General features: G+C 37.3%; 1 long non-coding RNA gene across 1 annotated transcript; it reads right to left on the minus strand.

The window, feature by feature from the left end:
- Nucleotides 1-30,002: 30,002 nt before the first annotated feature.
- Nucleotides 30,003-52,979, minus strand: LOC115603861. The gene is made up of 3 exons (XR_003990014.1): nt 52,940-52,979; nt 51,787-51,938; nt 30,003-30,349 (listed from the first exon to the last, which is right to left on the minus strand). It is a non-coding gene; the product is annotated as an uncharacterized LOC115603861 (long non-coding RNA).
- Between the last annotated feature and the right edge of the window lie 19,110 nt (nt 52,980-72,089).

Below are 72,089 nucleotides of genomic sequence, written 5' to 3' on the forward strand. Positions count from 1 at the left end.
ATACTGTCTTCTATCTTGTTCCTTTATAATTATTTAAACCAGAGAAACACAGATGTGGAAGACCAGATCAGAACAGTTCTTTGCCCTGACATTAAAAAGGTCAGGTTAGATGAGCTAAAATACCCAACTCATATCCTTGCTTTCTCATTTCAAATAAATCACATTCCTGAAATTTTTCGATTATGTATACAGCACTTTCTCTTTTCCCCCTTCCATTCAGAAAAGCTGATTTAGCACATTCTCTTGGTTTTTTTTCTTAGGTAGAATTGATTTTAAACATATGCTAAAACATTTTGCTACATTAGGGTTAAACACGGTAGTACTTTTAACAAATTATTGAAGGAAAACCAAAAAGGACATTTCCAAGACACAGCTTGAGCAATCCCATAAATGCAGAGTACATTGCTGGAAAGCTAAAGGCTTAAATTTTTGGAGGGTAGGGACTCATAAAGGAAGAGAATCAGTGATAAGGAATTCAGTTCCTTTGTGAATTAAAGTTAATAGTTACAAGTCATACCAGTGTACAACCAGCCTGGTGGAATTTGTCATTTTCTGCAAGAAAGCTGTCCTATTAGAAAATGTAGGCTACTTATACAGATTAACACCACCTATTTATCATAAGTAGCTGAACTATAAATCAGATAGCATAGAAGGGAACTATAATACATTTTTCAAAACTGAGTTACATTTTGGAGAAAATCCACTGTCTAGTCCCAGCAGTAGAAACATGATTTAGCAGGCCAGTAGTTTATACATACATATTTGACTCCTTTCAGAATAACATACTTTTCCTTCCTACCTCTACCACTGCAATTAAAAATCATGCCATTAAAATAACTATTATTTATTTAAGTGATATATTGTTTGACTTGTCTATAATGAAGGAGAAAGTATCATGTGTATTGCTTGGTTGGTGTTTTCATATTTGTTTTCCCAATCTCTGACTTCAGCAAGCATGTCCCAGGCCACAGGCATATACATGGCTAGTGAGGCAGGTGAGTTCAGACCCCATAGTTTCTAGCCTTATAAAAACACAAACAGCTTAAAAAACCAGCCAAAGCCCAAAACATTCTCCAGCTTAGAAAGACATGTTTTTCAAGGGAAGCCTAGAAGGTCAGTAAGTGAAGATTCACTGCTTGTAACCTGGACCGTGGTTTGGAAAGCACCGGCTGTGGACAGGGAAATGCTCCTTTTGCTTAGGGGCCAGGTCAGGTTGCTGGATGGGACTTGGTGTTCCTTTCCCCTTCAGCTGATGCATCTGGAGAGCCTGGGGTGGGGATGACCTTCCAGGGCGGATGGATCATTTCCCATCCCTGCCGTCCTCTCTAAGAGTGGGACGCGTGCTCTGCTCCATGCTTCCAGGCTTTGCACAGAAGGATAGGGCTGAATAGGCTGGCAGAAAAACACTTTACTACTTAATAGTCCTTTCAAAACATTTTGTCTTTGTCTACATATAAAAGCTGTCCATAAAATAGGTTCACAATTAATTAAAAAAATCTGACTTTGCTGATCTTAATCTGGGTTTGGTGATTCTTCCCTCTTTTCAGCTCTTGTGAAACCCCACCTGCAGTATCGCATTCAGCTCTGGGGTCCCCCAGCAAGAGGGATGTGGACCTGTTGGAGCAAATCCAGAGGAGGGCCACAAAGATGGTCAGAGGACTTGAGCACCTTTCCTATGGACAGTTGGGGTTGTTCAGCCTGGAGAAGGGAAGGCTCTGGGGAGACCTTACAACAGCCTTCCAGTACCTAAAGAGGGCCTACAAGAAATCTGGAGAGGGAGCTTTTACAAGGGCATGTAGGAGTAAGACAAAGGGGAATGGCTTTAAATTGAAAGAGGGTAGATTTAGATTATCTATTGGGAAAAAGTTCTTTACTGTGGTGATGGTAAGACACTGGAAGAGGTTTCCCTGAGAAGCTGTGGATGCCCAGTCCCTGGAAGTGCTCAAGTCCAGGCTGGACAGGGCTTTGAACAACCTGGTCTAGTGGAAGGTGTCCCTGCAGGGGGTGTGGAACTAGGTGATCTTTAAAGTCCCTTCCAACCCAAACCATTCCATTACTGTATGATTGTATGATTCTATGAACATACTTTCACACGTTACACATCAAAATGCAGTTATTCAAAAGTCCTCTAATTCATCTGAAACAGTCCAAGACAAGGTATTTGGAGAATACCAAATGCTGGTTGGGTAAGAAATATGCCTTCTTATTCACACAGACTGCAGTTTCATCAGAAAAGATTCTTTCTTTAACACAGAGGCCTATCCATACACAGCAAACCAGGCTTTAAAATATTTAATAGGTATGGTTTACTTAACCTGTTATCTTTAATGACGCTAACATGCAACATTTGTATCTTGAACAGGTGGCTTGGGCACCATCAGTTATGTGTTACTTTGCTTTCCCAGCAGCAGTTGCAGGCAGTCATCATATTAATGAGCTCAACTTCTAAAGCTTTAGGGCAGTGAATGTAAAGATCATAAAACATGAAAATTTGTAGTACAGCTTTGATATTACAACAGCAAAAGCTGCTGAAATGTTCTATTTCCCTCTTTGCACCAAATCCTTACAGAGCTCCTTCCAGCACATGCTGTGCATCTGTCAGCCATTGCAGAGTGTGTTAAGATAAAATTTAAACAAGGAGGTGTCTACAGGTGAGGCCTGGTTTTCCCAGTCAGCAGAGCCCTTTTACTCGAAAATCTACATTCTTTGTATATATAAATTACAGGTTGTAGATGCTGCTGAGCAATTTGGGAGGTCTGGCTCTAGGTGAGTCAGAGGACACTAAATTTGGCCAATCTGCTACTGCTTGACCAATATAACCATCCTCTTTGATTGCTTTCTGTTGGCTATTGGAGAGGCCACAGCTTAGGCACACGGGTTTCATAGCTGTTTGTAAAGGTACTCCAGGGGACAGAAAGACCTGTGCTATTGCAGTGGACGTGTCAGTAAGTGGATCCTGGATGCACGAGCTGCGAAGTATGCAGATCTGGCTTTAGGAGCGGAGATTGGAAGCAACTGCAGCAGGCATTCCGACCTCCGGCTTAAGTTTCACACAGTCACTACAGCTCATATGGGTACTATGGGTAAATTACCTACCGCAACTCAGAGACCCTTCAGTGGTGTCCAAAGACACCCACCAGCTTTTGCTAAGTATTTAAAGACTATCAGATGGGCGTAGAGAAAGGATTTGGACCACTGTAATGCATCTCCTTGATCTGTTAAGCTCTGTGGTATGCCAGCTGTGAAGGACTTGTATAACCATATTCTCATTATTTTATTGACTGCAGGGAGGAGAAAACTATTCCTTAATACCACCGGGAGTTAATTAGCAGGGCCAAAATCACTACCTCAGTCTTTCCACTGGAAGCTTCTGCATGGTTGCCATCTCCCACTGCATACAACTTTGTGCCTCACCCAGCATCACCAGTAATTCATACTTTATTTCTGGAAATATTCCATACTTTGTATGGTGTGCAGTGATTTAAAGGTAAACAACAGTTTAGTGAGAAGATCTATTAGACCATCAAGAAACCAAATGTCTCAGGGTACTGCACTGAAGTGGTAGACAGTGAGGGGTTTAAAAGTTTTTAGTATTGTTTTCTGATTATGTCAGCCTTCGGCATGGAAGAGTTCAATGGCTGCAGCATCACCCACTCTGTGACTGCTCTGCAGTGAAAGGGAATGCTTACCATTTCCATTATAGATTAGCTTTTTGCCATAACAACTGCATTGGATTGACATGTAGAGATCGGATATCTGCTAGTCACACTGTGTGTGTCTCAGTGTCTCAAAGAGAACTGTTTGGGAGAAAGCTGAAACTTTTTGCAACCAGGTTTATTTTAATCTCAGAATAGTTGTACCTTGCTCACAGGATGGTTAAGTTTTCCTTAGTTCCTGTCATTTTCCCATTCTTCTTGTAATGCAATTGGAATAACTGTAGCAGCTTCAGGGCTGCTCTGAGTCTATCTGACTGAATTTCTTTGCAGAAAGTGTTTCTCAGGATTTTCACACAGAACTACATCCTAGGAGGACTAAAGGTTTTGGTCATGGTTATTATCTCATCCACTCCCTCTGAGATGGCTGAGTGCCTGCAGGCAGGGGCTTTGCAGTGGATGGTGAAAAAGCCAATAAAGCTGTATGATGTTGCTTCAGCATCCAGACTATCTGGAAAGGCTGAAGAGCAACTGCTATGTTTTATATTTGCAGGTTTACAATTAAATATTAATAAAATGTCTGGACTGAAAAGTAAAAGAATGGAAATGTGGTTTGCTTGTGAATCCCAGCGAAGCTGAGAATACTGAAATCACAGCATATGTTTTCTCTCTTCTTAAAGACTGTAGATTATTACAGGCAGAGTTTATTGTGGTCTATAATGTTGGTTTTCTACTTCTGACTATGCCAGACAGCATTTTTTGTTTTGTTCAGCAGCAATCAAGAATGGTATGTTATCAAGCCACACTGCTGTGACCTTTGGATTTAAAGTGACTATTCTAGCTACTTGGAGCCAACACATATATTAAATTCTAAGGTTGGAGGAAGGGCAAAAAACAGAGGACATGTTTTCTAAGATGTCTTGCAACCCCAAAGCTCAGTTCTTCATTTCTCCTGAAGATTTACTGATTTTGGTGCATGACTACAAATGTTACAGGGATGTTATAGCAAGGGCATTCCATTTATTTTGGTCAACAGCCAGATAGTTAAATTCCTAAACATCTCTCTGGAACTGGATGAACACATGGACTCAACATGTCTTCAAATAAAGAAATAATAATGACTTTAATGCTGTTTATTCCAGTATAGGTATGGTATAAATAAACAATTAAAATATGTTTTTATTTTTACATTCGTGGGGAGGAAAGAGAGACACTGTGAATTAAGCACATTTCTGAAAGAAAATAGTAGGTTCTAACTTCAGTATAATTAAATGCTTCAGTTTACTAATTAATTTCCTTCCCAGGAGAATGCCAAACAACATTGGAGCACACTCATACAAAACGTCTAGTAATGTTTTTTAAATAAACAAAAAACCTCACTGTGAAACAAGTCTTTGATTCTTAAATATGCTGTAACCTGCCATTCTCTCTTGGGTATTTTTCAGCCTCTTTCCTTATTGCAACAAAAGAAAAAAGCAACATCCCTGTTTCTTCGTCTCCTAAATACAATGTATTGTTTTAACTGCATTAGGTGGGGGCTAGATGTCTCTTTAGGTTAGGTACATGGCATTCTCTTTTCTGTTGTCCTCTTTGGAAGCAATATATATGGGAAGTATACTTGCACCAGAATGTATATCTTAATATCCTGATAGCATTAAATGTGAAACACTGAAGATTTTCAAGCTATCAGAAAACAATGAAAAACTGAAAGGGAACAGAAATCAGTGCACTTTTTTACAGTGAGTAAGTAGCTGAATACCAGGTCCACAAGTACTGTATTAAAGATAGATTGAAATGGGCTTTGATGCAAGCAGGCTGAGGCAGTTATTGAACAAGTATTTTTGGTGACAGAATGGGCAGGCACAATGTCATTTCTCTAACTCTTGCCATCTATGTTGTGCCAGCATAATCATTTACTTTTTCTGAGCAGGAATAGAAGAGGGGATAGATTGAGCTATATTTTAGTCAGATTAGATTCCTGTTACATCCCTTTGTGTATTGGTACAAGCGTTTGCTGAAGAATAAGCTAAGGGATAATGCAGGAAACAATACATGGCTAAAAAAACGGGAGATTGCTTAAACAGGAGTTCAAGAACTACAAAAAAATCAGGTCAGTAAACGCTTTACAGATTCCAGTACTAACACTCCTAATTTGGAGTAGAGAAGAAGCAGTGTTACAATTAAAAAAACCTACCCCAAACCTAAAATCTATTCCAATAAGTATGGCTGGCTGCATGTTTCTGTGAAGCTTGACAGCCATCAGCTATTACACACACATGTCTGAAGAATAAAGCCAAAGTTTCCCCCTTTGTAACAACATAATCAAAATGCTTCTGGTTCTCACTGTATTGAATATAGAGAGAGGAAACTCCCAAAAGCTGATTTTTGAGGACCTTAGGTTCAAATAATCTCCTGGACTTGCTTATTAAAAGGTACATATTTAAAAGGTTTGCATTTTGTAGCTATTCACAGAATTCACTAGACTTTGACACTATTCCTAAATTAGGTACAACGTACGAACCGAACCAGGTAATTGCAGACTACAAGTTTTTTCCTGTCCATGATGATAGTAAAATGCCTCAAAAGAACATTTATGGTCCTCTTTTCCCCAAGCGCAGTTCACCGATTTGAGTACTGTACAATACTGAGGGGCATAGACCTACAATAAAAGATAGGCAAGAAGGTAGTTTAGTCAAGGTCATGCAAATTCTTGTAAGTATAGTAGCAGGTTTAGGCAACTAACTAATCCTCTGGCTTAAACGTGGTTTTGAAGTATTCATGCATGAATTGTAAAATCTTTTGTTGTATATCCCTGTGCTGGCTGTTGAGACTAGTCAGCAAAGAAAGGTCTCAGTTAGTGCCAATTGTGATAGGGGTTTTGGGAAATGTTATTATTAATGAGTATTTATATGGGTCTGTGCGTACATTCACTCCTAATGAGAAGATCAGATTTTTCAAATGTGAAATGAGCGTTAGCCTGTATTCTTACCTGATTTTAGTTTAAGACTGAAATCTATGGATGTGAAACTTAAATGCTTGGAAATTAAAATACAGCTGTCTGTAGTATAATCACTGAACTGCATAGAAGAAATGTTCTCATTAATTCCTGATCTGCCTGTTTTGACAGCAGCTTAGTTGTCTGATAACACAACGAGACAAATTAAATCCTGCTTCAGGCAGTACACAGACCACATTACTCAAAAAGAGAAATTAAAAACTGTTGAATATCTGTTATTACTGTGAATTCAAGCTGTAGAACAACTTCATTATTTTACTTCACATATTTAACTTTATTATGGAGGAAAAAGAGAACGTCTTGTGGTTAGAACATTGGTTTTGGAGAAAAAAAAATCTGTTATTTATTCTCCTATTTGCTATCGAATTCTGAGTGACTTTATACAAATAAATTAGTCTCCTTGTACCTTAGCTATTCCATCAGCAAAATGACATTATTATTATTTCTTGCTTTATGAGGTGCTGGGAGTATTAATTAGTTTCAAATTTACCTCATCTGGAAATGACACAAACTACTTCCCTCTCTGAAAAGGACTTTGAGATTAGTGATTTAAGAGCACTGTGTATGGAGCCAAGCATTATTAAGTTTTCGATGGTTGAGAGAATAGTTATAGCAGAACCTTCAAACGTGACAAAAATCATACCACGTATTTCACTGGCCTGAATAGTGTCTCTTTTAACTATAAGATGGTTAGGCACAAACTTACTTTAAATAATGCAAATAATACAAAATGGCTTAGCTTTACTGAATATTTTCAACATGGATTATGATAATTTTCTTTGATGAGATACTGGAACATAATTTCTGCAGTACTGCATGTAGTTCACTTTTGTGTATAAATGGTATTGATAATGAAAACTGATAGTGGCACAACACAAAGAAATTTAACATACCTCTCAAGACTTCTGTTTTGTAGTTTACCCCACGTACACGGAGTTGATTGCCTGCAGTCTTGATCACACAAAGCTCTGAGGGTGAGACTCACTGAAGGACAAGGCTTATTAGCATGGGTATAGAACTGCAGTGGTGCTTTATGTTGCTGTCAAAGCTTGCTCTGCTGCATTTATGCGGTGCTCTGCCAAGCTGAGTTGATATATCATTTAAAGTTGGCACTAGTTGCAGCATTTCTGCACCATGTACCATTGCATGTTATGGGCAAGTACCCCAAGAACCCCATGGGAAGGAGGAGCAAAGCAATAATGCCGTTGCAATAGCATGAAAAGGAAGAATAATTTTTGAACTGAAACCACACAGAATATCTTAATAGCTAATTTAAGTCATTAAACACCACTCCCATCATGCATATAATGAATACAAACATACTGCTTTATTGACACGTTTCATCTGAGTGCAAACTTGAGCTTGAGCCGAGCAGCACACTTTAGAGGATTCTCACAGAGGTAGTTAAACAGAGTTAAAGTATGATTCCATGCAGTCTACAAAATATTTAGTCTCATTTTGTAGCTAAGAATTATTGTGGATTGAATCCACCTATAAGTACCAATTAAACTATTTGCAAGAAAAAGACATTCCAGAAATGTAAAGGAAGAAAAAAGTAAACTGAAATTTAGGAAGTAGCATAAAAATAATAGTGTGCAATTGTAATATGAAGAGAGGGTAAGTCTTCAGTCTTGATGGATCTACAGATCTAACTGAATTCTTGACTGCATTTGTTCGAGTTGACTTGGTATGATTAAAGCCAGCTAAATTTCAGCTGTGTGTTACACATGGTATAGACATGCTATAAACAAGACAGTCTAAATGCCAATAAATGGAAATCTGGTTTGGAAGATGGGAGACACTGATGCCTTGCAGAAAAAAAAGACCATAATTTATTCAGAATCAGAGCAAGCAGGTTTAAATAATCTAACCATTAAAATGTAAAATAATGATACATGTCATTTTATATGTCATATAAAGAAGTGAAAAGCTATAAATGCTATTGCAAAATAGCAGATACAGATCTTCATAGGCAAGACTACTTTCTACTCCATGTATTTGCTATTCAATCACTAACACATAGTAGTGCAAATGAAAGGCTTCTGTAGATACCTACACAATGAGATTTGGCCTTGCAAAAGAGAATAGATGACATCCGGGAGACATAGTCTCTCATAAATCTTGAGGATAGGTTCTCAGATATTTATCTGAGCAAAGTAAAAAAAGTAAAATTTACATCAATCTGATTTCCTATGTAGTTTACCTTAATAGACAAATACTGTCTTTCTCAAAATACTGCTACAACGCTGCAGAATATTACATAGGATTTCATAATGAATGGTGTCATCATCTGGAGAACACAGGGCCACAGGGGATAACATTTTTGGAATAAATCATCATCCGTAACGGATGGCTAAAGTGTTATGATGAGTCTCTAGTGTTTGTAAATTTTAGTGCTGCTTTCAAAAGGAACAGGATATCTACAACTAACTCCTTGTTTCAAATTAATTAACCACCCTTCCATAGCTTTTTCTTGTTTTCAAAATGTAGACATGAAGCAAACTCTTGAGGTGTAATAAAGAACTGGTAACTCTTTCTTTCCTCCTCCTCCTCCACCCCCAATCTCCCCTTTCTTTTTTGAGATTCTCAGAACTTCAGACTCCTTCAAGAAATGTCTGCATTAACAGATCATTTGACAAATCATTCCTGCCTTCCAAAGGAATGAAATTAAATGCTTCCTGGATAGTGAAAAAAAAAATTAGTAGATTCAAACATTTTTAGGCTATATCTATCAACACATTTACCATCTGAACTACATAATAAGTAATTTTTACCATATCTCCTTAAATGTCTGTGCTCTCTGTAAAATGCTTTTTACCACAGAAAGTCAAAGTGATCATCCCTTTACCGTGACTAAACTTGCCATTATTCTGTTTATGAACTTTTAAGGAGCCAGACAATTATCTGGCCATTCATAAGAGCAATAGCTGATCCGAAATACAATAGGAGGGAAAAGACCAGGTATTTCAGGAAGATTTAAAAGCTTTTCAGCTTCATTACTGATGCATTAGCTGATAAATTTCCAAAACTTGCTACAAGAAGGCAGAGGTGCAGAAAAGCATCTTTTATGTGACATGCTGTGAGACTGTTGCTGGAACCTACTTTGTCTATGGTTTCTTGACCATTCAAAACTCCTGGTATCTTTCCTATCCACAGCTGTTCTGAAGTCAGTTTTCTTTCTACTCTTGTGGTCTTTATATCATAGAAGTCCATTTGAGCATAATCCTTTATTTTAAATCCTGACATCCTCACCGCTGTGTTATAACATTGACTTCTCCATCAGCAGCTAATGGAGCTGCTCCACCAGACATGCTAACTCTGATGCTAGGTGGGCCTTGGGCTTCTCTTGCTAAAGTGGTGACCAGTAATAGCTTAACATCATAAAATCTTTACAGGCTTGGCAGAAAGCATTATCTTTATATCTTAAAATCATCTTAAAGAGACAGTAGTGCTGGTGCCTTTCCTGTGTACATAGTTACATTTATTGACAGCTTGTAAAAGGAGTTACTGGTTTCTTTTCTGAAAAGATCTTTTCTCAGTAGCGTACAGGCAATCAACACAGATGGACACATAAGCCACAATCTCTGTTTTTGCAGGCATTCTGAAGTAAAACAGGAAGACTGCAGTCATTGCTTCTTTATCTTCCTCCTCTCATGTGATTCAGAATGATGTGTATACTTTGCACACACGAGGTACAGTGACTGGCTAGCCATGATGGCCTGTGCCTGTAACATCTGCTCCTTTGAGAGCAGTCCATAGTGATAGAGCAGACCAGTTATTAACCTATTGACATTAGGAACAGTTTCTCCCTCTCTTGATACTCTGTCAGGAGCCATTCAGAGCCAATGAGAATGTTAGGAGAATTCAGAGGGTTCCTGAAGAGCATGAGGGGCCGTAGCTATGACTGACTGAATCTACCCAGGCATGCACATGCCCTGGAGTTTTAGTGAAAGCATGCTCTTCCTAAGAGGTGTACCTGTGTGTTGTTTGCCTGTCTATGAATTAGCAGAGACCTACCTTGTACTGATATTTTATGTACTTAGTGAAATAATGTAAAAAGCATTTGTTGAAAGGATAACATTTTCTAATATGTGCAATAGCATCTGACCCAGTTTTATTCTGACACAATATAAAATAGCCCTGCTAGCAAATGACCAGCTGTGGTAACCGGCAGGGGACCAAGGATGGCCACTTTTTCTATACACTGGAAAAGTGACTGTACACCTTAGAAAAACAGTATTTATATGTGGTTAAATATTTTTTTTTTCTCTCTAACAGAAGCATTAATCTTTCTTACTTTGGTTCTTTTGGAATTATGAAGTACAGCTCTCTAGTAACTGGCTCCTACTCTTGAGCTTGTGTTGTACTATTTTGATACTGAAGTTTTGAGGCTTCTTTGCTGGTGTTTATGCCCAGGAATGTTTTAGGCTGACCTCCAGCTACAACTGAAGCTCTAGAAATAATTCACTTTTTCCTTTAGTCCCTAACTGTAGTATTTCACTAAAATACATGAGCAAAATATGTTCAAGTTCTTGACGTATTCTATTGTTTATTCATAAGCAGTTAAGATCATGGCTTTTAGAGTAAATATTGTGGAAACTTTTCTGGCCATTTATGAAAGGGGTGAAGATGAGTAAAGAAATATCAGCTAACTGATACTTTGGGCTAAGTTTCAAATACAGAGTCAGTTATTCTTTTTTAGAGAAACTTATGGTACAAACATATAAAAAGGAAATTAAAGAAATTGGTGATGACAATAAATTTCACCACATAAAAAAAAAACCACCAAAAAAACCCCAAACCCTATAAAATTTCAATATAAATTCTTTCTGATGTAAACTCCAGGCAGATAATGCTGTTCAGTGATTGCCACATCAAAGCCATAGAATCAGGTTTGCTTCCATGAATTTTTTTTGTAGATCCATGAAACCACATCTTTCCTCCCTAAAATGGAGGAGCATTTTGCTCTCATTTAAAATCCTTTTTGGAGCACAGACATTTTCTGTGTGTTTTCCAACTCTTTTGTAGTTCCGACTAAATACTGGCACCCATTTTTGGTCACAGTATATAATAAGGTATTCCTCCCTCTGATTTCACTTTCCGCACACCCTTCTCTGAATCTAATCTGTTTTAACATAATTAACTCCAACAGAGATTTAGGACAGCAGCAAGTTATATAAAGGAGCAGCTGATTGTTAAAGAAGATGACAGTGAAGTTCTAATGCACATCCTTCCAAGCAGTGACTCTACACAAAATCTTATACAATTACAATGAGAAAGGGGTGCATCATCTATAACTATCAATCACTCAAAAAGTTTTTTAGCTGTGGCTTCAACTTAAAATTACAATAAGCCCTTTTTTTTCAACCCTGTGTAATATATTCAGTATTCCACATGAAACAGAAAAGGAGTACTTGGCACTTCCAAAAGATAAATATGTTACCACAATTGGATGTTCAGACAATAGCACTGAACAGCCTCACAAAAAAAAAAAAAAAAAAAAAAAAATTGCTCACAATCTAGCACGACTTCAAGTTCCTCAGAATGTTTCAACTTGAACCCAGTTAACTGCAGTTCACCTCTTGGAAAACAGTTATTCTTTTGCCTCAAATGTCTTTGGCATGAATCACAGGTGGATATTCACAACTGTTATTTGTTTTGAAAGCAGAAAATGTTTCTCTACTGAGCTCTATGTGAAGTAGTTCAAATAGTGTCTAACATGAGCTACATGTAAGTTAATTTGCTACTGCAGGCAAGACCCTTAAATTACCACGGCTTTGCAGCTGTAGGAAAACTTGTGTTCTTCAAGGTTGGCCAAAGAAATCAGTTTAAACACATCAGCATTACTTACTTGACTTTCTCCCTTCTTTTCCTGATTCTGTGTTTTAAACATGAGGTTAAATACTTATTAATAAAAATTTGTAGGATGCAGGCCTGAATGTTTGTACATATCTTTTGTAATTATAAGCTAGGTAGAATTCCTACTGAATGCCTTCAAATGAAAAAAATGAGGAGAGAAAAATCTCTGTAGGGAAGACAGGTGTAAGAAACAACCTTACTGAAGTGGTAGGCAGAAAAAACCACACCCACCCAACCCCAAGGAAGTGATCTGTGTTTTAATCGTGAGGGCAATTAATCCATTAGAACAACTTTACTAAGGACATAGTTCATTTTGTCTTACATGAAGTGTTAAAATCAAGATAAATTTCTGCAAGGCATGCTGCAGCTCATTCAACATTCATGGGCGAAACATACTGTGGTGGTCACATGAAGTGAGTTTATCACCTTTTTTGGATCAAAGATCACATTCTTTGGCCTTCCTGGTCTTAATATTTCTATGGGTTTAAATACAATTTTCTTTAGAAAGACTCAAGTGCCTAAACAAAATTTTAGTTGGTTGTTTTCATAGCTTTCTGCAGAATACCCTTTCTAACAAAAACCTTAAAGCCAAAAGGAAATTTGGATATACTCTGCAGTCCACTTTACAATTTTGAAAGCTGGTTTCATTATTAAGGAACCTAATGTTTTTATTAATATTAAGAAATATTAATTAATATTTTTATTAACATTAAAAAACCTAATAAAAACCTCGGTCTCCGGAACTGAACTACTAGGGGGCATGTGGTTCACTGCTTATTAATCAGTAAAAAGGCTGGAGAATCTGTGATTTTTTTCTTTGTTGTTGTTTGGTTTTTTGGGTTTTCTTGGTTTTTTGTTGGGTTGGTTTTTTTTGTTGTTGTTTTTTGTTGTTGTTTCTTTAAGACCTATGAAGGGAAAGAAAGTCTAAACCCATGCAACTGTCCTAATCTTTCATAAAATTTGCTTGCATTTAAATCCTTTGGGTTTGCACTCCAATGTATAAGCAGGCAAACTCATTTACCTTTTTCTCTCCATGGTTTTCATGAAACTATCCTGAAGAAATTAGAGAGGAGTAGAAATTCTGGGCCACCTAGATTCTGTTCCCCAAAAATAGGTAGTAATGTGTGTTGCCTACTTCCAAATAACTTTTTCCTTACTAAAAGGTTGTCTTGCTTTCTTGGTACACTTCATTTTTAATCTGTCTTGCCCAAAATAAAAACAAATACACCTGGTATGGAAAAAACTTGTGTATACGTACAGGAAAAAGGGATACCCCTTAGCCATTCATGAGGAAGGTCAGACTAAGGCTAAGCAAACAGGATACTTTTCTCTTGCACTCAAAACATGAATTCCTATGTGTGTTATCCCTTAATCAAATTAAGGAATGAATTCTCTACTAGTCCCTGAACAACCTAATTCTAGAAAACCTAATTTCTCCTGGGGTTCTCGTCAGTTCATCCAGATGATGCACTACAAATAAAACCACCTTTCTGGGATGTTCTTTTCAGTGTTTTTACTCATGTTATTTAGTCTTCAAAATTTGACTGTTTCCTTAACTACCAAACCAATGTGAATCATAGCTTTCTTTAAAGAAATGTTCCTTTCCTCTTGGTTGAGCAGGGAGGAAACAACCTTTTAAAATGTGAGCTGTAAGCACCTGAACATTATGAGAAAACAGAGTATATTTTGCGAATTCTTAGTTTAGAAATCTCTACTATTAGGGGCTGAGATATGGATCATGATGTCTGCATGGTCAGTGCTACTGGATAACACACAAAGCAGGCTAAATCTTGTACTAGATTTGGCTGGGATAGAGTTCACTTTCTTCATAGCAGTCTGGCTGATCCTTTAGTTTGGATTTGTGACTAAAACAGTGTTGATAACAAACCAGTGTTTTGGCTATGACTGAGCAGTGCTTACACAGCATCAACGTGCTTGCACAGCATCAGCGATGCTTGCACAGCATCATTCTCTCTTTCCCACTCTGCTCCTGCAGTTAGTGGGCTGTAGTTTGGGAATGGAAAAAGAAGTTGGTAGCAGACATAAGCCCACCTGAACTGACCAAAAAGATGTTCCATACCATATGATATCATGCTCAGAAATAAAAGCTCAAGCAAAGGAGAAGGAAGCAGGGATGTTTGTGGTATTGGTGTTTGTCTTCCCAAATAACCATTATGTGTGCTGAGGCCCTGCTTTCTGAGAAGCCGCCAAACATTCACCTGCCAACGGGAAGTAGTGAATTAATTTCTCTTTACTTACATGCTCAGCTTTGCTTCACTTATTAAACTGTCTTTATCTTGAGCCATGGATTTCTCACTTTTGGTATGTCTATTTTGTCCACTTTTCCACTAGGTCACAGAAGAGGAGTGAGAGGCTGTATGGGAGCTTGGCTGCTGTCCAGGGTCAATCCACCACAGCCCCTGCTTTGATTAAACTCAAGCAAGGATCTCTTTCATCATAGCTGTCTCCTCAAATAGGCTGACTCTAAGCAAGTTCTCATTTTTCTATCATTTATTTTCACTTCTTAAATTAGGCTGATTCATGACCAGTTGTTGCACTGAGTCAAACCTATCTCATCTAGGCTCTGGAAACTAGCTGCAAAGTCACAGCTGTGCTACTATTTCAGGTGCGTCCTGCAGTGCAGTTGGCCTCTTAGGAGCCAGACTGCATTGCATGTTCCTTATTCACTTAAAGGAAGTGCACAGGGAAGCAATGGTTTTTCAGATCTGACAAGGTACTAATTTCATTGCAAATTTAGTCATATTCTCAAAACAGCTCTGCACAAATTTTGTCCCATCTTTAGCCAAATTTTGCTTTTTGGAAAACACTTTTAAAATAATGTTAAATTACAGTTGTTTGGTTTTCAGAAATAGAAGAGCATGGCAGACTTGATAAAATTTAATTTCTGTTAAGAACAGTTTATGTAATTATGAGCAATAAAGTTCTACAGAAAAATAAAGAGCTATTCCTGAAATTACTTTGGCCTGGTTTTGTTTTTGTTTTTCCTCTATATTTGCAATATCGTTTTAATGCCTAAATACAGAGAATTCTGCATTAAATGTTTATACATACTTTCAATTGGATATTCAAAATCTGTGTTTATATGAAAAAGAGACTAATATAAACATTAGTAATACAAGGAAACACATAAATAAGAAGGGAAAAAACAGGTTTTAATAAAATGGTTTAATATCTTTTGTTCAAAATTTTTTCTTAAGTTTTCTCCTTTGATCATATTATATATATAGACATACTGCACTCAACTCTTTTGTTTGATGCATTGCAAACTTTGAGGACCTGAAGTCTGGAAAATGGAAAACCAAGTGATTTACTGACATGATTTTAGTGTTCTTAGGTCAGTTCATCATGTTCCTGGCTTTTCTCTTGCTTTTCTGTGTAGATATGCCGAGTTCAAATTTGTGACAAGTAACATTTAATAACATGCATCTGTCTGCTTTTGCTAATACAGAAAGTTGTTGCTCCAGTTTGGCTAACTGCCTCAGTGGTTTAAACCACTCAAAACATTCTTAGTATTTTGTTTATCACAATAAGGAGAAGCAATACACAAAGCATGGCATGTTTTTTTGATTTCTGAAGACACACTTCTGTCATGATCCATGTGGCACTTGGCAAATTCCAAAAAGTTGCTTAGAAAGCTGCAAGTCGCACACTGGACTCTAGGCTAAATTAACCTTCTTGGTCAAACTCATACCAACCTTTCATTAGTCATTGGGTCTATAAGCACACCCAAGTTTTAAAATGAGAAGCATGGTGAAAAGAAAGTAATTTTGAACAGAAGATATGGAAAGAAGATCACAGGCTGTGCAATTGCAGGAAACTAAGAAATGCAAGGGTATCTATCTTTCACAGTGATTAGAAGAAATGGGACTCATTCATCATTGCATTTCCCCTGTAAGAACTTACATGTGCATAACTGAAATTACTTGGTGGCATCTCAGGTCCATTACCCTACTTAAGTTATAAAAATGTTTTCCTGACTTGGTAATAGTTGTGACTTTGCTGTCTATCTTGCTGATCTGATAGAAAAAGTCATGTGAACAAGGCAAAGGTTTCAGAGGAACCACATACCAAAATGTGCAGTTGTTCCTTCTCCAGTTACCCTGATTGCACTCTTAGGGTTTTGGAGCATGTTTGTTTTATTTCTCTGCTTTGCCTCCTAAATCAACAGAATGGAAACAGACACTGTTTTCATTTTGTGACATCTTGTGTTTTTCATGTTTCAGAAACCAGCAAACAACTTATGGCTGAAGAGTGCTGACACACAGTAATTGCTCAATAGAGACATTTTTGATGTGGAGAAAATTTGCTTTTTAAGGCAGTGGGAGAAAAACAGTGCAAATACCACTTATGCTTGATGGGATTTCTGGTGGTTGACTACCTACTGGACATTGCTGACAGCGTCAAAGCCACTGAGACCCACTAGTCACTCCCCAAAGAAATACCAGCAATTCATATCTACTTTTTGCAATAATCTTCTGAGGTGGGGTTTAACTGAAGAAAAGTTGCTTAAGGACGGTCAGCTTGGGGTAAATGTCGGCTTCTTAGGCACACCAAATAACCTTAGTGAAACTGGAGCAACTTTTTTCTTTTTTTTTTTTTTATGGGAACATGCTTTCCTCTATGCTGAGCTTATTAGAGAATTAAAGCCAAAGGACATAAACCTTTATGTGCCACAAGGCGCAACCCCAGGGACAGTTCTACTTAAGCCAGCAGGGCTGGATTTCATATAAGAGTTCTTAAGAATAAATATTTGTCAAACATTCCTGTTTTTAATGAGCTTTGTCAATCAGAACTCCTTTGGCTTCACTGCTCTATTACCATTGGTAAAACTTGTAGCTACACATAAGACACAAAAATAATGTTTGGAAGGTACAAATTCAAAATTCTAAAGATCTTCAGACTATTTAGGAGAATAACCCCAAACCCTCACACGCAGTAATTAAATAGAAATTAGCGTTTAACAATACAGGACACTTTGGCAGATGGTGCTAGATACAGTCCTTCAAAACTACATTAATTTGACTTTTCCCATCTGACAGAGTGCTCTTGCCATCTTCCCTTTATCAGTTGAGTAAACATAAAAAGGAGGGAAAATTAAAATCTGCTATAACCAGAAAAAAAATCAGCAACTGATGTGATATTGAAACAGGCAGAAATACAATCTCACATCTTTTGTAAATATAGTTTTCAAAGACATCTTGTTCTGCTAGGTCTGCTTATGAAAGGAACTGTGGTTTAATGCATTATCCTTAAAGCATACATTAGGAGATATGAAAAAAATAGATTGCTTATCAATAATACTATTGCACTAAACAAAAATCAGAATGAAAATGAGTGACATATTTCTCCATATTGGAAAAACAATTTGGTGGTAAATAAGCACAGATAAAGTCTGATTTTCAACGGCAGTGCCCTTTTCTGATATAACAGAAACATCCTTCATTGAGATTTTTTGCTTGTTTAAAAGAGAAGGCCATAAGGACCTCAGCACTGAATCCTATATTTTACTTCATATAAATTTGGGTGGTTTTCTGCCATACTTACTCTCCCTAATTGTTTCATTCTAAATATGCTTGCTAATTATTAAATAACAACATGACCGCATACAGAATAATCAAGTGTTATTCATTTTAGATAATGCTCATATCAATTTCTTAATGGGATTAAGGCTATACTTGCTTTGTTTTGTAGATTTGGACTTTAAACTAGATATTAGCTCCATGAAGAAGGTTTATGGGAAAGTAACCTTCTGTTACCAAATTCTGTGCTAAGTTTGTGGGGACTTACTTACCTGTGCATTGTTTATATACTGACATATTACTAGTTACTAGTAATACTAGTATTACTAGGGTTACTAGTAATACCCTGGAAACCCAAGATGTATAAGTCAGATGAAAATCAGATATACCTGTAGGTCAAATAGACTTCCATTGGAAGTCATATTAGTGACATATACCTACCTTCAAACATCTGTTCTTTTAGTAACTGTCCCTTCTTTTTAAATTATTGTGAAACCCGTAGGACTCCTTGATCTTTAACTTGGCCTCCCGAATGTTCACATCAGGCTGTTGAAGCTAACTCTAAAATATTTGGAGTGAATTGTAAAAACAGGAACTAAATTCTTTCTTGGTAGGCTCAGCTTCCTACTCCATAGAATTCCTTTACTCATCTGGATTAGGCAGATCTGGAAGCTGTTAGCAGCAGTGAGGACAGCATGCAGTCCTCTTGAGCAGTATTTAGAAAGGGATCCTTTATTTGCATGCTTGCTGAAGCCAGACTGCAAAATGAAGTGCTCACTAAATGGAAAAGGAAACTTTAACCTGCCAGACAAAAGCAAAAAGATAGCGCTGAGGAACTACACACTGATAGCTTTCATTTTAAGTTAGTTTTTAGTTACATACTCCACAAATTCAAATTTTCCTTCTATGATATGTATTATATGGCTATCAAATGTACTTATTGTGTTTTAACACCTGCAAGAATGGTTAGGTACTGGATGATCTTCCCACAGGAGGTCTTACAGCTGTGAGACAGGAAACCTTGGTGACTTGAGATGCATCATTTCACTTCTGCAGAATGCTGCTTCCTTGGAAACCGGCATGGCTGTGCCTTGAATCTGCAGACATTGCTATGTAAAAACCAAGAGGTGGTACTTCAGCTAAAGTAAGACAACATGACACCGGGCTGGTGACCCTGTCTTTCATTCTTCCATGTGGCATGAGTAGCATTAGGTCTTCTGCCTTCAAAGACATCAAAATATCCCTAATATATCTTAAAAAGGGTTCAGGATCAAAGGCAAGTCAAATCCAATGTGGTTTAATGCTTGTGAAACTTGGGAACTTCCTTAGGGTTTACAAAACTTGTTGTAACTTGTGAAATATTTTTCCGTTAATTAAAACCCATATTTCCCAGTCAAGGTGATTCAATTTTATATTCAGCTAACGTGAGACAGTGCTATGTGTTAGCATAATCTAGAACACACACAACTGAATGGTAATAGAAAACTGGACATTAAAAAGGTCTTCATACATAAAAAGCAAATTACTCATTAGCAAGCAAAGCAAAATAGCAACTAAAAAGGTCTGACAAGAATAGACTACTCTTGCAACAAAATCATAAAGCAGAGGTGTGAACTCACTAACTTTCTTTAATAAGCAGTGTTGTCATATTTGGGTGTTGATATTCAGCAGAGGAAATCATCGTAGACTTTTATAGACCCATATAAGTTCACATCTGCTGAAAGCCTCTCCTGAAAACACTGGGTTCATTTCTGGAATTCTTATTTTTGGGATAAGGCAAGTAAACAGATTTCAGAGGAAAAAAAAAAAGAAAAAAAGAGAGAACTAAGGGATTAACTCACATAGTTAAAGAAGTAACGGCATACTTAAGATAAACAGAACTAAACGGGAGCAAAGTGATAAATTAAGAAAAAGGGAGAGCCCAGTCAGAATATTCTTACTCATAGAGGTAACCAGTTGTGGCATCCTGTTCTCTGGTTCACTCCAAGGGCTGAAACAGCAGTTACTTGCTCATATCCTAGTTGCGCTTGAAACTTCCCACTTAGATGTGTCATTCTACGGACCTCGCACTTGACTCAGCTGACTTCACTGGTCTCCTTTCATAGGAAGAACAGAAGTACAATATAATTCCTGGCTAACTTTGCAAAAAATATTCTCATATGTATGTCAAGTTTATTATTTAATTTACCTGGATAACTGATAGCTAAGTGAAGTGTGATAGGAAAAAAAATTTTTCAGAAATGTGAAGAATTTTGTCAGGCAGCACATATTAAGCAGAGAAGATTTGCAATTGATTTGATTTATGACTTTAAAAAAATTAAATTGAGTCAGCTAGAAGCTTTTCTCCTTAATTCTCTTGCCATAGGGAACAGAGACTACCAACAAACATGAGAGAAAATGACCTAATATCTAATACCATTATTAAGAACCTAATACCATTCAAGGCTACCTTTGAAGATAGATAGAAAAAAATATTCTGAAAATGACAACTAAACTGCTTTTGGCAGGTCAGAAAAACCTGGCTGGAGTGATAGATTTCTCAATGTAAAAAGTCACCTTAAGAGATAGTGAGAGGTGAAAACTCAAAGTGATGTCCAGTCATGAAAATGTGAGTGTGGGAAACAACTGGGAAAGCTTTTGGTAGCATCTGTGGCTACCAAATATCGTGACAAAATACTGCAAATCTGTCTAGATACATCTGTATTTGGCTATGGGGAAAGCAATAAACTACAGATAGGAGAAAGACAAAACCACTGACTATTCTAGATATGTTGCTACACCTTAAGATTAAGCTGACCTGAAACCAGATAAACAAAGATAAACAGACAGAAATCTGCCTTTCTTAGTGAAGATTTACCTTGGACACTACCCTGGGAAATATTGTCAAGAGTGTCCTGTAGGTTACTTCACTTTGGTGTTTTTAAAACTTTTTGTTGGCCCATAAGACCACGGCTAGCTCTTAGTATTTCTTGCAGACTACACTGTACTCCTACCATTACTCTTTTAACTATTATTCTTTACTTATTCATGAGTTTCAGAGTAGGAATTATCCACAAAAGTATGCAAACTACAGCTGAGACAATGTTTGGAAACCTTTGCTTTGTTTCACCAGTTCTACTCACAGTTGCTCCTTTCTAAACTAAAGGAGTTACCATATAGCAAAAAGATGTCTCTACTCCTGGAGCAAAGAAGTCTTTCTTCATCATCTTTCTGTCTATTGCCAAACCACCAAGCTCTCCTGGATTATTTTAAAAACTTATTTAGAAATCCAAATCTGGATGGGGATAGGAAAGTAAAGTCAACATGAGGTAAGGAAACAACATTTGAGTTACTTAGCTTGCACTAGGTTCACCCTTGTTTGTTATTTCTAAATTATATCTGGGCTGGAAGGAAGAGGAAAGATATATTCAGTTGTTTTTAAATTGGACTTAAAAATTCTAGCCAAAGTTTTTTTAATATTCTGGATTCTTTCACCTAATTGCATTCCCACAGTGACAACTACATTTAAAGAAATCCAAAGAAGCTGCTTTTGTGGCAAAACTTTCTTTCCATGGCAGTGATCAAGCAAAAAAGTTTAAGCACTTGCTATTACATTTTAAGATAGGTGGGGATTTTCTGTTGTTGTTTGGTTGGTTTGTTGGGTTTTTTTTTTCTGTAATATATTCATCTTAAGGACTGAAAATGTTGCAGCTCATATAGTGTCTTAGAATGACTCAGGCCACCTTTCAGTATTAAGTCGTGATTACTCCTGCAGCACAAATGGTTGATTTGTAAAATTTTTCTAAGCACTATCAGACAACATTCTCAAGGCTCGTTAAAAAACTTTCTATAAATTTTGGTTGTCAGGTATCTGGTTTTTAGGGGCATGGGAGCTGTAAGAAGGCTAGGTTACTCTTTCAGTGAATCATAGAATCATGGAATAGTTAGGGTTAGAAAGGACCTTAAGATCACCTAGTTCTAACTCCCCTGCCATGGGCAGGGACACCTTGCACTAAACCATGTCGCCCAAGGCTCTGTCCAACCTGGCCTTGAACACCGCCAGGGATGGAGCATTCACAACTTCCTTGGGCAACCCATTCCAATGCCTCACCACCCTCACTGTAAAGAGCTTCTTCCTTATTTCTAATCTAAACTTCCCCTGTTTAAGTTTGAACCCATTACCCCTTGTCCTACCACTACAGTCCCTAAGGAAGAGTCCCTCCCCAGCATCCTTGTAGACCCCCTTCAGATACTGGAAGGCTGCTATGAGGTCTCCATGCAGCTTCTCTTCTCCAGGCTGAACAGCCCCAATTCTCTCAGCCTGTCTTCATATGGGAGGTGCTCCAGCCCTCTTATCATCCCCGTGACCTTCCTCTGGACTTGCTCCAACAACTCCATGTCCTTTTTATGTTGAGGACACCAGAACTGTACACAGTACTCCAAGTGAGGTCTCACGAGAGCAGAGTAGAGGGGCAGGATCACCTCCTTTGACCTGCTGGTCACGCTTCTTTTGATGCAGCTCAGGATACGGTTGGCTTTCTGGGCTGCAAGCGCACACTGCTGGCTCATGTTAAGCTTCTCATCAACCAACACCCCCAAGTCCTTTTCTGCAGGGCTGCTCTGAATCTCTTCTCTGCCCAGCCTGTAGCAGTGCCTGGGATTGCCCCGACCCAGGTGTAAGACCTTGCACTTAGCTTGGTTGAACTTCTTTAGGTTGGCATCGGCCCACCCCATGAGCTTGTCCAGGTCCCTCTGGATGGCATCCCTTTCCTCCAGCGTATCAACCGAACCACACAGCTTGGTGTCATCGGCAAACTTGCTGAGGGCGCACTCAATCCCACTTTAGAGACCAAGGTGTTGTGAGGGACAGGGTCGAACACTTTGCACAAGTCCAGGTAGATGACATCAACTGCTCTGCCCCTGTCCATCAGTTCTGTAGCCCTATCATAGAAGGCCACCAAATTGGTCTGGTAGGATTTCCCCTTAGTGAAGCCATGTTGGCTGTCACCAACCACCTTGTTGTTTTTCAGGTGCCTTAGCATGCTTTCCAGGAGAATCTGCTCCAAGATTTTGCCAGGCACAGAGGTGAGATTGACTGGTCTGTAGTTCCCTGGGTCTTCCATTTTCCCCTTCTTGAAAATGGGGATTATATTTCCCTTCTTCCAGTCATCATTAACTTCACCTGACTGCCATGGTTTTTCAGATATGACAGACAGTGGCTTAGCTCCTTCAGGACCCGCGGATGGATTTCATCAGGTCCCATGGACTTGTGCACGTTCAGGTTCTTAAGATGGTCTCGAACCTGATCCTCTTCTACAGTGGGCCTAAGGTCTTCATTCTCACAGTCCCTGCATCTGCTTTCCAAGACTTGAGTGGTGTGGTCAGAGCATTTGCCAGTGAAGACTGAGGCAAAGAAGTTATTAAGAACCTCAGCCTTCTCCAAATCCAGGGTAGCCAGTTCTCCCGATAGCTTCCGGAGAGGGCCCACATTGTCCATAGTCTGTCTTTTATTTCCTGCATACCTATAGAAGCCTTTCCTGTTATCTTTCACATCCCTTGCCAGATTTAATTCTCTCTGGGCCTTAGCTTTGCTAACCTGGTCCCTAGCTTCCCGGACAATACCCCTGTATTCTTCCCAGGCCACCTGTCCTCGCTTCCATCTTTTATAAACTTCTTTTTTCCCCTCTAAGTTTTCTAAGTAGCTCCTTATCCATCCATGGAGGTCTCTTGGCCCTCCTGCCACACTTCCTTCTAGTCGGGATGCAACACTCCTGAGCTTGTAAAAGCTTTTGTCCCTATCCTCTCTTCCAAGGTCACCAGGAACAACATTTCCAATGTTACGTGTCATCAGTTTCGTGGGGGAAATTGAATCTATTTCCTTGTTATCGGAATTATTGTTGTACTGAAGTCCTTGCACAGAGATAGAATCATAGAATCATAGAATAGTAAGGGTTGGAAAGGACCTTAAGATCATCTAGTTCCAACCAGACTTTATCCAATGGAGCATCTTGTTCATGGCTTTCCTTATCATCGTTTCTCAGCTCTGAAGACTCAACTTCATGATGCAGAGCTGTTATTTATGGCCAGCACATAGCATTTTATCTCTTCAGAAAAGCTGATTTATATTTGTCAAAGTGCTCAGCTGTTCCATAAATGTTTACATTTGTCGTAGCATCAATGGCAACAGGCACAGGATATGCAACATGCATCTACAATGTTTTGCTTTGACGCACCATTCCAGTGGAGCTATTATGTGATAGAACTTGCTTGACACAATAATTAGTAATTTTGCTCATATATTTTGCTTCACTTTATTGCTAAGAAAGCTAACAGTGAAAAACTGATCATTTTTTTCTGGAAGAAATAACAGCGCTGAATCACAGGTTTCTCATCATCTGCACTGCACAAGGATAATGTGGTAGCTCCACAGTTGTTTTTCTACTGGGATCTTACGTTGGCTGGATGCCCATTTGCTTCTCTCTAGTTGTTTGAATATGTGTAGATTTGATTTTTTTAAAAAGGGGAAAAAAGAAAAAAAAAAGTAACTATTCACTTTGAAAGCTTTAGGCCAGATGTTGTCAGGTCCCCTTTGGGTACTTCTGCAGGGCAAAGATGAAGGCAGTACAAAGTGTTTTTCTGAATCACATTGCTTTGTGAAAGTGCTAACTAGGATCATATTCTTTGCTCCCCCTAGAAATGATCATCTGCTCCAGTTTAGCACCAGCCCTGATCTTCCAATGTGGGGAGCAGCTGGGTGGAGATTCAGTTATGCCTGTGCCTCTGTGCTGGCTAGTGCTATTAAGAGAGACTGACCATGTGTTTTAGCATTTTAAAAGTTAATAGAAGCAGAATCTCATTGTGAAGTTCCTTGTAATTTTGAAAATAATTCTTTCAGGCACTTTATTGCCACAAGAATCCTCTTTGTCACCTCCCTTTCCTTAAGACAGCCTAAGAATGAAGCCTAAAGTGTTACTGGAAGTCCAAACTTCACTGAAAATTAGGAAAACAGATTGCCGTGAAACACTTTTTACTGACTTTCTTGATACTGTTGCTTACAGGGGAGCAAAAGAGACCTCTAGGTCACGGGGTGAAGAAAACATCTTCTAAAAAAAAAAAAAAAAAAAGGCATGTAGCAAACATTTTAGGAGCTGTGTTTGCATACACAGTTAATGATGGATGCAGCCCTGATCTCAACAGACAGCTCTTGACTCCCTATCTTTTCCTCTGGTAAATATACACCCCTAAGTGGAAAATTTCTTGAATGAGAGAGTAATTGCTTGTGAATTCAGTTGAAAATATAGTTTTAAACACATAGATACAAAAAAAAAAAAAGACTTTGTTCATGTCTAGAATCTGCTGAATTCTGCATTATCCATCTGCCCATGTGTAATTTAATCTGGCATCATTTCCAGTGATGTCATGCCTGGAATGTCCAGCCCTGTGGAGAGATACTCACCGGCATGGAGCTGCTGCATAAGGCAGAGAGATTAGCAGATGTGGTAATTCACTCTTGGAATGGAGTTCGTATCGAGTTGCATATTTGAGTAAAGATGGTTTCTGTTCCTTAAACCATGCAGTTTTGGAGCAGGCATATGTTCAAAAGACAGGTAGGTGACAAATTGTATAGCCATTTCTTCTGGCTGAATATTGTCATTTAAAGGAAAAGAGTGTTCCATTATGTCATTTAATTTCATGTAATTTCTAGGCAGCTGGCTTTGCATTTGTACGATAAGGGGTGTCTGGCAAAACCTGTTCCATGTAGATAAGTTCTGCTGCATTATGAGTCTTTCCCCACTCCAGTTAAGAAAAACTATGGTCAGTTTTAGTACCATAAGCAGTTAGCTGGAGTGATGGTGATGACTGCCTGCCTGTTAGTCAGAATCTCCCTACTAAGTGATGGCCCTGTTGCAATGGATTTTGACAATCTTCAATGCAATAATGTTTGTAAAGAAGATCATGAGTTAAATTGCTAGGGGTACTGTTTCACAACAGACCCAGTTCTGGTATCTTTACCAGCGCTGCCTAGTGTTTTGTGAGCTTACCTATTAAGGGCAAAAACATCCAAGCAGACTCAGGCAGTAGACAGTATAGATGACAATGTTATAATCTTGTGGTTTGTAACATGAACACAGTCAGATGCTGTGGTCACTCAGTCTTTACAGGAAAATCCAGTTTGTACAGGGACTATATATGGGTAGAAAGTATAGGTTTTGGCCTGAGAGCTGTAGAATAACTCAGATTTGAGGCTAGGAAGATACAAAAGCAAACTGCAGTCCATCTGCTACTACCTGGTAGCTTCTTTGGTGATCTTTTCTTAGCCTGTGCTTTTCCCACCATGATTCTGAAATTACTCCTCATGAGTATGTGTTTCCATGAGCCCACAAACGCATTCCCACCAAGAGGATAAATACAACTGCAGATACTGGCCAGCTATCTGCTTTTATCTCCTGGGGCTTAGTTACAATTTATAACTTCACTTTTTGACAGAAGGTGTGTGAAAAGAGTGATAGACTCTCTGCGACTAGGCAGCAGAGAACTATTAGGGTATCAGCACTCAGCAGCTAGGATTTGGTTCCTTAGTGAGCTCAGTCATCTAGCATCAGCTAGACAAAACAAATACTGCACAAGAAAAAAAGGTAGTCTTTTCCTTCTCCTCTTCTCTTCAGGTTTAATGAGGCGTTCACGCTTTTTCATTCTTTGGGTTTTATAAATAATAGCCACTAGTTCTTATGTATGGGCAACATCAGCAAAGTATTTGTCCTTTAACCTAGGAAAATAATAAACCAGTTCACTCAATCTATCCAAAACACTAGGTTATTTTAATTCAGTATTATCAATTCAATGTTATTTTAATTCAATGTTACCATCATCAATAAAGAAATCCAACTGCTTCTGAGTGACTCTATCCAAGTCCCTGAATGGAACTTATTGTTTACCAAGGCAGCTTCTGCTCTGCCCCAAACTGAAAACTGTAAAGGAGGTCAAATAGGAAACTCTATAGGGATTTATTTTTTTCTGTCAAAACCCTTCACAGATGAAGACTTCTATGTAATAGCACTGTGCTCAGAAGTGTTTTCCACATAAGGGATTCTCAAAGGCTGGCTTTGAACCAAGGAATAAGGACTTACCAAATTCTGCTCTCTACTTGTCAAGTTCAGGTTCTGAGTGGAGCATACCCCAGCTCTTGCCTGGTCTATCTTCCCAGGTTCATTTTATAGACTTTGACATGTGGAGTGCAAAGAAACAAGTTAAGGCGCAGTTCTTGACTCAAGTGTTTAAAGAAATCCCTGGCTGCATACAGATAAAGACAAAATTTTGTTCACAGATGACTCTTCCAAAAGCAAGACCTCACACTGAAGCTGTCTAAATATATTGACTTGTCATGCAGCAACAGGAGAGCCTCAATGAAAAGCTCCTTTTCCAGATTTCATCTGAGGGCTTCATAGATGCCAATATTCTGCGGGCTGCAATTCTGTATTTCCTGCATTATTTAACAATTATGTAGCAAACTAGTAATTATTGAATCACATAGACTTCCAAACCTCTTAAAATCTATAATTTACACTGAATGAAGAAACATAACCATCATGAGAGTAAAACAGGTCAATAGTTCCCCTCATCAGTTAACCTGCCTTCAGTAATAGATGATGGCAAATAATTTAGAGATCAGCATTAAGTAGTATATTATACAATAGTTATATGTTTCTTCTTTACTTCACCTGATCATTGCTTAACCTCCACGTTCCGTGCTGAGTCATCCCTAATTACATGGAATCAATAAGCATGTCTACTGTGCATACAAATATTTGTCATGCAAGTAGAGTTGTAAGCGCAAGTTAGCATTAATTTCACCTCTAAGTTATGGGTGAAGCATAATCGAGGTGGAAAACTCTTAGTACTTAGCCAACATTGCAGCTAAGCATAGACTGTGAATCCTACATTGAAAGCATTGAAAAATTAGTTCACAGACACGCCTGATGTGTCCTTTACCTTAGAAGGAGCATAAATGGGAACTGAACATGTAATTATGTTTAAAAGTCCATTGAGAACTGCAAAAGTCTCATTGTCTATCTTTTCATCTTGTTCACCAATAAATTATACTGGAATTACAAATATATATTATATGTATTATACAAGAGAGCAATGATTTTCAATGACTGTCTGCTAAATTTAAAAGAGGTTTAAAATCTTAGCCTCATGTTGAGAAGGATTGTTTATTACAATGAGAACATTCATTGAATGGAAGTGGACAATCTCAATATATATCTACAACAGTTCTACCCGATAGTGTCACTTAAAAAAAAAAAAAGAAATTGGACTTCCCCTAGAAAATGCCAATTAGTTCATATTTTCAGATGGAATTAAAAGCTACAATTTGGGATTATGTCTCTAGTATTTGGAATAATAAGAGAAACTTACCCAGGAATAGCTGAAGGATCAGCTGAAGTGTGACCATCCAGCCAATTCCCAGTCTCCCAGGTTCTTGCGTCTGCTTGAAAAATGAAATGTTCCATATCACTGAGCACCACCGGCACAAGTTGGTACCTCATTTCTGACTCAAACACCAGACTCCAGTTTCTAGCTAACATGGTTGTACCACGACTACCAGCTACTTGAAGTCATTGTGGGTAATCAAAAATCTGATGCAGCATGCACTTCAAATGTTCATAGTTACATGGTTGTCGATGACCAGCGAATACAAACCACACATTTTAAATCTGCATATCTTTATAAATCAATGTTTGCTTTCCATACTTTTTTAAGAGAAAAAACTTACTGATTAACATTTATTTCAGGTGTAGTTGTTACAGACAAAATAATGATCTAGAAAAAAATAAAAAATGAGTTCAACATTTGCTTTCTGCAAAGACTCTCATATTAAGTATAATTGGATTAGAAAAAGATGTCAAACAAGATATTGAATGCAATGTGGGGATTTAATTACATACATTCTCAGTTCATGCTGCTGACAGAGTGCTTTATTACACAATAATATGAAGGCAAAAAGACATTCCACCAAATCCATTGTTCGAGATTTGAATTCTTGAATGGAAAGAAAGTCCATTGTTTGACAATGTATCAACAAATAAATCACCTCTGAGAAAACATGCTGAATTCTAACCAATATTTAAAGATGATCCAAATTAATCTGGTTTTGAGAAGCTGTAATGTGTTTTCAGTGAAACTGTAAGCAAATTACAGCTCACAACATATTCTTAATTTACAGCAAAAGTGACTATTTAGTGGAGATTTTTTTCTCCTCTACGGGTTTTGCTAAGAAGGCTGTAGAGTCATTGCTAGCACGGTGTATGATTTAGAAAATGAAAAGACACTAAGGAAGAACATACACTTTTCCATTCTTATTCTGTAAGTCTGCTGTTCACTTGCTGACATGTGCTCTACTTTACCAAAGCGTTGACCAGTTCAGAAAATTAATGTGTCCCTGAGAATACATCTCAGGGCCTTCCTGAGGCCTTGTTTTCAATCAAAATGCCTGTGTTCGTTGAGCCTGTCTGTTTCTGCAATGAAGTGGTAGAATGAATAGAAAGAGATCAGTGAAGACCTTTCAAATGTGTGGGGAAACTCTCACTTCTTCTGATACAATTCTCTCGTTTCCGTAGCATTTGTCCAGCAAAATTTTAAACATGTCAGAATTATACTGAGAAATTGTAATGTAAGAACACAAAATGTTCCAGCAATGCTAACAAAGTTGTATCCAGAATTGAAAGAACCATTTATAATTCTTAAAAAACACTCCAAAATACGATACTCATATTTCTTAGAAAATTTAATGTGAATCTTTATAATATCATACTCAAAGTATCATGTGCAGTTATATAAATCCTGCTGTCATAATCAGAACCATGTAGAGGTATGGGAGAATTAAACACTTGAATATTAAAACCAAATTCAATGGGAGGAGTAAGTTACAAGTTACGCTATACAACATTAAAGTAATTCCCAACAAGAGTCTTTTAATTTAAGCTATTAACATTAAACATCATACAAAATGTAATACACTGTTACACAGAGGTTTAAAAATGTGTCGGTTTTGAAGGCTTTTTGTAAAACCTCTCCCTCCAGGTAGACATCTGAAGAGGAAGTGCCTTCAGGACAACAGTGAGGGACTATGGAAATTCAAGTTGTTTTCAAAAGGGATAATTCTACTGCAAGACATGAATTGTTGACTTTTTAAAGGACTGGTTTCTCTTCTGTTGAAGATTGGTCACACTTCGTCTTTAGTGGAATTATATTTTTCAGGCGTCTGGCAGAGTCACCAAGGTTCAAGATCCTTTGCATTGCTGTTGATAAACAAGCAATATTACAATACATGACAAGACAGAGGAGGAAAAGGCAGAGAAATTGGTTTGGTTTTCCCCATAGGTCTGAGCAAAAGTTTTGACATCCCAAATTATGGTCACTTTGTTGACTAATCTTTATGATCTAGCTGAAGGTGATTTTGAGGTGGTCATACCATTATGTTGCCTGTCTTCTGAAGACAGATACTGCTGATTGTGTAAACTGAACTTGGACAAGCACTTTAATAAAGAAACCTGAAAGATCATGTGCTCAACAATGAGGTAAGTTGCTCTGAGTTTTGACTAGCATTGCAACATGTCTGCGTATGGGGATCTACATATAATGTGGACATGTCTGTACATGCTAAATCAACAATTTCTCCATGTCGTGGTTTAAGCCCAGCCAGTAATTCAGAACCACGCAGCTGCTCACTCACTTCCCCCTTTTTCCCCCCTGCTCCCAGAGGGATGGGGAGGAGAATCGAAAGAATGTAACTCCCATGGGTTGAGATAAGAACAGTCCAGTAACTAAGGTATAATACAAACCTACTACTGCTACCACCAATAATAATAATGATCAGGGAAATAACAAGGGGAGAGAATATAAAACTAAATGGGGAAAAGAAAACAATAAACACAAGTGATGCACAATACAATTGCTCACCACCTGCCAACCGATACCCACCCTGACCTGAGCAGTGATCTGGTCCTTCTGGGTAACTCCCCCCAGTTTATATACTAGGCATGACGTGCTGTGGTATGGAATACCCCTTTGGCCAGTTTGGGTCAGGTGACCTGCCTCTGCTTCCTGCCAGCTTCCCGTGCCCCTCCTCACTGGCAGAGCATGAGACTGAAAAAGTCCTTGATCAGAGTAAGCATTACTTAGCAACAACTAAAAACATCGGTGTGTTATCAGCTTTGTTCTCAGACTAAAGTCGAAAACACAACACTGCACCAGCTACTAAGAAGGAGAAAAATGACTGCTACAGCTGAACCCAGGACACCTAGACTCTACACTAATCCTCCTGAATTAGTAGGAGCCACAGAGATAGCCAACAACTAAACACTTGATTATTAGAGCCAAGTTCAAGTACAATGAGATAGTTAACCGTAAGGATTTAGCCATAAGAAAATAAGTGGAGTTCACGGCTGCTATAAGCTTTCATTCAGACCATTAACATTTTTTTTTAATTTAAAAGACCAAGAACTAAAGAGAAAATAGTATCCATATGGGAAAAGCGGGGTGGAAAAAAAAAACCTAAAAAAAATCCTATTTTGCTTTCCCAGATTAAGTCAGTGCAAAACTCCAGCCATCAACCCAGTGGGACATTTCAGAGTAGAGGGTTTTCTAAATGTTGTATAATTGAAGATACAGAGTGCTGTTTTTAGAAAGAAAAAGGAGAAATGAAAAACCTCTTGCTAGCAGATGCTTAAGTTTGAGAAGTCTTCTGGAATGCTAATGTAGATAAGAGAAGTGACAGACTTGCACTTGATATTTATAATTTCCCTCTTTTATGTGGGAACTTATGACTTTGTGACATTTGAATCCGTTACTGTGAAATGGATTCAGATGTTGCAAAAATTCATGAAATTTTCCGGAGCATAAAACTAATTGTCTCTAGTGTAGAAAACTGCTATTTTTGTTACACAAAATAAATAAAAATAAATTTTAGACTAGCAATAAATAAAAATATAATAATAAATAGGCTGTTCCCCTTGTTAGGTTTTATGTTGTGTTTTGTATGAGAAGTTCAAACCACAAAAAAACCCCACAGAGTTCTGAAAATCCTTCTCATGTAAATGACTTTACTCAACAGTGAAAAAATACATTAGAATGATATTGCACTGAAACTTTATTTCACTCAATGTTAGGGAGCAAACTTCATGTCACTTGCATAGTTTCTTCTGTTTCTTCTGGGTATGATTTTTCAGTGGGTTGGAGAATATCTGTAGTATCCTATCTTGCAGGCAATAACTGTTCAAGTGATTAGTTCATTCAGCAGAAAGGTTGGCTCACCATGAAAGTCCAGAAAGAAAATAAACTTGTCAGCTTCCATGACCTAAGTGAAATGCAGAGATTTTTTTCCCAGGGTAATGTTAGATTTTGCTTCTTCAAAAATATCCAATCTATGGCCGAAATATTGTGTTCTGCAGTCAGAAGATATTTTCTCTAGGATGTGAGTCACTAGGGACAGATATGAATCAGTAGCAGTGTCTTTACATTCTTAGCCCTTCACATTAGACATGAAAAGTTAGCAGGGAATAGTTTACAAAGAGGAGTATCTGTGCCTTTAGCCTAATCTTTAAGGTTGGTTATCTGGGTTAGCCTTTACTATAAATGACATAATTCAGTTCCTTGTTTTAAGGTCAGCCAGAAGCCTTTCTTCGTTTACACTTTTGTTGTATATAACCCTTCTGCCTGAACTCTCAAATCAACCTCAAAAAGAGCAAAGTACTAAAATAAGACCCCCAAAAACCTTTGAGCCTTATAAAAATCTTGTACAGAAAAAAGAAAAAAATCTTTTACAACCTTACGGGACTGACACTCTGACCCATAAGCATAGAAATTGTCTTACAACAGGGATGATTTAGAAAAGTCAGAGTGCTCCACAAAGAGTATTTGTGAATGAGGCTGTGCAGTTGTTAAGCCATGCCAAGTGAGTGAAAAAGTTTTCATGCAGAGAAATCCCTGAAGAGCAAATAAGCTAATGGTGGAAGAAATGAGACTGTAAGAATTGAGAATTTATGTTTATTCAGAGCTGCTTGATGAAGTATGGACCACTGTAGGAGAGGATGGAAACTATTTGATTATTGCCAAAGATAAGTAACTGCTTGGCTGGAGAAGAAAGAGTTAAAGAAGCAGCAAAGTACACTGTGTGGTTAAGCAGAGCAACCCAGGTGGGCAGGAGTAGGAGAACAGAAAGAGAAGGAACTGGTTATTTTGGGACTGTTAGTGAAACAATGAAGAATGTTGGAAAAAACAAAACTGTAAACCAGGAACTAAACATGATGTGCTAAAACTAGCTTGGTATAAAAGGTAGAGCAATAGGCTAAAAATATTTTTTGCTAGAATGGTATAAAAGCTAGAGCAATAGGCAATAAAGCGATTCGCTGCATGAAGATGCTCTGAGTCCGTGCCTTTCATACGCCACCACTGTTTTCTTGTACACCAGCAAATCTATGTTTAAAGGGAGACACCTTGATTTACGAAGTGTTAGAAGTTAAAAACTAGAACTCAGTCACCAGAAAACATCAGATGCATCACATCTCCAGACTGTTGCTGGAGCATGCTGCCAGCCTCGTATCACCTACTGGTGTCAAGTCCCTTTCTTTGGTAAGACCTTCTACCAAGAGGCGTGTTTGACATCAGATGAGAAATGGCACTTCTCTGATATGCATGCACAACTCCCTCACTCTCCCCATCTTGTAGTGATGCAGACACATAAGCTTTAGTTGTTCTTTTTCCCAGAGAGAAGGAACCTCCTATCAGTTCCTCCACCAAGCATCGTAGACTGACAGGTCACATCAATTTCATGAATAGTCCTCCTCAAATTTTTTATATCCTCACTATATATTAAACTCTATTTTGAAGGGCATGCCTACAGGATTTTTACAGGCCATTGCACGTTTGTTCTGCCCATATTCTGAGCCAGCCAAAAGCCATGTAGCTGTAATTAACTCCACACCAAGTCTATGCTAAGAATTTGTCTTCAGAGTGTGGAGTACATTACCTTAGAGATGGCATCACCTAACACAATCATGTGATTTCAATTTGCCTACAAAAGCCTGTGTAGGTGGAACTTAAATAGATATTTCTCTTAAGATCCTACCCAAACTGGATTCTTTTAAGTTTTATATCATGGATAAATTGAAGTGATTTTCCAATTCTGACCTTCAAGTTTCCATAGATAGCACTCAGAAACACTTAGCTTAATCCTTGTGTTTGCAGGCCAATTTAACATCGTGACGCATGTACTTCTGTCTACTGAGTGTCCTTTTAAATCCTATTGCCTTTTAAATCTTGAAAAAGAGTAGAAGCATATCAGCTTCAGCATGAAAAGAGATGCAAATTCATATATATTCTGACTGCTGTGGGATTTCTTTTCTTAAGTCTGATTTTCCCAAACCTAAGCTCCACTGCTGGAGATACTCATTCGCATTCTTTATGCTCAAGGTGGAGTTTAAGCAAGCCACTTCTTTGCACTGGCTACAGCTAACGTGCACCTATATGTATAGTTTTCCACCCCTGGTTGCAGCAGGTGAAGAGTAAACCTACTAGCCTGCTATTGCAGGTCAAATAAAGTTTTAACAGATGGGAGGATTCAGTAGATGAAAATAATTACAGTGCTTAAGAATCTTAATAGACTATACCAGCCTAAATCCAATCTTCCTGTTTCCATGCTTTTCTCTTACTGGTTTTGTACAAAACCATTAGAAGACAATTAATTTAATACAGACTAAGTGGTGTCTGAAGGTGCAGTGGAGGTGACTGTTTATAAAGGAAAAAAAAAGCAAACCCAAATGTAAAAATTAAAGCTGAAAGGGAAGACTGATTACATTTCAAGTAGAGCACCTTCATTTCCAGCAAGATCTCTGCTGTTTCTCACAGGTTTGGAAAGGTTTTCTGATGACAGAATGGATTGTTTTTCCTGTTGCACTCTTTCCTTCAGCCTGCCTATGAACAATTGTTGAAATAGATTTAAATGTGCAAATGGTGTTTTGAATAGAATCTGGAAACTGTAATACATCAGAAATGATAAAGAAAAAAGCTCTTTACAATGGGAAAGAATGCAAGACAGAGCAAGTAACTGTGAAAGCTGAGAGAAGGAAAAGCTCCTTCTGGTGTTCAGTGTAGCAAAGATTTAGTTCTTTCTAGAACTTCAGTAGACATTTGTGCTCACTGGTATTTGTATATCCTTCATTAATGGTTTTTCAATGACAAAGATACACATAAGGCTAGTACACGCTTCTTCATGTACGCAAAGAATTTTCCCAGAAAGCAAACACAAGTCTTGAGAGTCAAAACACTCTCTGATTTAATTCAACCGATACACAGTTTTGGATGGAGAATTTTTGTCCATATGTTGATTATTCAGCTTAGCAAGCTGTAAAGTTTTGTTTTGCTTTGTTTTTAAAAAAAGCAACCAAAAACCTTCAAAAAATGCCTACCCAATATGAATATGAGGTAATTCACCAATATCTATAGCAAAGTAATACAGGACAAATCCACCCTCCATGTCCCTCCACAAACCCCTTGAACCAATTCCTAAAAGATTATGCAGATACCCCAAAAAATTAAGGGTTTTTGCTCTTCCATCAGCACCTGATCTTGCTTATAATGTGTCTGAACAAATTCCTTGTCTGATTGGACCTGTTCCTTTCCTAGTTTATGCATAAGCTACCTTGAAGACAATATTATATAAACTCCATGTCTAAGGTCCAAGCTAGTTACCGGAGGTCAACATTATTTCTCTTTTCTCTTCTGGATGAATGGTAAGACTGCTATCTTCTAGGGTAGTTGGATATAGAGAAATGTCAGGCTTCCTTTCACAGACACAATAGCTTTGTGGATGACATAAAATTAAAATTTTTTATGCCTTTCGATAGAGCAAGCAAACAACTAACTCTCATCCAAGTTCATGAAGACCTCTGTAAAGGTGGCACTATCATACAGACTTTGTGCTAGATTTTATTAAGCTATCTTACAAGCCTTAGACAATTAGACTGGGAAATAATTTCTCTATACAGCAGGGAACACTGAGACTGGCACCTCTGGCTTCTTTAATAAGAAGTAAAAGGTGAGTGTATCATCAAAGAAGCCTTCATAGTGCTCTGACTACTCTGTAACTGAGGTTCAACTGACTACTCACATTGCCTGATTTCCTCATGGAGGTACTTAACATATTGTACTGAAAATCTGAGCCTGTGAACAACAAAGGTTTGGACAGACAACACTCAGTATAGAAGGTCGGCCTGGAGAAATAAAATTCTAGCCAGAACCTCATTTGTTGGATCCTCACAACAAGAATACAGAGGGGAGAAAGTGAGTAGCTATGTGATGAAAATTAAAAAATCAGTATATTCAAAAGGAAACAAAGGCTTAACCAGATCCCTCAGCAGCCCTGTCCTCACAACAGATATGATGTTAGTAAATTCGGTTAAACTAAAGAAAGCAATTATATTTGCCACAAGGGGACACTGAAATGTTTCAATGTGATCGTTCTTACTTTGCTGCTGTACATTGCTGATTGATAAAGTAACACTTGCATAATAATTAACAAATGTTAATAACATTTACCACAAACAACTGTAGCAAGGACTCAGCTTTGACAGAGAGTCATGTCTGGCTGTTCAAGAAGTCTGCCCTAAAAATGCGGGCAGACTCTGACACACTGTCTCTGATAACTGTTAGAGTTGGGATGTTCTTCACATCCTTTCAAGCATTTGTCTACCCAGCACACACACCCTCAGCCCTCAAACCTAGGGCAAATATCTGGACATAATTTTTCATCAGTCATGTATTTCTCCAGAAGCCAGAAAATTCTTCTGCTCTCTCCTTGGACACATGCATTTGAATATTTGTTCTTTTAAGGGTTTCAGCTATACTCAGGTTTGTTACTTTGACAGCAATGTAATGCAAGTGATGTCCTTATAAAAGATGATCCACATTAAAATGACCTATTCACTGGTAAATGTCTTCCATTATCAAAATGTTTGGCCCGTGTGCTTACGAAACAACTGAATAGGAACAACAAAAAAAGTTTCCCGAAGGCTGTCTTGAGACAATTATATCACAGGCTACAGATCTGTTTCCAGAGTTCCCTCTCCCATTTGCAACTCATCAAGAATTTTGGAACCTTGACAAACTGCTTGAGATGGAATTGCAGGTACCAACTATATCCCTCAACAAATCTCCCTGTCATTAAAAGAGGAGAATATATAAAACCCACTTTGCTCCCACAGGTCCTTAGAAAAGGAAAAAAACCCATTCACCCTCTCCCCCCCAAAAATCCCAACCCAACCAAACACAAGCCTGACCACAATATTAATTAGATCAATCTCCCTGCTACTCTAATTCAATTAGAAGTACGTGGAAGAACACCCAAGACACATTATGAACTTGGGATTCTTGCATCTAGTGTTAGGCACTCAGAAGACTTGGTAAAGGGTAGAAGAAATAACATATTTCTTTTCTTATAAGACTCATGTAGGTGCAAAATGTGCAAAGTCTGAGGCTCCATATATCATATTTTTAACATATCCAAGTTGAAAAGAAATAGTTTTCAAACTTCCTGAACTTTAATAGTATTTTATAAGTTTTGGCTTCTCAAGAAATTATCATTTTCAAAAGGACGGGCTGCGTACTTTGGCCTTTCTAAATTGAACCACCAACACAGGCAGTTAACCTCTGCCAATGTTTCTGTCTTTCAAGGCAGCACTCGCATGTTGCAAGTTGTCTATCTGTCTAAAGAATGGCCTTTTACTACTCTGCAACATAACAAAAAATGAGGCACAGCTGGAGAATAAGGTTCTTTTGGGTTATATATTGGCCTTTGTGTACCTAGGGAACTTGTTTGAAACTACTCATACCTTTCCAATCATAATTTTGTTATTTAAAATAGTTTGCATTCTGTTTTTAGTTCAGCTTTACAGTGCCTTATTTGGAATAGACTAGACATTTTAATTTAGGGAATAAAAAGGTCTCCATGACAAAATTCCAAGTACAAGATTAATTTAAAATCAATACAGAACAATTGAATTTCAATGATTAAATAATGGAAAATGGAAGAACTTGTCTTAGATTATATGCTACTTAAAACAAGTTCCAAATTATGCAATCTCAAAAAAAACCCAAAAACCAAATTCTATTTTAAGAGACATTTTATTTTCCAAATTGTTATTAAGAAAAGTCATTTTATTCCAATATACATCAAATGAAATACCCTAGAGTTCTTTTCTTTAACATTCCAAACATTAATTTCCTTCTGCTATTTAGCATTTAAAATTGTTTCCATAGGCTTTTATTTTAATCAAAAATACGCACCAAGTATAAACTAGGTTTACAAAAAAAAAACAAAACCAAAAACCCAACCCCAAACCACAAAAATTCCAAATCTGATGAGAGGTTGGACATTATACGAAAGTTGAACACTAAGTAACTAACATGTAAGCAGATTAGGTGCTGTTTCTTTAAGCCAGTAATGAACCCTGTATCTGTTAGCAATGTTTAAAAAGTACACAGTTGTGAAAGTTGCAAGGATGGGCCTTTCAAAGACACATTTCATAAAAGAATGTAAGCATTGGGGATTGCTTTTGATAGGAAAGTTGTACTGCTTACAATTGTGTAACAAATCAAAAATTCCTAAGAAAATCCCATGATGAAGGCTTTGTTTTCAAAGGCCTATGAAAGCTTCATGTATCTTGAAACAATAAAGGAAACTGTATGATGTGTACTAGGCCTTAATTTATTGCTTTGTTAAATGAATTGCTTCCATACAACTTTCCTGCCATTAAGATGTAAAAGTGGGAAATAAAAAGTGGAAGCTGAAAATATTATAGAAAAATTCATCCTTAAAGGAGGAATCTGAGATGTGTTTTTACCACCTGTGAGATATTAGCAGCAAGTTGTGAATAGATCTGATAAAATTAGTATGCATTGGTAGGCTAATGCAGCTGTTGCAATGTAACTTTTGGCTTATATGAGGCTTATTCATAATCTATTTTTATGATTTTCAAAATCCAGCAAAAATAAAAACAGGACCACTGTCTAATTGTTACCATACTGTTGATTCATAAGCTATTTACAGTGCTCTCAAGGAGCAATTCCCTCTTCTTCCCACCACCCCCCGCCTCCTCCACAGCCCTCCTTCCTCCGACCCTCGGGTGCTTCTAGTTATAGCATTTGATTTCTAAAATATTGGGTCTATATCTTAAAAGTCATAGTTAAGAGAACTTGGATGAATGAAATGCCATTTAAAACATCCTGATGGCATCCTTTTCCTGTGCTGTTCCTTTTCTATACTCCAGCAGAGTATAGCTTCTTCATTTTCTAAATGTTTAGTGTAATGCAGAATTTAATTTTATGCTTTTCTTTTTTTTAATTACTTTTTTTTAAAAAACTTTGTATATTTACTTTTTTGTCTTATCATTCTGCATATACAAGAAAGCACAAGTGAATTCTACATATGACTGACTACAGATATTCAATGCATGCTGACATGACTTGAAATGAAACAAATACGTTTCCAGCTAAAGGTGACAAATGGACCTAGAACTCTTATAATTACTCATTGTAAGCTCATTAAAATAGACCAATGGAATTTCTGCTGACACTAGAATAACTGAAAAGATTATACAGGAGGTTCCAAGTAGATTAAATTTCTAAGCTTTGTTGCATATTCTCAAAATAGTCATAAAGTTCCATTTTATGACTTGAAGTGCACATATGCCTAAGTAATTCCACAAAAAATTTGCCTGCTTTCTCATACCTGCTTGATTTACGTGCTAATTCATATCTGGATAATTTTATTGGAATACAAAGATCTTCTTAGCTGACTTTTTATTCATTTTGTTGGGCCCACAGCAGACATCTAAGTTCAACAGGCACCATAAAAAAATATGTAATCCGTGTATATGGCTCTCACCTGAACTGTAGCCACCTAGTTGTCAAAGTCTCCTTCTCCTTATTATTACTGTTCTATGAAAATCAGTCCACATAGTGGGTACTTTATATTAAATAAAACTGTATGGTCTATAATCTGATCCACAGATACCAAGTGCAGTTTTATCATTGGCTATTTCTACCTTTACATCACCATTTGCAGGTACATATACACATACATTTTAGAACATGCTGAAATCTAAATCAAAGGAAAGGACTAGCTTCTGGGTTCTTACAGTCTTACAGGTTGCATGAATATAATACCCAAGAGCCATGTATATTCTATGCCATGTGGGAAAACACCTGAACTTGGTCTCACTTGACCTGCACATTTACAAGCCTGAAGAAGCAGTTATATGCAGTGGTTCAGAAGAGATAGAAAGACAAATGCTGATCCACTTCATAGACGCACTGCAGGGAAATTGCAAGCAAATACTGTAGTAGTTTCACTATTTCCAAATGCTTATTCTGTTCTATTTTCATCTTACTAAAATACTTAATTTCCTCTCCAGAATCATCTGCAAAAATTCATTTTTGATCTCCTTGGTTCCCTTTTTGGGTAGTTTGTGTATTCCAATGTCTGTGTCCTATTTAGTTACTCGTATAGTGCATTGTTTTGCAGTTACATTAACACTCACAATCTAAAAATACAAAGTCTGTTCACGAGCTTTCTTGAGCCTTTGCCCAAAGCTATTTCTTGTACAACACTACCACAAGAAAAGAAGAAAGAAAGGTTTCTCTGTCCCACTTTTTTGAGGGATGATCTTTCCTAGAAATAGTCAATTAAGCCTTAACAAACATTAAGTAACTTAATATTGTTGTGAAAATTAACTAGAATTAAACATACAATATGTGAATGTTTTCATAGCTTTGACCTTTTGGAAAGTATAGAAAAATCTTTATGAGATGTTGAGTGGGATAGTTCTTGAAGAGATCTCTCTTTTCCTTGATTTTTGATCTCCAGGTGTTTCAGGTGTTAAATTGATCTTTTGCATGTGTTTCTTTCCAACAGTCTAGGGTTACTGACTCTTCTTTTTGAATGAAACATAGTACTTCACTGAAACTAAGGCTTTGAACTCACTTCCACTGAAAAATGAATAAAACTGCTGACTAATTCAAAAGTTAAAAACGTATTCTACAGATATACTAGTTGGAATTAAATGTTTTCAATTACGTAGTTCATTTAATTATTGCAAAGTTTGTAATGATCTTGTTTTACTGTCATGAATGGGTGCGGAAAATAATTCTATATTGATGGCTTATTTACTAATAACACCTTTTACATTTACACACAAAAGTATTCATATAAAAAATGCTGCTTAATTTCTCCAATGAATATGAAGAATGTTTGTATACTTGTCTACCAACATACTTCCTACTAATTGTTGAGAAAGGGACTCAAGTTCAGTCCATGACATTTCAAAAATCTGAACAAAATAATATGGAATTAATTTGAGGAAATCACAACCTGTCCACAGCTACTGCGTGAAGAAAAGCAGACTCTATGTATGTAGAATAAATTATTCATCACACAGAGCTCACTCTTATAAAGGAATGTCACTACATACATAAAGGCCTAATCCAACATTTTTTAATACTGAAAGGAAGTGCACAGTTATCAGTCATTGACTTTATGCCCTTAATATTTCCTTGTCCAACAAATCACATACATAACTATATTTGTACTTGAGACACAGATAGCTGTTGAGTTCCATTGAACTTGGTAAGACACTCCTAAGGTGAAGCTAAGCAGATGCTCTGGTTTTGATAGGCTCATACCCATTTGCAGTACTAAAAGAAAACTAAATGAATTAAATAGCTCTTACTCAACAACCAACAAAGCTCTTGCCTAGAAATACTGTGAGAATAATTCCCTTATAAGAAACATTTGTATTGACAATACTTTAGAAAGAGCTTGCTAGAACAGTGATGTGGAAATGTCTGAATCACAGGATTTTAGACAACAGTTTGTAACTAAAATGCATGATGCTGAAGAGCTTTACATGCACACCAAGACCAAAACTACTTTGTAACATGGCATGCTGGTTTTTATTATACAGTGAGTTTTGATAAGCAGTTTTTTTATGCATCAGAAAAATTAACATCAAGAGTATTCAACCTAGTTCAGTGCTTCAAAATTGTTCCAGTACTCCTAGATCTGCCTTCATGGTATAGTAAGGGGAGAAATGGTTATGGAGTGGCTCGAATTCTCTTCAGCACAGCAATGAAGGGGGAGTTTCTGCCTTGTTAGGAAACAAGGTCTGGGTGGAGGTAAAGTTGTGAGCAAACCATGAACTGCTTCCCTGAATCCATTGTTGCTGAAGACTGTGGGATGGGCATTTTGCAGTCTGTGCGGAAAGATCTCCAGTGGATCTACTTTCTGATACAAAGTATCAGAATTGGAAAGAGGACTTAAAGACATGTAAGCCTCCCTGTCTTTTAAGTTATGATTCTGTGCTTTGCCTGAGAAGTGTAAAAGAGATTTCCCAAACAAGCAAATTTTATTTTTACATTCCTTTCTGAAAATTTAATAGCATTTACTAATTGAGATTCATGGAGCTAAACAAGCGTAAACTCATAGATTACCTCTTGGGCCATAAATTATAGTTACCTGTTATCTTAATTCTTCGCAAGTGCTATCAAACAGACCTTACAAACAGTACGTATTTAATCAATTCTGAATATACTGCCAAATGTAGAAACAGTGACAGAAAACTAAGAACAAAACGTTATGGTTAACTTCATGATTATTTGGGATATTTTTTAGTGCCTTCAGCATCTAGCAAGAGAGCTGGTAGCACTGGCATCAAAAGTGGGTGCTTTCTTTCAAGCAGAATTCAAAATCTAAAGTCTCCCAGATCACTCACTTCAGAAAACTTTGGCCCAAAACATTTTACTTGGCTTCAGAACACAGAAACACTTGATTACCGCATTCAACTCCTGGGACTATATTAAGGTCAAAATGCAGTGATAATTGCGATCAAGGATTGAGGTCACCAGCCCTGCTTGCATGGAAAGAATAATTCCTAAGAGAGCTCATTTCTCTCTCTGACTTGGACTTTGGCTTTTTCTGCTGAACCTTGAAATGAAAACTCCCAGTTGGCAATGACTGTGAATATACTTAGAGCAACTACAAAAAAACGCAAAAATATATATTCAAATAAAAGTTTTGGCATATATAAACCAATATGGTCTGCATTTGGACCTCTATGGCATGATGAATTCATCATCACAGTAACGTGTTATGACTATCTTCCCACAAAACATACTTTCTTTTGACATATATTATTAGAGTATAGCACTTATTTGTTCTTTTTTTTCTTTAAAAAGACTTTGAGTTGTTTGAGGATAAAAAAATGAGTTTGAATTTATGTAAAAGAGACAAAATACTTCTAAATTTTACAGCAGCAATTGAACCTCAAAATCTGGTAAATCAAGAGAATGAAAATATTAATCTTCTTTTGTGAACTTATTGTGAACAAATAATTAATTTGTTTTAGGATAGTATTAGGTATGTCAGACAGCAAATTTTACTCTTTGACCTCTGGCATATCTGCCCACCTTTCGTGTTTCATCTTTTCCATCCAGTGAGCTGAGATAAAAAACATTTTTGTGAGTTTGATAATAGTAGCAGTAAAATGTTTTAAAATAAGCTGTTTTAAACAATATATATTTTACAGGTTTTATTAGTTTTACTACAGATTGCTATATCTTCCTTTGCCATGATTCTTGAGTTCCTGGGTTTATGGTCAATTTGAGCTCTGACCTACCAGTGCTATGATCTTGAATTACTTTGAATACTAAAAAAACATTCTTTGATTTCATTGCTAGGGCTACTTTGCTTAAGCAAATTCAGAAATCTTTCTCTTAGACACCTAAAGAGACAAAAAGAGACATAAAGATACATAAAGATAGCAAACAATTTTTGTAAAGTACAAGGAATTTAAGGTTCTCAGCAACTGATAGAGGATTATTATAGACAATCTTCCATATGTGTATGTATGAGATATATGAAGCAAACATATAGTCTTATTTATACACATATATAAATAAAATGAAGTGGAATGTAATGTGCTTCTATTTGTTACATGCACATTATATGCAAAGACTTCAGAAGAAGCAAACTCATACACCTGTTTTTAACCAAGTATTTATGCACGTGCAAATTCTGAAGACAGAATCATAGAATCATAGAATGTTTGGGTTCAAAGGGACCTTAATGATCATCTAGTTCCACCTCCCCTGCCATGAGCAGGGAAACATTCCACTACACCATGTTGCTCCAAGCCCCGTCCAACCTGGCCTTGAACACTGCCAGGGATGGGGCAGCCACAACTTCTCTGGGCAACCTGTTCCACTGCCTTACCACCATCACAGTAAAGAATTTCTCCCTACATCTCATCTAAATCTACCCTTTTCTAGTTTAAAGCCATTCCCCCTTGTCTTAGCATTATATGCCCTTGTAAAGGTCTTTTATAAACCAAAACATTTGATTAAGCACTAGTGTTTATATTGCACATGTAAACATGCATTAGGTAGGTCAGACCAAATGTACATTGCATTTAGGGGTTTCTGTTATGAATGATTTAAAAGCACAGCTTTTTGTAAAATTGTTTGATGTACGTATTCTAAAAAAAACTGAAAATCATCCAGGTTAAGCAACTCCTGGCACTGTGCAGTGATAATATGCATGTGTTTTCTGATAGTTTACTTGCAGATTATTTCCTTTAACCAGAAGTGTTTATTTGGAATGAAGTACCTTTTATAAAAAGAAACAGAAGATGCATGGCACTTTTCTGTCTTACTTTTACTTGCAACATATGTTCATAATAAAAACTGAGTAAGGCATGCCATTTTTTCCATCCATTAAAAACACTTCTCTTTTTTTTTTTTCATCCCACCTTTGCAGAAGGAAGCAGTAATTTCAAAAAACCACTTCCTTGGTATTTTAGTAACACGATGAATGGCTTTGCCTTTTGAACTATGCATAATCTTACCTTTAATGACACTGTCAGTTAAAATAAATATAAACATCAAAGATTGTCCCACCTGCTGGACCATGGATATTTTTTGTCTTCTGATTCAGAAAGATGCAAACTTATCAATGTGGTTAAAAAAAAATAAAAACGAGAGGATATCTGATGAGTCAGTGATAAACCTACTGAATGTTTACGACAGAGCAATAGGAGCAATTTCTGTTCTGACAAATTTAACAGCTGGGAATCTCCAACTGACAATAGAATGCTCCTTAACGTTCCAAGCAAACCACAGTAAGAATCTCACAACTTTACTGGAATTTGAATCGTGCCTTTAAACAAGATGATATACAAAGCTTCAACAAGCGCTGTTATCTCAGATTCATAATTGTTAATTTCTTCACTGTATTCACACAAATGAAACTCTCAGAATAAGAAATTGATAGTTCATCCTCTAGTCTTTTCCAATGTGCCATTTACTAATGGATAGCTCCTTCTGAGTGCATGCAGATTTAAATTGAGTCCTGAAGTTGCAGGCTTTCTCATGCCCCTTCTTCTAAGAAATCACACATACCACCCCTCCATCTTCCCCACCTGTCCCATTTTACAAACTAGATATGGTATAGCTTCAGAATACTGAACAACCATGTCTCCAGAAAAGTAGACAGTAATCTTCCAGTACATTCCTGTATTCTCTGCAGAAGTCACCTGTATGAATCAATGCTTCAGGCTTCACTTCTGAGACTCCAAAGGCTAAAATCATAAATGTATGTACTTTGTTAAAAACCACCTTTCTGAAGTGATTTGTGGCTCCTGGAGCTCCAGGGGTCCTGGGACCCTCAATCAAAAGTCATTGAGACTAAACAGTAAACTCCTTTCAATTTTGATGGACTTTACATCAGACCATATGGCTCTTGTCCTAATGTTAACACAAACCTGGTCGTAGGTATTCTAAAGTACGTAAAGAACACATTCTTCAGATATCTTTAGAAAGATATCTGAATCTACCACAGGTAGCCACAAACATTCTATTTGTGAGCATAACTGCCAAGTTTTGTGATCAGAGCTGAGCACACCAAAAACGTAAAAAAAAAAATGTTGAAAGGCAAGTGGGTGTGTGTTGAAGAACTCTCAATTGTTATTCTCTTACCTCACTATATTTCTTCCACAATGGCATTTTCAGCTTCCCTGTCATACTCTGTAGTGACCCAGGCATTACCTACTTAGGGGATAGTCTTATGCCACATGACCTAGATAAATCCGCAGTCACTTAGAACATCTGAAACAAACCATTTGCAAGCAATCCACAAATTGGATCAGACTGTCTTGAAACAATTGAATGTGTAAATTTACAGGAAACATACAAAAAAGATGGTGAAAATATATGTCTGCATAAGGGGAAACATTCTGAAAGAATAAAAATGAGAGAATAAGAGCATAAATACAAATATCTTTCCCTGTTCTAAAAACAATTGATACTTAGTGACATCCTGGTTATAGACACTTCATTTAAGGAAAACCTTTAACTACGTGGTAGGTATTAGAACATGAATCTATCCTCTCTCTAGCTCTTCTTTCATCTTCTTAAGTTCAGGCTCAAAAAAGCACATCATTAAATCATTTTAATGTGAGTTTTCTGCAGGGAAGGGAAACCTTCTCTAGCTCTCCCTACTGTGAGGTTACCAAGTGTGAGTACTGAGGATAGCCGGAATGCACTTAGTAGTGTGGAGCATGACATAATGTTTTAATTTGACACCTTTATCAGAATGATGGTGCCTGAGGGAAAAAACCACTTCGTATGTGAAATATGGTCTTGTGTATAAGTTCAGTCTGCTGGAAAACATACCTACACGCATACATACAAACATACAGCCATACATCTCAAGCATATTTCATGAGTATTATAATCTAAGTGTGTCTTGTTTAAGGTTCCTATCTACACAGCATGGGGATAGGAGGTAAAAGCAGTCTTTCCATTTAACCAGGCAATCCTGGGAACTATTGAAAAATGCCATCCCCTGAGTAACCTCCAGGGAACAGTTTTTAAGGACATATGAAACTTACATAACACATAAATGCTGAAGAACTGTTCTTAAAATAAAAAATTATTGATTCAAGTTTTTCAGAAAAAAATGTGGCCTGAATTTAATGTAACTTCCCTCTGCATAATGAAAAAATGCCAGCATTTTTGCTCCTAGGAATTTGCAAGGAGGAGTGCTGGCTTTAAAAGCAAAATAGAGTTTTTCATTATATCTAGGAAACATATTCTATTTAATCAATAACCAAAAATTACCAAGCAGACCAAGTTACCAACAGGTTTCTTCCATTTTAGCCAATAAATGTAACTCTCAAACATAGGAAGGTTCAGAACAAAATGCCTCATTGAGAGTGTAATATTTCATTTAGATTATTCCTCCTATTTCTAAAAAGTATCAGCTATCATTTCCATTACATTAAATTTTCCGTACTGATGATATGAGAGGAAGCTTATAAAAGGTGGGAGAAAATATATTTAGTTATACCAGAGATCAAGACAAAGTCACAATGTACTTCCTTGAAGTGAATTTGATGCCACAGCCTATTTGTGTCTCAAGAATGGCTAGAAGTCTTGACTGTTTCAAGATTGAATCAAAGAACCAGGGGCCCTGAAGGGAATTTGGAGCATGTTACAGACTTCTATTTCCTTTAGGAGCTTCCTCCAAGAGCTACATACAAGTGTGCAATAACCCAGCTCTCATGAAATCTGATTACTTTGTTTTCTGCAAAAGACAGCACTTAGGCTAGGAGCACTGTCAGAATAAATTTCAAGGATCAAAAATCGACAAGGCGAGAACTTGGATGAGGTCTGGTGCTGCAAATGTGTTACCGACTTAGTTAAAGAAAATCCAGCTACAGTAGACGATGTTATTTCTGTTAGCAATTAAGAACATTTGTGTAAAGATGTCTGTACAGCACGGAACAAATCTGTATGCATTTGTCCACTGCAGGTCTGTGTGCATACTGAATCATCGTGTTACATTTCAGTGGCATGGCAGCACTGCTCATGTGCAAACATTTCTCATAAATTCTTCTGGGATTTATAATAACTATTTATTAAACATTTTGCTGTGGCCTGAAACACATACACTTTCCTTATGTTAGCTATTTTTTCACCAACATTGAAAAATGTAATTTATTATTATTACTACCACTTGAATTATCAAGGTGCCCATGAACTCCAGTTATGGACTTGGGCCCCTTTGTGCTACGTGCTGTTAAAAGTAAAATTGAAAAGGAGATCCAAAGTTCCTTAAAATTTAGAAACAAGAAGATAGACAGCAGCTGAATACATACACAGATTGTACAGACAAGGGACAATAGTTAGCATACCTGACAACAACTTAATTTCACCAATAGCTTGTATAATAGATTTAGTTGTTAACATCAGAAGCAAGCGAAAATTTTTTGTTAATTTTACAGAACATTATTTTTGAACTACATTGGTCCTCAGAGTTAGAAATACTACTCCTTCCAGAACATAGTCCTACATGGAATATACAGTTTCTATCTTACCATCTACTCATTCCAAATAAGTCAGGACTTAAAAAGTCTCACAGCAAACTAGGCAAGAAAGTAGGTAGGTATGTGCTCTGATCTATATGTTTATTGTTGAATATTTCATGGCAATAAAATTTGGGATTTATCATTTGAGTCACATCAGTATTTTCTAAAGTTGTAGGCCTGAAAGTAGACATTTTGTTACCATAGGAAAACCATCAAAACAAAATTAGTCTCTGTTGCTATTTGAAAGAAGACTTCAAAATAGGAAGGAGAGGCTGGAGAAGAGATATATGCAAAAGAGCATTTTTTGAGTTATTCCTGATTAGAATCAGGAGCACAGCAAAATAAAACCTCTATTTCTCCAGCTATCAGTCATGTTTCATTTTTACATTGGAATACCCAGCTTTGTAACTAGGCAGTCTTGACTCAATCTTCTTTCTCTAATCCTCTGTTTCCTACAAAAGCTAAGACTTACAAACTTTATGGTTAAGCAAAGACATCCATGACCACAGTAAAGATTCTCGAGAATAATATATGCATGTTTGTTTGTGTCATGCATGTGCGCACATGCATGTGAATGTGTGTATCCATTTGTTATTTTCCTGTTCCTGACAACTAGACCTGTAAATGCCTGTCTCCCTTGGAGTGAGAGCAAGCTGGGGCAACCAAAAATCTGTAGACTGTATAAGTAGATAAACATTTTAGAATATGAGCCAGAGTTTTGTTATCATTTTAGAGGACAGGAAACTGACTTGCTATTTTACATAGCTTTTGTTTAGTTAAGGCATATATGTATATAATTTACTTAATGCATCACCATATAGGATGACTACCAAGCAGAGCTACAGTTAAACCATTAGCATAGTCCTTTGAAGAATATTTCTGAGGAAGTTAGAATGCCTTGATGAGGTATTTCCTCATCTCTAGTAACCTCACTTGTACCTAGGATACTTTGAGATGGTTGAGCAGGGAAGCATGATTCTTCCATTGGCTAGACTCACCTTATGTTGTTCTCCTGGAAGTGCTCCATGTCTTAACAAGTTTGAGTGCTTGGTGCTAGATACCACACACATAGGTACCTCTCAGATGCAAAATGTCACAGTTCACAAGAACTTTAATGATCTTGCTGACTGGCTATCAGATTTAAATAAGATAAGAGATGCTCTTGTTCTTTTAACACCCTGTCAGTAATAAATGGCCATATTTCCATGTTTGGTCCCCAAACCCCCAATTTGCATGCTTCTAACCCTCTTTCAGAAGTTGGAATAACAGGCTAGTAATGTTTCTCTTCCTCCACCTCTGATAACATTCCCTACTCATTATTGCCTACTCACCTCACTTAAGCAGCACTTTATGAGGCTGTTAAAGATTACTTTGACATCTGTTTCTTAAATTAGTTCAACTAAAAGTCTGAATTTGACACAAATCCCCAGTCAACAAGGTGGAGCCACACAAGAATATTGATATAAATAAAAAAATCAACTTCAGAAATAAAAAGGCTCGGTGATAAAAAGCCTTAATCTCCTTTAGATATCGTTATAGATTTGACAAACACAAAGTCAGAAAACGCTCTTTTTAGTTTTACTTAATTAAATCTCTGCAAAGTGTTTCTTATGTCAGCTATTGTCCATAACAGGAAGGGTATTTGTTTTTGTTGCATTTGTGGCAGTGCATGACACAGCTAGCTGAGTAATAGCGTCGGCAAGGCTGCAAAGTCAGGATCCCTGTGGGTTCAAAACTGTCAAAGAACTGTTCTTTGTATGTCGTAAAAACAGATGCAATAATCTGCAGAGTCTGGGAGAACCAGCCTGCCTTACTGAGAAGCAGAGCAGCAGGGCAATGAATAGTTGTGTGAGTATGCCATGTATGTTAAGACTTAGAAAAACAGTTGGCTATTAAAATGAAATGCAATACTGCTGCCTCAGCTTTAGTATGAACACATGCTGTACAAGGATAACAGAAATTCCTAAATAAACTATAAAGCAGTTTCACTACTTAAAATTAATAGAATCTAGCAGAATGAGTGTTTAGTACAGCTCCCAAACAAAATCTCTCACTTGCCAGAAGGTATCCCTGATCTGTTTTGGTTAGCTGTATCCAAGTGCCATGACTGCATTTGTCTACTCAAGTTTAGAGCTTCTTTTCAAACTGTATGTCTGGGTTGAGTGCGTTAAAAGTCCTACACTTTACTCAAGGTGGCAAATTGTGCCAGGCAATGATTTGTATCTCTCTCTTTTAGGTTATCATTGCACAGGTGCAATCAGAAATGGAGTTATCAAGACCCAAATGAGTGACATTGGTCTTTATGAAAAGATCAGATCTTTAAGAGAATCAATCAAGCTTCTAGACTGTACCCCAGTTACTGTTTGCAAACAGAGTAGCAAACTTCCATGATTACACCATTTCCTTGTTTGCCCTGGCAAGTGTAAAGTGGTGGGAGGTAAATAAAGGAATATGGAAGATTGCAGAAAAGGCACTGAATCAAAAAACTTCTGTGTACCTGGAATAATTTTATTTAAATACAGCAATACTGCTGAAGTAGCTGAAGCAAAAAAAAAAAAAAAAAAAAAAAAAAAATTAATGTTAAATTGTGTTTCAAGATCAACTGTATTTCTATGAAAGTATTTCTAATGCTTGCCTCATGATGTCATTGGTCAAACCGCAAACTGGATAATCTGATAGGTATCATATGCTGTAAGGGGTTTGAGTCACTTGCAATTCTGCAGCAAAGGCCTTTGCATTAAAATTACCATGTCAGTAATTTACAAGATCCAGGTTACTCTCAGGAGTGCTTCTAAAAAAAATTCTTTTTTTTTTTTTACCCATTTTTTTCTTTCCAGTCAGTATAATAGATCACATTGTGTGTGTGTGTGTATATATATATGTGATCTATTAGCACACTCACATGCTACAAATTGAAAATGTGGAGAATTTGAAAGAATTAAATTACCAACACTTCCACTGCCTTCTTCCCTTTCATTCTGTCTTGAAATTGTAAGTATACTATCAAAATAACAAAAAATAAGATTTATGTTCTTTTATATGAAAAATACAGAACCTAGCGTGCTGACCTACCAAGACGCTTCAGCATAGACCAGACTGAGAAGTCTTTTGATTGTGAGTTGAGATCACTTAAAGTACAGAACTTTCTAACAGTATTCTTTCTCAGTCTTTCATAAAATCATCAGTATATCATTTATAAGAAGCTATTCATCCTTTTGCTTTTTTTTGTTTCTGTTCTTAGTGCTTTTCCTTAACCTTACCTCCAAGAGAGTTTGCAGGTAAATTGCGTTCACAAGTGGAGGCAAGCCTGGGGATTGGCTTACAGGCCTGCCCCACAGTGCAGCTGGCTGTCCTTCTGATCATCTCTGTGATGTGGTTAGTCTTTCCTCTCCTAAGAACCAGATTCCTGTTTCTGCAATGTGCCAAAATAAACAGCTGGGGTTTAAAAGGAATACTTCTGTGAAAGCGCTTCATCAGATCCGAGCTGCTGAGGAGGTGAGAGTCATGAAGAGGACACAGGATAGAGAAGTCAGGAAACTATGGCAAAAATTAATTTTTTCCCCCTGTGTATATTTTTGTAAAGAATTAATGTTTATTATATGTTCATGCCATATGTAACGTGAGATACTGTGGCAAGTAAGCCAATCAGAAATGGACAAATCCTGAGAGAGTACAAGTGGTCCAAAATGCATCTGTAGAAGAATTGCAAATTGGGAGTAAAACCACAGAAATGTTAAAGGACAGAAATATAAATCCATTACAGCCGATCTAAAGCGCCAAAATAGGACAAATGAGGCCAAAAATACCATAAGAACCAATACTTTAATGTATTTTGGCAATTCTTCTTCTGACCTGGCTCTTACTGGAAAATGTAAATGAATATGAATTTAATAATAAAAAAGAGAACCAAATATTGTAATATAATTCCTCCACAAAAGGTTAATTTCATGTTGGATAGGTAGAACAAAGTTCAGGTGCATCAGAACTTATTCAACCCTCACTAGATTTTGACAGTGGTGGTGTTAGATTAATCTATATTCAAATTTGACTTTATATGCGGGTTTTCTTTTTCCATCTTCAATCATTTCACAAAAATTAATAACAATAAACATTGAAAATCACAAATGAAGCCTCAAAATAACCAAAATCATGGCTTAAAAGTCTCAAGTTGTCGTGGTTTGAGCCCAGCCGGTAACTCAGAACCACACAGCCGCTCGCTCACTCCCCCCCCCTCCCCTCCTCCTTCCTCCCCCCGCTCCCGGAGGGATGGGGAGGAGAATGGGAAGAATGTAACTCCCACGGGTTGAGATAAGAGCAGTCCCGCAACTAAGGTATAACACAAAACCACTACTGCTACCACCAATGATAATAACGATTAGTGAAATAACAAGGGGAGAGGATACAATTGCTCACCACCCGCCGACCGATACCCAGCCCGACCCGAGCAGTGATCTGGGCCTTCCGGGTAACTCCCCCCGGTTTATATACTGGGCATGACGTGCTGTGGTATGGAATACCCCTTTGGCTAGTTTGGGTCAGGTGTCCTGTCTCTGCTTCCTCCCGGCTTCCCCTCCTCCCTGGCAAAGCATGAGACTGAGAAAGTCCTTGGTTGGAATAAACATTACTTAGCAACAACTAAAAACATCGGTGTTATCAGCGTTGTTCTCAGGCTGAAAGTTAAAAAACACAGCACTGCACCAGCTACTAAGCAGGAGAAAAATGACTGCTATAGCTGAACCCAGGACACAAGTGTTAAAAGATAAAGAAATAGAATTTTCAAAAGGTATGTTGCAGTCTCTTTTGTTCATTGCATGGTTATTTCTGAGATTATAAAGCACTGTCTAGTCATTATTTTAGACTTTTTTTTTTTTTTTTTTTTGTGTGCCACTACACAGATTGGAAGCATAAGTGTTTTTTTTTCCCATTTTTAATATTAAACTAAAAACTAGGATCTTCAGAAAATATCTCAGCTTCTGGAGCTAAGCATTGATATTGTGCAAGACTATTGTGTGAGACTGGAGTAAAGTCTCAACAGTAGAGAGTACTGTTTTTTCTTTTCACATGATGACCCTTTAATCTTGGTAATCCAATAAATACATGTGTTACGGGTGAAACCACAAAACACAGGTAAATCTAAGCGTACCTGGCCACTGGCCGTTTAGGCACATCTGGCTTCTAATTGAACAAAACTGGATGTGCTGATGTCACATCTGGATTTCCTACATTTTGTAGTTTTGTTTATGTATCTTTGTAAGATTTCCTTCTAGGTAAGCAAGACTCATTAAAAGCACATTATTCTTTCATCCCCCAAACTGTTGCCCAAATGCTAAATCTTCAATCCTACTACAATTGTTCCTGTAAAATTGTAGATAAAGGAGTAATGGAATATTACGTTGTACCAGGGAAGTGTAACAAGGAATAAAATATTTCCTCTCTTGAGACTGGATATTTGAAGTCATGCACTATTTTCATTTTACTCATAATATTAGATTCATTATATTGCATGTCATTTGCATAATTTATCAGCACTGTGCAGCTGGTATCCCCTCCAAAAACAGTTAATCCACAAATAATTTCCAGGTTTATATTTTTTTTGTCTTTTTGTTTGGTTTTGTTGGTGTTTGTTTGTGTTTTGTTTTGTTTTTCACAAATATAAACCTAATAACATCTTCCAGAGATGAAAGATTTATTGTTCTCAAAGTGTAAGGGATTAAAGACTAGTCCTCCACCTGGAGGCTCGTTAAATCTGGAGTTCCTCAAGGGTCAGATCTGGGACACGTTCTGCTTAATACCTTTGCTAGTGATATAGAGGAGCAGAAGGTGTGTGCCACCATAAAGTTGGTTGACAACTCCAAGCTGGGGGTAATAGACGATATGCTCCAAGGACAGGGCCAGGAGGACTTTGGTAAGCTGGAAGAATGGGCCAACAGGAACTTTATGAAATTCAGCCAGGACAAATGCAAAGTCCTGCACCTGGGACAGTATAAACCCCTACAATGGTACAGGCTAGGAACTGGGTAGAGTCTGAAAAGGCACAAGGAGGTCCTTGTGGACATGAAGCTAGACATGAATTAGCTGTGCAGCATTAGCAATGACAGCCAACAGCAGCCTGGGCTGTATTAAGAGGACCACAGCCAGCAGATCAAGGAATATGATTACTCCTCTTTAACGTGGAATACCACATTTAGTTTTGTGCTCACTCCCCTACATATAAAGACCTCAATAAACAGGAGCAAGTTCAACAGAGGGCCACCAAGATAGTCAGGGCTGCAGCACTTATTCAGTGCAGAAAGGCTTGTTAGCCTGAAGAAAAGACTGCTGCAGGGGAACCCAATGGCTATCCTCTCAGCACTTACAGGGAGTTCACCAAGGAGATGGAGTTCTTCACAGTGGTGCATGGTGGGACAATGTCAGACACTGGTCATAAATTGAAATGGGAAATTCTGTAAGATTATAAAGAAAAAAAAAATCCATCAGGAACATATTTTCCCTGCTGAAAGTTTGTGCAGTTTTTGGAAATTTTCAAGTCTTGACTGACAACACCCTGAGCTTCAATTCAGTTTGACCCTGCTTTGGACAGGAGTTTGGACGAGACACTAAATAGTCCAACCTGACTGCTTGTGTAATTCTACATATAAATATTTAAATTTCTCAACCCAGAACCACCTAATACCGGAATGTCCATAGCTAACTCAGTTTTATTCATTGTAGTTTTCTTAGGAGTTGAAATTTTGCTCCAGAGGAAGTATTATCTAAGCATTTAGCTATGTATAGTTTGACAAGCTTCTAGTGTAGGATATTATATACATAGTTGACTTCCCAAACCTGGGGTTTTTTTGAGTAGTTTTGTTGAAGGGGTTATTACTGTAGGTGGGAGAGAAATGAAATTATTGTAATTAATACCAATAGAATGACATTAAAGTTGCTAAGAAAAATTTAGACTTCTCAGGAGAGCAGGTCAGGTGTGAGTAGGCAAGACAGGCCACTTAAAGGAAAAGAGTATCTTCAAGAGTCTCTTTGTCTTGAAGTGTAAAGGCAGCAAAGAATGTAGGGAGGTCCCTCATTTTTGCGTTGTTAAATTACAGGTTGAAAGACTAGGGCAATTAGCTGTTATTTAACTTAATATTACATTGGTTTATTTTATAGAAGCCAAATATTCTCCATGTTAGTCTTGCATGTGCACAGACTATTAATTCCAAATACATTAATAGTGTGCCATAAATACACTGGGAAAGGCACAGCTGACTGAAGTACAGTTAAAGTGGAATAAGCCTGCAAATAATGTGCAATTAATGCTAATTAGCAATCAACCCTGTATTTTTGAAAATAAATAACCTGTCATGATGAACAGAGGATACCACGTATTTTTTGAGATACTGTACTGGGCTTTTTTTTTTTTTTGCTTTTGTGAATTATTAAGTATTTTTAATGAAACTGAAGTAAATAAATGCCAACAGCTATATGGGGAAATATGCTGTAACTGAAAAAGCATGCTCTTTTTTTTTGCATGTTTTCAGGGTAGATCTATTTTTATTTTAGCATGCAGTGCATGTAATTGGAAAAGACAAGTCAGCTGAGTTATGCCAAAAATTAGAAAACCTTAATTGGCTGGCAGTATAGGAAAACAAATATACAAATCAGCTTTATCACTTGGAATTTTCATTATCATCACATGAAGTATGATAGTCATATTACTGCTGCTTAAAAGTGATAAATCTTAGGGGTTTTTATCATGTTTCAGGCATGCTGCACTGACACTAAGCCAAGAAATTCTTAATCTCCTCTTCATGCACCTTTAACTCTTTCAGTCATTCTTTTTCCTTTGATTTGATATCATACATTATTTACCCAGACATATTATTACTACCCTGGCTCAAGCCTATGTTACTTTTTGCCCTTGCAATGTCCATAAATCTTTTCCTTATCTTCTTTTATATTTATCTTTCTTTCCTTCATATATCTATTTGTGCCCTCTCTCCCTTTGCGTTCTTTCTTCTGTTCTCTCTGTTTTGCTATCCCTCTATTTACCCTTTCTGTCCTTTGAGCAGAGACCTCAAACATTTGTATAGTTATCCATTTTGGGAGGGAGACAGGGAATTCCCTTTACTACTTAACACACATAAGCTTATTTCCAGGAAAAATTCCCAACAGAAGTTGTGTGTTTCATTTGTATATCTTCAAGTTCACTTTTCTAGTGAAACTCCTCTTTATTTGAATGAGCTACAAGCAATATCCTGAACAAAATAACGCTCCTGGTGACTGTTTCGGACTCAGCAGCTATACAAACAATCACTAGCTATTTGCAATTCAAGGACAATGTCTGTGCAGTAAGGTATTTAAGTGGGTAGAGTGCCTTTCAGAAGTCCCTGAAAATTTGAGACATGGAGATACATCTGTAGTCCTGAGACAATGGCTACCTCAAAGTGGAGGAAAAGTTTAAAATAACTCATTTGTGGGTTAGGAGGAGTTTCCTCCCACAGCTGACATGAACAAACCCACTCTGCCATCCCTCTCACTGGATGTGCTGCTGCATGCCTTCTGAGGCTTCTTGTCACCACTTCTGATTCAGCCACAGCTAGCAACTTCAGACACTGAAAAGACTCGTGCGACTGCCACTAGACATACTGGCTGCTGGTATGCCTCCCATGATTCCTTTCTAGCCTCTCTACAGATGGATTCCTTTAAGTGCATTTCTTCAATTCATTTGTGTGGCATATTTTTTTACTCTTTTCCAAGTATGAAGACCATAAAAAAGAAATCAATTACAGGAAGTGGTCTCCTCTAGCCTTTCAAAACAAGAGGATAAGATTCTTGGTGACTCCAAGTCATTAATATCTTTCTTAACAAAGTAAATCATAATAATGAAAACAGTTTTCCACCTTAATTGCATTCCTCACATAGTTTGTGTTTTTTCCTGTCTTTGGCAACATTTAAAAAGATAACAACCATTTTACACAGACATGTCCTATGTGCAATTTCACCAACAAATGAAGGAGCTCATTAATGTAACACAGACACATGGCTGTGTGCTTTGAGTTTTGGGGTTTTTTTCCCCCTAGATACTTCTCAAATCTCTCAAACTTACCCTTTCCCCTAAATTATTTTGTCAGAGATACTTAGTCCAGGTGCCAGTTCATCCTTGTAAATGCCATTTGTTACACAAATCAAACCTACTGACCAGATTGTAGTCTTTGCTGCTGTGAATGTCTCACTCCCTGCACCTGCATCAGGTTCTTGGAATGTAGTCATATTCAGCTGACATGATACCCATAATTATGCATTATATCTGTCAGTAAAAGTTAATGAAACTTGAAATATTTCATTGCAGTTAAGATGATTTCCAACAACACTAGCTAAGTCAATTTTTAATCCTAACCTCATTGCTCCTTGGCAAATATTTTGCATGGAAATAACAAGACCCTTGCCCTTTCTTTTCAGTAGCCATATTAAAAACAGTCTATTGCCTTCTTTCATAGTTACTCTTGGCATCCTATAAAAATCTTTCTCTCGATCTGAGACATATTTCAGAAGATTCAAAGGAAGAAGGGAATATAAAACTGGAAGTTGGCCAATAAGGAAAACCTATTTGTTTCACTCGCCTGATGAGCATTAATTTGAGTGATTTAAGACCAAACTGAAATATGTTCCTGAAGAATGATCTAATAAACCTTTAAAAATGTCACCTTGCAGCCAAGTTAATTTATTGTCACTAAGTAAATGACGTAATGCAGACCAGATTCTTAACAGGTAGCACAATGATTTGAACATCCATTAAACAGAGATTTAACTGATGCTTACCACCACTTATACATGGATGATATGCTATTATTTCTTGCATTTTTATGAGGTTACATAACATGGAGTTCATGTGGTGTAGTTAATGATAGAACAAAGCACAACTTAAGAGAATGCAGCATAAAATCTGTTTCACAGATGTTTGATCTTGCATTTCCTAGCTAGCTTGGGTTTTTATGCATGTGTAGCAGGAGATGATAGTTTCAAAGAAAGACAATCATGTATCAGCAGTTTACCGCAAATTCTGGGGTAATAATTCCACCATAGCATTCTGTTAAGGATGAATTATGACAAGTGACTTTATAATTAAAACCTTCCACTGACTAATTGTAGGTGAAGCTAGTGGCATCTCTTCTTCTAAAGGTCGGCGGATACTACCCAACAAAAGACCCCACTTTCATGTCTTAGGAATTTTACCAAACCATTTGAAAAGATATTTCCATAGCAGGTTTCTGAACGTCTTGGGAAATGCAAACCATAAGATTCAAATTTTTGTGAGAAATACACTGTGTTTCTCCCTTGTTAATCCACTCCCTTTCCTGAAAGCTCAAACTCCTCAGGGCTTTGGACCAGAATTGTGAACTGACAAAGGAAGATAAGCTATTTGTCAAAGACACATATATTCTAGTAGCCCCTGAAAATGGTGATATCACGGCAAAGACATGTATTTTTAAAAGTTTGTTCATGCTCAGGAAAAACTTCGTAGAGTTTTGCACTGCTGGTGTGTGTGGTGTTTGGGCACTCAACCACAACTGAAGTACAGGTTCTTCCATTTTTTAAGTTTATCACTTTTTTTAACAGGGTGGAATAAAATCAATTTTAGAAAGACAAGAATTTTTTTAGAAGACCTGGAACTGCAGATAAGACAAAGGATATGGTGTGGAAAGAGCAGAAGTAAGAGTTGGCATTAGGGAGGAAAAAAATCAGGCTAACTAGTAAGAGGGAAAATAGAAAACAGAGCTTGTAATAGAGACAGAAACTGGAATGTGGGCAAGTAACAACTAGCGTATTGGGAGAAACTGAGATTCAAGAAGACTTAAACTGAGAACAAATTTGGGAACAGGGAGCAAATGAGCTATATATCAAAGAGTTAAAGGGAGAGGGAGAAAGGTAACTAGAAGCTGGGGTTAGTAAATTAGGACTGTAATCAGTTAGACTAGGATTTTTCAGGCTACGAGACTGTGAGAAAAAATGTCTACATCATAGATTCTGGAATAACTTTTGTCTGAATTAGAATTTGCTTCAAAATATCTAATTATATGGTATTGTATAACATATTTGAAAGTTTCTATAGGTAATTGTTTCAATGCCTTAATACTACAGCAGTCCTGTAAGCTTCACCTCTGGTTTGGCCAGGGAAACAAAATTCTGAGACATCAGGAAACTAGTAACTAGTTTGTGGCTTGTTGAAGAGCTGGCAGTAACCAAGGCCATGTGGCAAAAACTGCAAAGCCGTAATTCTTAGAGCACCACTACTTCAGGATGGGCAGGTTTCCATCACACATTTGCATTCTGGTAAACAGGCACTGTCTGGCAGAACATTGCTTGAAAAGTTCAACCCAACAACTAGATAGCAAGAATTTCACTTTTGCAGTCATCCCAGCATCTGCGATTACTGCCTGATTACATACCTGATTATGAAAGTTACTCCAGGTCTGAAGAAAGGACTGCAGAATTCAGTAAAGAATTTTAAGACTTAGCCTTCAGTTGTGTTTTTTCTTTCAAACTTTAGATATTGTCACCCTTGTATGGCGAGTCACATTTACTGAGAACTGTTGCTCTTTTTGCTACCTGTTTGCTCTTTTCAATCCTCTTCTGTATTGCTTTTAGAAACATTGCAAAAAATTAGTGACTGTGTTCTGGGAGTTACAGAGACTGCAGAAGACAGATGAAAAGGCTGCATGTATGTCATATAAACCAGCTTCTAATGGGTTAGTTTAAAGTCATTCTGTTAGGTTAATAGCCCAATCAAGTTAGGTAACCCAGTTATATTTCAATGGTTTGACGTTAAACTTTGGGAAACCACCTATATTTTTGTGCTATTGACATTAGTCAAAAATTAGTCCTTGGACATTTTACCAAAATGATGGGTCATATTTTCACATTTTAATATTGAGCTTGTTGGAACTGGTTCTGAGAATTTAAATGTTAAAATAATTCTAAACCAATCAAGAAATAGAAGGAACTGATTCAGGCCTCACATTTCTGATGCCCACAATGAACCTCTCAAATTGACAAAAATATATTTGCACAATGTATTTGACAAATAATTTCAAGAGTATGTACACTGCAGAAACCTCATTCTGTACACATTGGCCATTCTATGATTCTATGATTCTCCGTCAAAAGCAGTGCTAAAAATGTCTCTTAAAATTATTAGCTATGAGGTATTTTCCTAGCTTTTCCAGTTCTTAATAATGATGATGACTTCCTTCTGTATTTAAATACAGACAGATACCACAGTGAGGAGCCCTACTAGGTATATACATAGGCAGAGTGTTTTCTTTCTTTAGATATTTTTAAACAGTATCTTCACTGTATTCCCATAGCTGAATTACTGGCAAGAACAAGTTACAAACACTGTAGTGCTCTTGAATGCCGAGCTTTATTTTGGCTGCATATATCCATTTTTTTAACATGTATCTCAGGCCACCATAAATTCAAACTGTAGTTACATTGAATTACTGCTTCAGGGACTACTTTTCTCACACAAATGAAAAATCAAGGGAAACTGATGGGTAAATTTTCTCTCAGACCAGCAGAACAGGGGCACAGTGTGCTCCTCCCTTAGTCTGATCTCTAAATGCAAACCACAGTCTCTACATGGACTCATATCAAGCAAAACAAAGGTTTTTCGTGGTTTCTGCATTCGCAGATTGCAGAAATCTACTCCATCCCTATCTCTACACACAGTCACAAGATGCAGAAAGAGATGGTGAGCCATAAATTATTCTAGTTTCATTTAGTTCCACAAAGATTTTTCTTTTCCTGTGAACTCTCTGGAAGCTGAGAGTGTTTAATGATAGTGACATTCACAGTACTCCATGGCTATTTAAAAATACATCTATTTGTCTGCACTTCTTATCAAGAATGAAGATAAAGCTTCAGATGACACTTGACTTTCTTTATTCCCACAGAAGCAGTATATCATCAATTTGAGGTCAAATACCAAGTTAGAGGTGTTTCATTAAAATTTAACCTACAGTCCTAAACTGTCTCACGTGAACAGGCAAGCTAGCCATGCAGATCACCATGGGAGTGATTTGGAGACAGTTTAATCATTGACCTATAACCTCAGAATGACTTTGTTGGTAAAACATTGGCTTTCCTAGTGAAAAAACAGAGGACAGAGTTTGAGGGCATGTAGGGAAGGAATGCGAATGTAATTTTCATATCTGTCAGATGAGTAACTGCAGCTTTCTTAGCTTTGTGTATAAAATACGCAAAGCACAAAAATACACTAAGGATGTAAAAAGCAGCAGCAGCCACTAACTTGAATCAAAGCATCAGTTTACTGTAAGGATGGCAGAGATTATAAAGGTGTTGTGGTCCAGGTATAAATTAAGCTGCCTTTCTGTTTTCTTAGCCATAACTCTACCACTTGCACCCTGGTGACCAGCTAGAACGCTTGATTTTTTTTCAACTTTGTGGCTGCAGGACCATAGCACTTGTGCACTATGACACTCAAGTCTCATCTGATCCTGACTGCAGATGCAATTGTAGTATACCATACTTCTTTTCCAAGACAGTACAATTCAGTATTTTGTATGGAAAACACTGGTTTTATCAGACCATAAGACAATAGCTGGCACCTATACTCCTTTTTCTTCTCTCTCTGTCTCGTTAAATTCATGGCTTGGCTAAGTCAATTTATATTCCTTTTCAGTGAAAATGAGAGTTCAAGTCCTTCTTTAATATACCTGGTTGTATTGTGTCTCAACTTAGGCCCTTGACAGATATCATGTTGAACACATTTGTTTGATGATGCCACCTCAACACTTCCTGCCAACATCCCCTGAGACTGGCCTTTTACCTCCTTTGCCATGTGCCAACCACATTGTTTGGAGCTAGTAGTGTAAATAATACTGATCATACCAAGGGTTTCCTAATCTATAGCAATACTCAGGAAAGTTATATTAGAAAGGAGCAAGCCTTTTCTGGATCACTGTCACTCACCTTGTGTTCTGCAGGTGACTGGTGGCCTGCCAGAACATGGCAGGTACTCTGGGAACTGGCTGCTGTGTCCTGACCACCTCAGTGACTCTGATTCACAAGAAACAAACAGCTTTGACTGCATCATGGATGCAAACACATTCATTCATTGTTTTAAGATATTAGATTTTAACTAAAATGTTTCTAAGAACACTACATAAGAATTTTGAAAAAAGCCCCAAGCAAACCAACTTGTTTACACCAGCAGTGTAATTCTTATGACTCCCTACAGGCATCTAAATGTAGCAGTATATTAATTTTTTGCTAGCAAAGTGACCTAGTACTCTAGACAGTAGTATGTGTAACATTGCTACATCTTTTACTTCACTGACCTCTAAATGTAAAAGAAGTATTATTATCTGCTGCAGGTATTAATACAACAGCCATAATTTGCCATATTTCTTTTCTTTGTTTCAAAGATTGTAAACTTTTCATGCAAGACATATGATATGGATTTATTTTATATTTACTCACAAGGCTAGTCTGGTTCTTTTACTGTGTGAATATGTACCTAGGAAATACCAGCTAAAACAAAATATCATATCACCACAACTGTGTTGTAAGCAGGAAATCATCTGTGTGGGATGACAGTCATTTGTCAGGGTGAAAAAAAAAAAGGCTGAGGACAGTTTGAGAGAAGTAGAGAGGTCGCTACAACCCAGAAATAGCTCCTGTGATGAGAATCACATTGCAACTCCTTTTAACTTTTCTTTTTCTTTGACCCTTATCTGCAAGGAGAAAATAAGTTTCGAAATTAGGCTGAACAAGATTACCTAAAGTTTCAAGTGCCCTTTGGGTTCTGTAAAATCTCTTCCTTTTAGATATCAGTGCATTAAAATGGTAGAACAAAGAGAGGAATGAAGTGTACATGTGCGTGGGAGCTGTTTGTTTACTTGCTTTGATTTCTTCAGAAATGAATGTCCAGAAAGACTTCCTTGCAACCTTTTTGTAAACATAAGATAGCAGTTCCTTTTTCACTTGTGTGTTTCTGTAACAATACTTTAACAATGTTCTTAGCGGAATTAAGTTGCTGTTCCCAGCAGTATAGAACGTCACACTAAAGCATAGTGGTCATCAACCTTTCAAGTTGTGAATGATGACACAAACCCCAACAATGATCTGGTAAGTCACATACTCTAAGGTTTTCTGAGGAAAACAAGTGGTTTGCTAATTTATTTCACTAATTAAACTAGAAATGTCTGTGTTCTTACTGCTGGGTGGACTGCCAAGATTCAGTGCTATTCTTTTGACCTGCCACTGATGTCAGTCGCAGCAATCAGCTTGACAACAAAATCATAGGGCAGGGGATACCGTGCCAAACATGCACCATCATTACACCCTTCTGGCTGTTGTTTGGAACAAGAAAAAAAAATCATTCAATGTGTCTTTACTTTCTTATAGACTACCACTGCAAATATCACAAGCTTTCACATTTGTCTTTCATACTTCTCCACTCTTTACTGTTTTCCTTTCATAACATCAGTTCTCATGCTAATAGTCTCCTACCTATCAGCTTTTTGTTCTTTTTAACGTTATAAACATGTCTTTTTATGTGGTGAACCACCATGACAGAATTTGCAGCAAGAATGGCAAATTTTATTCTATAAAATTATGATTCAGAACCCACAAAACAAACGAACAAAAAAAAAAAAAAAATCCAACACATTTGATTTCAGAGAAGGACTGTGCTTGAATAGGAACCAACTCAATACAGTGTTCCTAAGTATGGGCACCCTAAACAAATACCTGTAGTGAAGATAGAAGCTGGGCCTGACTCTCTGACAGAGATTGGTATTAACAGATCTGAAAGAAAACACTTTGGTAACCTCAGGAGGGTATATTAAGGATTTCTTTAGCCCTGTTCAAAGCTATCACACTATCTGTTGGAGCACCTTATTGCTGAGCAACTTAAATCTTCAAGACTCTCAAGGCGTTACACTGAACCTCTCTTCATATATTTATTTAAAAATAGAGCATTTATTATTACTATCTGCCTTCCATAATTTTCCACGTGCTGTATTGATTTATTAGAAGCCAATAGTCTTACATGCCTAGCTTAAAGAGCTGTATCTTTCTCGTGACTAACTCTGTAATGCTGCTTTACATTGGCATTTGTAACAGCATAGGCACTTTGTCCCTGGACACAAGTTGTAAGTAACTGTAACAAAACACTTCTTAAAGCATGACAATTTTCCCAGGGTGTGAGATTTTGAACGTACTTTGCACAGTCAGGCTTTTAACAGGCCTAGTTCAAGCTCACTGCCAGGATTTAAGCAGAACAATTTCCCTCAGTCACCTCCTGAGGTAATGAAACCCAGTGGTGAATTATAGAGTTACAATTCTGCTTACTTATTTTGCTAAAAAATATGTTGACCTTTGGCTTCATAGAATTTTTTTTTTTGTTTGTGGTACAAAATAAAATGGAAGGTTTTATCATAGAATCATAAAATAGTTAGGGTTGGAAAGGATGTTAAAATCATCTAGTTCCAACCCCCCCCGCGCCATGGTCAGGGATGCCTTACCCTAGATCATGTCGTTCCAAGACTCTGTCCAACCTGACCTTGAACACTGCCAGGGATGGAGCATTTACCACTTCTCTGGGCAACCCATTCCAGTGCTTCACCACCCTCACAGTAGAGAACTTCTTCCTTATATCTAACCTGAACTTCTCCTGTTTCAGTTTAAACCCATTGCCCCTTATCACTCTCTCTGACACTGTAATTTCCAGAAGTTCGTTTAGATATATTCCCTGTAGCCATTTTCCTTCTGGAGATAAATAATCCAAGTTTTTACAGCCTCATGACTGTATTTCAGTTATTATTAAAGGCAAAACAATTTCTACTGAAAAACTCTCCTAGCTGAGATTATGCAAAATATGTCAGAATTTTATTCAAATTTTTTACATGATATAGTTTGACTTGGCAATGCAACCTCAAAATTATTTACTCCTTTTGCCATTTTCATAGCTTCTGATTTGTTTGCTGACTATTGATATATTGAGGAAAACAAAAGGGAAAAATCATAAGTAGTATGACTCTTCATTACCTATAAAGAAATCCCATATATTTGCAATTCTAACATTCATGGCATCATAAATCAGAATTATATTGATACTGAATTAGCACGATGGGAACTAATAGGGGTGAATTACCACGGATATATTGAATTTGGCATGATGGAAACAAAATGGAAAAGAAGGAATATGGAAAGTATGACATAATTAGGTAATTTATTGAAAAGTAGAACAGATGAAAACTGTGTATATACATACATTAAAAAAAATTCTCACAGTCACTGCCAGGAATCCTAACTTTGCTCAGGGCCATGGATTATTAATAAAATAGCCCAATCTAAACACAAATAAATCTATTGTGTCCTGAAGATGAAAGAATTATGAATTGTTGTGAAATGTCATTTCTCTGAATTGAGCAGCATCCAAGCCAATTTTACAAGAAACAGCTGTGAAAAAATTTGCATGGCAAAAAGAATTCAGAAACAAAAGCAATGACACAGTTAGGGAGTAGATGTTCTGGACTATTGCCTGGTTGTCTTCTAGAGCAGGTATCTGATGTCAACGTGGACAACTAAATATTTTGCACCTGGCTCACCATTTCAAGCACCGAACCTTTAAATCCATGACAATATGTATTAATATTATTAAAAGTTCTTTCCCAACATTTTCATCATATAAGCAAGATCATTCAGTAAAAATGAATGATAGAGGCAATCCATATAGAAGGGTAAGAGAAGATGTTTTGTTTTGTGATCACTGTTGTGAATCTCTACTGCTTGAATACACACTTTCACAAAAATAAGTAATTTATGCATCTTATTTTTCTTCAAAGTTTGAAGTCCCTAGCAGTGTCAATTCCGTTGTGCATTTTTCCCACTACAAAACCCATCAACAAACAACTAAACAGTGCATTTGTTTTAATAAGATGGGTAGGAGTTACTGTCACAGTCTAGGTGTCATGAAAACAAAGAATGGAAAGTCTTTCTGTGTCAGGGACACCAGTACTTCTACAGTAAAACCTTAAAATATAAACGCAGCACAACAAAAGAGCTGTGAGCACAAGTAGGTTAAGAAACAAAATACTGTGCTATGGTTTCACTTGATTTTATTGCTGTATTTTCATATGTACTCACTTGAGTCAAGATTCTTAAGCTTCATGGAAAAAAACCCAAACAAACAGCCAAGCCTTACAACCCCTAACTCCAGGAATAGCTGGCTATGTTACAAAACACTAAAAAGGTAGAGTGAACTGGAGGGGAGAAAAATAATTTGCAAACATTCCTCACTTCTTTTTGATGGATGTATTGAGAAGGCTCATAAAAATGCATAAATGCAAATTGTCTAGCTCACATAATGCTGTATTCTTTGGATGTACTTCCTCCGAAGGACATTTACAACACATATACTTAAAATGCTTTGCAAGACACATCACTTGCTGTGCTACACTTCGAGTTTATGTGATAGTTTCTCCATCTCCTTCCATTGAGCAGAGCTGTCACACTCTTGTGAGGAGCGTGGAATAATCAGGTTGTTGTCGACGCTTCCCAGCCTTGCACACAGGAACATGACAGTTTGATTTGCTCAGGTCTAGAGAAGGTCAACAGGTAAAGGGTAGATTTAATTTAAAGAGAACTGACTTCTTGATGTCAGGAGTTCTTGGGGATTTTTTCATCTCAGGCTTACACAGGTCTTGGCTGTCACACACCAGAGGTGCAAGTCACTGCGTGCCTTGCAGTGTGTGTTCATATTTATCCGCATGGCTCACAGAAGAGATTTTCAAACACTTTGGGGGGTGGCCAGCCTGGTCTGCCCCTTGATGTCTGTGACAGCATTCTCAGACATAGGTACAAGGCAGCAGCTGGAGCCAGTGTACAGATGGAAATGCTAGTTCAGAAATCAGTGCCTCCCAACTCATTCCAATCAACAGGCTCTGATGGAGTAAATGTGAAAAGGAGTAAACCAAAATCCACGCTCCCTTCAGCACCTTTCCACAAAGAAGCCTCACACTAGTAAATAACCAAGCATCTATGTAAGCATTTTCATTCTCCTTTCTTCTGTGCTCCCTGTCCTGTGGCCCTCTCTCACCCCACTATCACTTCACCCAGTCTGACAGGAATGTATCAGAACTGAACTCCAAGGCATTATCTCCCTTTCCCCATCCTAAGATACCCACAAGAAGGATGGGAGAAAATAGCTCTGCTTCCTTTTTGGTGGGAGAGGTTCCCCTACTTGTGTTTTTATTACACTTGTGCAGGGTGAATAATGATTTTCAATCTTTTTCCCCACAGCTTCCACTGCATCAGTTGGTGCTCTCTTGTCTCAGAGGGAGGGCTGATAAAGAAATAAGTCCATTGGTAACCTCCCAAGAATGGTAAGCATGTTTCTGCTTTCTATTTTATAGCAGATTGTGTTTATATTTCATAATTGTTGTGGACAAAACTTGACCACATTAGATGGGTTAGCAATTATTTTATTTTTCTGGCAAAATCAGTTCAGTCTCAGTATAGACCATTTTTCTTGGGCTAGCTGAGTCTATAAACTGACAAAGTTCTCTTTTTGATGATCTAATGATTTATAGACAATAGGTACATCCTTTTCTTGTCCATTTCTTGGAACTAAGAATATAATAAGAAGTAGGATTTTCATGCATATGACATAGCAAAACCAACCAACCAACCAACCAAAGAACCAACCAACTATCAAAACACTCTTGCAGAGATAGTCCATCTTTGTAAAACTTGGAGTTTCTATTCTTAAATTATAAAGGGCTAAGATTTTGGGGTTTTTTTTCCTCAATAAAAAATATGCTAGCACAATTTTAGGCTTAGGAGATATTTTCTTTACCCTCTTCTAGCAAATGTATCCCAGGCATTGCTCTTTTCTCCGTATTCCCCCCCAAATCAATGTTGTGAAACAAAAAAACAATGTTTATGTAGAAATCTGCATATCTGACAGCAGAAAAATTTCAACAAAATCATGAATGTTGAAGAAAAAAGTTTTACAGTGGAAGCAAAGGGCAATTGCAGTAGCATACAGCACTGTCAGGTCTACTGGTTGCAAGGTGTCTACAGTATCTCTTCGAAGAGAAGAAAAAGGAGTGCAACTCTAGGTTTGAAGAAGCAAAACTTTTTCTTTTTTTTTTCCCTGTTTAATGTCTTTAGTGTTTGCCCCAGTTCTGTGGGCTCCAGTACTGAGAAACCTACATTCAGCTCCCCACACTCCTTAAAGACTGAAACTTAATTTCTTTGTTCTGACTGTTGATAAAATGTATTCCCTAAATACAGCCTTTTTTTCTGAAGTTTTTCCCTAGTTCTCTGCAGATGATGCAAACTAAAAGTTGTGTGTTCCCGATCCCTTGCTGAACACTGAAAATCTTCTGAATCTTGCTTACACTGCTCTTCATATTTTGAGGTCTCTTCTGCAAGGAAGTAAATCTCTCCATCTATTCCCAGGATTCTCACATCTTTCCCACACAATTCATCACTCATGACATCTTCAGCAGCTTAGCTCAGTCTGCAGAATTAACTTAGATCTCAGTGTTACATAGTTGCACATTTGCTCACCATTTATGAAAACTATTAACAGCTGAAACTTTAGGAAGTCTATTCATAAGCATTAGAGACTGACAAAATTATGTACATGTCTACATTTCTGAAACAGCAGCTAATTTAGAGGTTTCTGAGGCTTGAGATAGGTTTAGTATAGAAGCTTTACATTTCTAGAAAATAAACTGTTCCTTTTCATTACCTCACATACTCCTTGGTACATAGATTTGAAACTGTGCTCATGCTAAATTGTGCAGGGGAAAAAAGGACAAAGTGTCAGAAGCTGCCTTGCCTGTCTCACTTTTCTAGAAAGCCTAACATCTCTGTGAGATGCTGTATAGACAGTATCTTTCTAGAGAAAATAGCTCCTGTTGAAATGTGCAGGAAGGGACAAGGGAAACAGCTTTGTTTTATTCATTTCTAAATCACCTGAAGATGTTCCATAAACGGCAAGCCCTGGGGATCATTATTTATATACAATTTTCAACAAATGATAATTTGTCAAACTGTTTCTGGTATGCCATTGGGAGATTATTCAGAAGGATATTCTTCATGTTCTTCATATGCTGTCAAGGTAAAACACTTCTTGCTATGTACGGAAAGCTACAAAGAAAATTATTGCACAATTGACCAGAAAATGTAGGTTTTATGCCCACTTATTTTCTAGACACTCAGAAATTCTCTAAGACACTATTTCACCAGGTCTCTCTGGTTCAAATATTGATGGGATACAGGAACAGTTTCTAAGTGGAAATGCTGGTTCAAAAATCAGTGTATCCCAACTCACTCTAAAATGGACAAAACACTGGGAATATTTGGTCTGTTTTTTACATAATTACCTTTGATCTGTATTAGTCATATTTCTTTTAAATGTTTTTAACTTGCTCATTACTGATTTCCTTTAGCTCCAGGCTTTTCTACTTGTAAAAACAAGAGTCAAAAGCTGGATCGCTCCATTGTGGTTGCCTCCGGGCTGGGTAAGTGGCCCAGACACCCCATCCCAGCCTTTAAATGCACTGGAACTCCATTATTTCTGCCATATTTGAAGGCTTAGGAGATGATGAGGTGCAAAGACAGCCCTGTACTTCTGCATTGGTGATAGTGGTGATGTGCAGAAGATCAGTAGTCACCTCCTGAAACAAGGGCAGTTCCAAAGGAAAAGATCCTGACCCTTATCAGGACAACTCTGCAATCCTTTTTTGAAGACAAGATGAGAATGGCAACTTTTTATTATTGCTTGCAGTTACACTAAATCTGACAAAAATTTCCCACTATTGGAGTATTAGTAAAAAGGAAATAATCCTTTGGGAGGACAGAATATTTAGGAGCTTTGGCAAGACCTCAGACTGGATCATCAGCATGTTACATTTACACAATCAGGTCTCTCTTGAGACAAACTGAATGATCCTGACATGAATAATACAGACTAAATATTGATATGTTTTGCACCCTTTAGGGCTATATTGTCTTCACCTCTGAGACAATATACAATTTTTCAGTGATGCTGTCACTGCTATTCCTTTACCCTTAATAGTCCGTTACTGCTTCAGAATTAACAGACATAACTTCTGCTCACTTTAGAAGAGATCTTGCAATAGTTTAAAGACTTTTCCCAGTCTTTTTGCACTACATAAATTCCATCTAGATCCAAATACTACTTCCTTATTGACCCAATAGTCTTTTTATCTGCAATGCAAGGCAACTGACACATCATTTGTTTTAAAGAAGAGCAGGTGTCTGCTTTTGCCTAAAACTTTTTAAGGATGCTAAACAGGTAAGTATTATGTAAACACACCTGTGACCTCAGGTGAAAAAAAAGCCTCAGCATATACCAAAGCAGCCCAGAAAAACTATAAAATCACTGATATCTATTTTGAAACTACAGATAGGTAAAAGTTGATCTTTTCTGTACAGGCAATTTTAACACATACGTGAAAGAATGCACATAAAACTAAAATGTAAATTTAAACTCAGACTACCTTTGTGTAAAAAATGTAGTTTTAGGAAATTCAGTAGTGCTGCAGGTGGGAGCGAGATTTGTTGGCGAGTTGCAAAGGATCTATGTAGGATATAAACTAGGTTCTGAAAGATGACTCACAGACTTAATGGACAGTAACATTAAACCCCATTTTACATTTCTGAATATTCTGAATAGTAAGAGATCTTGCAGTGAGACCTTCCAAGTACCTGCATTATGAAAGAATGAACAGCTTCTTTAGAAAAATGGCTTACGTGATCGAGATCTGTTATCTCTTTGATAGTCAATAAGACTTAACAACTTCTGCAACTTTTACTGATTTCTTTTTAAGTGGAGATAATTTTCTGTAGCCAACATTTCAGTTTTCCTAAACAAGCAATTCTAAGAAGATTTTTAAATGAGTTGGAAATAGAGGATCTCAGAGAGAGGAAGAAGAATGAAAGGTAAGAAGGAGGAGTGTACTCTGAAATTATATCTTTTCACACACACACAAAAAAGGTTGACTGAATCTTTTAGTGATTATTTAACTGTACTGAACTTTTCTTTAAACTTCTTTAAAGCTTTTTTATTTGTGAAACTGAGAAAATTGCCAAATAGCCAAACTTGAAAAAGTTTTTTCCATTGTCTTCAGGTTTCACTCCATAGGCTCTATGCGACCTCACATCTGTTTCCATACACTAAGTTGCCATGGAGCTTTCTCAAGGTAGAAAGCTGACACAAGCTAAGACAGAAAACATGCGTGTGGATCAGTGTTCTGGAAAAAATTACTAGATACCTTTTGATTTAAACTGGATATATCAGAATTAAAATTAAATACAGTAAAAAAAAAAAAACATGCATGCTTCTCCTTTGCTGAAATTAAAATGGGGTAAATTGATATTTGTTGAATAAGAATATGGCACATGAAATTCTATTCTTCATCTGAATGTCATTTAACTTTTTTCAGTGGAAGGCCCTAGTCCGAAAAAGAACACCTATTTGCTAAAGTAATTCAGTAATAAATAGCAGAATCTAGCACTA

This window comes from Strigops habroptila, chromosome 2, assembly GCF_004027225.2.
Source record: "Strigops habroptila isolate Jane chromosome 2, bStrHab1.2.pri, whole genome shotgun sequence".
Classification (NCBI taxonomy): domain Eukaryota; kingdom Metazoa; phylum Chordata; class Aves; order Psittaciformes; family Psittacidae; genus Strigops; species Strigops habroptila.